This window comes from Buteo buteo, chromosome 18 (genome assembly GCF_964188355.1).
Source record: "Buteo buteo chromosome 18, bButBut1.hap1.1, whole genome shotgun sequence".
NCBI lineage: Eukaryota > Metazoa > Chordata > Aves > Accipitriformes > Accipitridae > Buteo > Buteo buteo.
In genome coordinates, this window is record NC_134188.1 from 12,531,214 (window position 1) to 12,602,770 (window position 71,557).

Sequence of the window (71,557 nt, forward strand, 5' to 3'; positions counted from 1 at the left end):
CTGAAAGCTGTTGCTAGATTTCACCTTCCCTTGGTAGCCTACACTCAGGAACAACAGCACTAGGGATAAGTGCTTTCCCAGAGATGTCATATGTCAGGGTGCTCGTTCTCGGCAGAGCCTGTTTCCGAAAAGGCAAACATCTGGGTATTACTCCTACGAGGAAGGAGACAGCCCTGAAAGCTGTTGCTAGATTTCACCTTCCCTTGGTGACCTACTCACAGGCACAACAGCACTGGGGATCTGTGCTTTCCCACAGATGTCATATCTCATGGTGCTCGTTCTCGGCAGAGCCTGATTCCAAAAAGGCAAACGACCGGCTCCTTCTCCCACAAGGAATGTGCCAGTCTTGAAAGCTGTTGCTGGTCTTCACCTTCCCTTGGCGACCTACTCACAGGAACAACAGCACTGGGGATAGAGCTTTCCCAGAGATGTCATATATCATGGTGCTCGTTCTCGGCAGAGCCTCTTTCCGAAAAGGCAAACATCTGGCTTTTACTCCTACGAGGAAGGAGACAGCCCTGAAAGCTGTTGCTGGTCTTCACCTTCCCTTGGTAGCCTACACTCAGGAACAACAGCACTAGGGAGAAGTGCTTTCCCAGAGATGTCATATCTCATGGTGCTCGTTCTCGGCAGAGCCTGTTTCTGAAAAGGCAAACATCTGGGTATTCCTCCTACGAGGAAGTAGACAGCCCTGATAGCTGTTGCTAGATTTCTCCTTCCCTTGGTAGCTTACACACAGGAACAACAGCACTAGGGATAAATGCTTTCCCAGAGATGTCATATCTCATGGTACTCGTTCTCGGCAGAACCTGTTTCCGAAAAGGCAAACGTCTGGGTATTACTCCTACGAGGAAGGAGACAGCCCTGAAAGCTGTTGCTGGTCTTCACCTTCCCTTGGCGACCTACTCACAGGCACAACAGCACTGGGGATCTGTGCTTTCCCAGAGATGTCATATCTCATGGTGCTCGTTCACGACAGAGCCTGTTTCCGAAAAGGAAAACAACCGGCTCCTTCTCCCAGAAGGAATGTGCCAGCCCTGAAAGCTGTTGCTGGTCTTCACCTTCCTTTGGCGACCTACTCACAGGCACAACAGCACTGGGGATCTGTGCTTTCCCAGAGATGTCATATCACATGGTGTTGGTTCTCGGCAGAGCCTGTTTCCGAAAAAGGCAAACGTCTGAGTAATACTCCTACGAGGAAGGAGACAGCCCTGAAAGATGTTGCTGGTCTTCACCTTCCCTTGGCGACCTACTCACAGGCACAACAGCACTGGGGATCTGTGCTTTCCCAGAGATGTCATATCTCATGGTGCTCGTTCTCGGCAGAGCCTGTTTCCAAAAAGGCAAACGTCTGGCTATTCCTCCTACGAGGAAGGAGACAGCCCTGAAAGCTGTTGCTAGATTTCACCTTCCCTTGGTAGCCTACACTCAGGAACAACAGCACTAGGGATAAGTGCTTTCCCAGAGATGTCATATGTCAGGGTGCTCGTTCTCGGCAGAGCCTGTTTCCGAAAAGGCAAACATCTGGGTATTACTCCTACGAGGAAGGAGACAGCCCTGAAAGCTGTTGCTAGATTTCACCTTCCCTTGGTGACCTACTCACAGGCACAACAGCACTGGGGATCTGTGCTTTCCCACAGATGTCATATCTCATGGTGCTCGTTCTCGGCAGAGCCTGATTCCAAAAAGGCAAACGACCGGCTCCTTCTCCCACAAGGAATGTGCCAGTCTTGAAAGCTGTTGCTGGTCTTCACCTTCCCTTGGCGACCTACTCACAGGAACAACAGCACTGGGGATAGAGCTTTCCCAGAGATGTCATATATCATGGTGCTCGTTCTCGGCAGAGCCTCTTTCCGAAAAGGCAAACATCTGGCTTTTACTCCTACGAGGAAGGAGACAGCCCTGAAAGCTGTTGCTGGTCTTCACCTTCCCTTGGTAGCCTACACTCAGGAACAACAGCACTAGGGAGAAGTGCTTTCCCAGAGATGTCATATCTCATGGTGCTCGTTCTCGGCAGAGCCTGTTTCTGAAAAGGCAAACATCTGGGTATTCCTCCTACGAGGAAGTAGACAGCCCTGAAAGCTGTTGCTAGATTGCACCTTCCCTTGGTAGCTTACACTCAGGAACAACAGCACTGGGGACCTGTGCTTTCCCAGAGATGTCATATCTCATGGTGCTCGTTCTCGGCAGAGCCTGTTTCCGATAAGGCAAACATCTGGCTATTACTCCTACGAGGAAGGAGACAGCCCTGAAAGCTCTTGCTGGTCTTCACCTTCCCTTGGTAGCCTACACTCAGGAACAACAGCACTAGGGATCTGTGCTTTCCCAGAGATGTCATATCTCATGGTGCTGGTTATCGGCAGAGCCTGTTTCCGAAAAGGCAAACGTCTGGCTATTCCTCCTACGAGGAAGGAGACAGCCCTGAAAGCTGTTGCTAGATTTCTCCTTCCCTTGGTAGCTTACACACAGGAACAACAGCACTAGGGATAAATGCTTTCCCAGAGATGTCATATCTCATGGTACTCGTTCTCGGCAGAACCTGTTTCCGAAAAGGCAAACGTCTGGGTATTACTCCTACGAGGAAGGAGACAGCCCTGAAAGCTGTTGCTGGTCTTCACCTTCCCTTGGCGACCTACTCACAGGCACAACAGCACTGGGGATCTGTGCTTTCCCAGAGATGTCATATCTCATGGTGCTCGTTCACGACAGAGCCTGTTTCCGAAAAGGAAAACGACCGGCTCCTTCTCCCACAAGGAATGTGCCAGCCCTGAAAGCTGTTGCTGGTCTTCACCTTCCTTTGGCGACCTACTCACAGGCACAACAGCACTGGGGATCTGTGCTTTCCCAGAGATGTCATATCACATGGTGTTGGTTATCGGCAGAGCCTGTTTCCGAAAAGGCAAACGTCTGGCTATTGGTCCTACGAAGAAGGAGACAGCCCTGAAAGCTGTTGCTAGATTTCACCTTCCCTTGGTAGCCTACACACAGGAACAACAGCACTAGGGATAAGTGCTTTCCCAGAGATGTCATATCTCATGGTGCTCGTTCTCGGCAGAGCCTGTTTCCGAAAAGGCAAACGTCTGGCTATTACTCCTACGAGGAAGGAGACAGCCCTGAAAGCTGTTGCTAGATTGCACCTTCCCTTGGTAGCCTACACACAGGAACAACAGCACTAGGGATAAGTGCTTTCCCAGAGATGTCATATCTCATGGTGCTCGTTCTCGGCAGAGCTGTTTCCGAAAAGGCAAACGTCTGGGTATTACTCCTACGAGGAAGGAGACAGCCCTGAAAGCTGTTGCTGGTCTTCACCTTCCCTTGGCGACCTACTCACAGGCACAACAGCACTAGGGATGTCTGCTTTCCCAGAGATGTTATATCTTATGGTGCTCATTCTCGGCAGGGCCTGTTTCCGAAAAGGCAAACGACCGGCTCCTTCTACCACAAGGAATGTGCCAGCCCTGAAATCTGTTGCTGGTCTTCACCTTCCCTTGGCGACCTACTCACAGGCACAGCAGCACTGGGGATCTGTGCTTTCCCAGAGATGTCATATCACATGGTGCTGGTTCTCGGCAGAGCCTGTTTTCGAAAAGGCAAACGTCTGGCTATTCCTCGTAAGAGGAAGGAGACAGCCCTGAAAGCTGTTGCTGGTCTTCAACTTCCCTTGGTAGCCTACACTCAGGAACAACAGCACTAGGGATAAGTGCTTTCCAGAGATGTCATATCTCATGGTGCTCATTCTCGGCAGAGCCTGATTCCAAAAAGGCAAACGACCGGCTCCTTCTCCCACAAGGAATGTGCCAGTCTTGAAAGCTGTTGCTGGTCTTCACCTTCCCTTGGCGACCTACTCACAGGAACAACAGCACTGGGGATAGAGCTTTCCCAGAGATGTCATATATCATGGTGCTCGTTCTCGGCAGAGGCTCTTTCCGAAAAGGCAAACATCTGGCTTTTACTCCTACGAGGAAGGAGACAGCCCTGAAAGCTGTTGCTGGTCTTCACCTTCCCTTGGTAGCCTACACTCAGGAACAACAGCACTAGGGAGAAGTGCTTTCCCAGAGATGTCATATCTCATGGTGCTCGTTCTCGGCAGAGCCTGTTTCTGAAAAGGCAAACATCTGGGTATTCCTCCTACGAGGAAGTAGACAGCCCTGAAAGCTGTTGCTAGATTTCTCCTTCCCTTGGTAGCTTACACACAGGAACAACAGCACTAGGGATAAATGCTTTCCCAGAGATGTCATATCTCATGGTACTCGTTCTCGGCAGAACCTGTTTCCGAAAAGGCAAACGTCTGGGTATTACTCCTACGAGGAAGGAGACAGCCCTGAAAGCTGTTGCTGGTCTTCACCTTCCCTTGGCAACCTACTCACAGGCACAACAGCACTGGGGATCTGTGCTTTCCCAGAGATGTCATATCTCATGGTGCTCGTTCACGACAGAGCCTGTTTCCGAAAAGGAAAACGACCGGCTCCTTCTCCCAGAAGGAATGTGCCAGCCCTGAAAGCTGTTGCTGGTCTTCACCTTCCTTTGGCGACCTACTCACAGGCACAACAGCACTGGGGATCTGTGCTTTCCCAGAGATGTCATATCACATGGTGCTCGTTCTCGGCAGAGCCTGTTTCCGAAAAAGGCAAACGTCTGGGTAATACTCCTACGAGGAAGGAGACAGCCCTGAAAGCTGTTGCTGGTCTTCACCTTCCCTTGGCGACCTACTCACAGGCACAACAGCACTGGGGATCTGTGCTTTCCCAGAGATGTCATATCTCATGGTGCTCGTTCTCGGCAGAGCCTGTTTCCAAAAAGGCAAACGTCTGGCTATTCCTCCTACGAGGAAGGAGACAGCCCTGAAAGCTGTTGCTAGATTTCACCTTCCCTTGGTAGCCTACACTCAGGAACAACAGCACTAGGGATAAGTGCTTTCCCAGAGATGTCATATGTCACGGTGCTCGTTCTCGGCAGAGCCTGTTTCCGAAAAGGCAAACATCTGGGTATTACTCCTACGAGGAAGGAGACAGCCCTGAAAGCTGTTGGTAGATTTCACCTTCCCTTGGTGACCTACTCACAGGCACAACAGCACTGGGGATCTGTGCTTTCCCAGAGATGTCATATCTCATGGTGCTCGTTCTCGGCAGAGCCTGATTCCAAAAAGGCAAACGACCGGCTCCTTCTCCCACAAGGAATGTGCCAGTCTTGAAAGCTGTTGCTGGTCTTCACCTTCCCTTGGCGACCTACTCACAGGAACAACAGCACTGGGGATAGAGCTTTCCCAGAGATGTCATATATCATGGTGCTCGTTCTCGGCAGAGCCTCTTTCCGAAAAGGCAAACATCTGGCTTTTACTCCTACGAGGAAGGAGACAGCCCTGAAAGCTCTGGCTGGTCTTCACCTTCCCTTGGTAGCCTACACTCAGGAACAACAGCACTAGGGAGAAGTGCTTTCCCAGAGATGTCATATCTCATGGTGCTCGTTCTCGGCAGAGCCTGTTTCTGAAAAGGCAAACATCTGGGTATTCCTCCTACGAGGAAGTAGACAGCCCTGAAAGCTGTTGCTAGATTGCACCTTCCCTTGGTAGCTTACACTCAGGAACAACAGCACTGGGGATCTGTGCTTTCCCAGAGATGTCATATCTCATGGTGCTCGTTCTCGGCAGAGCCTGTTTCCGAAAAGGCAAACATCTGGCTATTACTCCTACGAGGAAGGAGACAGCCCTGAAAGCTCTTGCTGGTCTTCACCTTCCCTTGGTAGCCTACACTAAGGAACAACAGCACTAGGGAGAAGTGCTTTCCCAGAGATGTCATATCTCATGGTGTTGGTTATCGGCAGAGCCTGTTTCCGAAAAGGCAAACGTCTGGCTATTACTCCTACGAAGAAGGAGACAGCCCTGAAAGCTGTTGCTAGATTTCACCTTCCCTTGGTAGCCTACACACAGGAACAACAGCACTAGTGATAAGTGCTTTCCCAGAGATGTCATATCTCATGGTGCTCGTTCTCGGCAGAGCCTGTTTCCGAAAAGGCAAACGTCTGGCTATTACTCCTACGAGGAAGGAGACAGCCCTGAAAGCTGTTGCTACATTGCACCTTCCCTTGGTAGCCTACACACAGGAACAACAGCACTAGGGATAAGTGCTTTCCCAGAGATGTCATATCTCATGGTGCTCGTTCTCGGCAGAGCTGTTTCCGAAAAGGCAAACGTCTGGGTATTACTCCTACGAGGAAGGAGACAGCCCTGAAAGCTGTTGCTGGTCTTCACCTTCCCTTGGCGACCTACTCACAGGCACAACAGCACTAGGGATGTCTGCTTTCCCAGAGATGTTATATCTTATGGTGCTCATTCTCGGCAGGGCCTGTTTCCGAAAAGGCAAACGACCGGCTCCTTCTACCACAAGGAATGTGCCAGCCCTGAAAGCTGTTGCTGGTCTTCAACTTCCCTTCGTAGCCTACACTCAGGAACAACAGCACTAGGGATAAGTGCTTTCCAGAGATGTCATATCTCATGGTGCTCGTTCTCGGCAGAGCCTCTTTCTGAAAAGGCAAAACACCGGCTCCTTCTCCCACAAGGAATGTGCCAGCCCTGAAATCTGTTGCTGGTCTTCACCTTCCCTTGGCGACCTACTCACAGGCACAGCAGCACTGGGGATCTGTGCTTTCCCAGAGATGTCATATCACATGGTGCTGGTTCTCGGCAGAGCCTGTTTTCGAAAAGGCAAACGTCTGGCTATTCCTCCTAAGAGGAAGGAGACAGCCCTGAAAGCTGTTGCTGGTCTTCACCTTCCCTTGGTAGCCTACACTCAGGAACAACAGCACTAGGGATAAGTGCTTTCCCAGAGATGTCATATCTCATGGTGCTCGTTCTCGGCAGAGCCTGTTTCCGAAAAGGCAAACGTCTGGCTATTCCTCCTACAAGGAAGGAGACAGCCCTGAAAGCTGTTGCTGGTCTTCACCTTCCCTTGGCGACCTACTCACAGGCACAACAGCACTGGGGATCTGTGCTTTCCCAGAGATGTCATATCTCATGGTGCTCGTTCACGACAGAGCCTGTTTCCGAAAAGGAAAACGACCGGCTCCTTCTCCCAGAAGGAATGTGCCAGCCCTGAAAGCTGTTGCTGGTCTTCACCTTCCTTTGGCGACCTACTCACAGGCACAACAGCACTGGGGATCTGTGCTTTCCCAAGATGTCATATATCATGGTGCTGGTTCTCGGCAGAGCCTGTTTTCGAAAAGGCAAACGTCTGGCTATTCCTCCTACAAGGAAGGAGACAGCCCTGAAAGCTGTTGCTGGTCTTCACCTTCCCTTGGCGACCTACTCACAGGCACAACAGCACTGGGGATCTGTGCTTTACCAGATATGTCATATCTTATGGTGCTCGTTCTCGGCAGAGCCTGTTTCCGAAAAGGCAAAAGACCGGCTCCTTCTCCCACAAGGAATGTGCCAGTCTTGAAAGCTGTTGCTGGTCTTCACCTTCCCTTGGCGACCTACTCACAGGCACAACAGCACTGGGGATCTGTGCTTTCCCAGAGATGTCATATCTCATGGTGCTGGTTATCGGCAGAGCCTGTTTCCGAAAAGGCAAACGTCTGGGTATTACTCCTACGAGGAAGGAGACAGCCCTGAAAGCTGTTGCTGGTCTTCACCTTCCCTTGGCGACCTACTCACAGGCACAACAGCACTGGGGATCTGTGCTTTCCCAGGGATGTCATATCTCATGGTGCTCGTTCACGACAGAGCCTGTTTCCGAAAAGGCAAACGACCGGCTCCTTCTCCCTCAAGGAATATGCCAGTCGTGAAAGCTGTTGCTGGTCTTCACCTTCCCTTGGCAACATACTCACAGGCACAACAGCATTGGGGATCTGTGCTTTCCCAGAGATGTCATATGACATGGTGTTGGTTATCGGCAGAGCCTGTTTCCGAAAAGGCAAACGTCTGGCTATTGGTCCTACGAAGAAGGAGACAGCCCTGAAAGCTGTTGCTAGATTTCACCTTCCCTTGGTAGCCTACACACAGGAACAACAGCACTAGGGATAAGTGCTTTCCCAGAGATGTCATATCTCATGGTGCTGGTTCTCGGCAGAGCCTGTTTCCGAAAAGGCAAACGTCTGGCTATTACTCCTACGAGGAAGGAGACAGCCCTGAAAGCTCTGGCTGGTCTTCACCTTCCCTTGGTAGATTACACACAGGAACAACAGCACTAGGGAGAAGTGCTTTCCCAGAGATGTCATATCTCATGGTGTTGGTTCTCGGCAGAGCCTGTTTCCGAAAAGGCAAACGTCTGGCTATTCCTCCTACGAGGAAGGAGACAGCCCTGAAAGCTGTTGCTAGATTTCTCCTTCCCTTGGTAGCCTACACACAGGAACAACAGCACTAGGGATAAATGCTTTCCCAGAGATGTCATATCTCATGGTGCTCGTTCTCGGCAGAGCCTGTTTCCGAAAAGGCAAACGTCTGGCTATTACTCCTACGAGGAAGGAGACAGCCCTGAAAGCTGTTGCTAGATTGCACCTTCCCTTGGTAGCCTACACACAGGAACAACAGCACTAGGGATAAGTGCTTTCCCAGAGATGTCATATCTCATGGTGCTCGTTCTCGGCAGAGCTGTTTCCGAAAAGGCAAACGTCTGGGTATTACTCCTACGAGGAAGGAGACAGCCCTGAAAGCTGTTGCTGGTCTTCACCTTCCCTTGGCGACCTACTCACAGGCACAACAGCACTAGGGATGTCTGCTTTCCCAGAGATGTTATATCTTATGGTGCTCATTCTCGGCAGGGCCTGTTTCCGAAAAGGAAAACGACCGGCTCCTTCTACCACAAGGAATGTGCCAGCCCTGAAATCTGTTGCTGGTCTTCACCTTCCCTTGGCGACCTACTCACAGGCACAGCAGCACTGGGGATCTGTGCTTCCCAGAGATGTCATATCACATGGTGCTGGTTCTCGGCAGAGCCTGTTTTCGAAAAGGCAAACGTCTGGCTATTCCTCCTACAAGGAAGGAGACAGCCCTGAAAGCTGTTGCTGGTCTTCACCTTCCCTTGGCGACCTACTCACAGGCACAACAGCACTGGGGATCTGTGCTTTCCCAGAGATGTCATATCTTATGGTGCTCGTTCTCGGCAGAGCCTGTTTCCGAAAAGGCAAAAGACCGGCTCCTTCTCCCACAAGGAATGTGCCAGTCTTGAAAGCTGTTGCTGGTCTTCACCTTCCCTTGGCGACCTACTCACAGGCACAACAGCACTGGGGATCTGTGCTTTCCCAGAGATGTCATATCTCATGGTGCTGGTTATCGGCAGAGCCTGTTTCCGAAAAGGCAAACGTCTGGGTATTACTCCTACGAGGAAGGAGACAGCCCTGAAAGCTGTTGCTGGTCTTCACCTTCCCTTGGCGACCTACTCACAGGCACAACAGCACTGGGGATCTGTGCTTTCCCAGGGATGTCATATCTCATGGTGCTCGTTCACGACAGAGCCTGTTTCCGAAAAGGCAAACGACCGGCTCCTTCTCCCTCAAGGAATATGCCAGTCGTGAAAGCTGTTGCTGGTCTTCACCTTCCCTTGGCAACATACTCACAGGCACAACAGCACTGGGGATCTGTGCTTTCCCAGAGATGTCATATGACATGGTGTTGGTTATCGGCAGAGCCTGTTTCCGAAAAGGCAAACGTCTGGCTATTGGTCCTACGAAGAAGGAGACAGCCCTGAAAGCTGTTGCTAGATTTCACCTTCCCTTGGTAGCCTACACACAGGAACAACAGCACTAGGGATAAGTGCTTTCCCAGAGATGTCATATCTCATGGTGCTGGTTCTCGGCAGAGCCTGTTTCCGAAAAGGCAAACGTCTGGCTATTACTCCTACGAGGAAGGAGACAGCCCTGAAAGCTCTGGCTGGTCTTCACCTTCCCTTGGTAGATTACACACAGGAACAACAGCACTAGGGAGAAGTGCTTTCCCAGAGATGTCATATCTCATGGTGTTGGTTCTCGGCAGAGCCTGTTTCCGAAAAGGCAAACGTCTGGCTATTCCTCCTACGAGGAAGGAGACAGCCCTGAAAGCTGTTGCTAGATTTCTCCTTCCCTTGGTAGCCTACACACAGGAACAACAGCACTAGGGATAAATGCTTTCCCAGAGATGTCATATCTCATGGTGCTCGTTCTCGGCAGAGACTGTTTCCGAAAAGGCAAACGTCTGGGTATTACTCCTACGAGGAAGGAGACAGCCCTGAAATCTGTTGCTGGTGTTTACCTTCCCGTGGCGAACTACTCACAGGCACAACAGCACTGGGGATCTGTGCTTTCCCAGAGATGTCATATCACATGGTGCTGGTTCTCGGCAGAGCCTGTTTCCGAAAAGGCAAACGTCTGGCTATTACTCCTACGAGGAAGGAGACAGCCCTGAAAGCTCTGGCTGGTCTTCACCTTCCCTTGGTAGATTACACACAGGAACAACAGCACTAGGGAGAAGTGCTTTCCCAGAGATGTCATATCTCATGGTGTTGGTTCTCGGCAGAGCCTGTTTCCGAAAAGGCAAAAGTCTGGCTATACCTCCTACCAGGAAGGAGACAGCCCTGAAAGCTGTTGCTAGATTTCTCCTTCCCTTGGTAGCCTACACACAGGAACAACAGCACTAGGGATAAATGCTTTCCCAGAGATGTCATATCTCATGGTGCTCGTTCTCGGCAGAGCCTGTTTCCGAAAAGGCAAACGTCTGGGTATTACTCCTACGAGGAAGGAGACAGCCCTGAAAGCTGTTGCTGGTCTTCACCTTCCCTTGGCGACCTACTCACAGGCACAACAGCACTGGGGATCTGTGATTTCCCAGAGATGTCATATCTCATGGTGTTGGTTCTCGGCAGATCCTGTTTCCGAAAAGGAAAACGAACGGCTCCTTCTCCCACAAGGAATGTGCCAGCCCTGAAAGCTGTTGCTGGTCTTCACCTTCCTTTGGCGACCTACTCACAGGCACAACAGCACTAGGGATAAGTGCTTTCCCAGAGATGTCATATCTCATGGTGCTCGTTCTCGGCAGAGCCTGTTTCCGAAAAGGCAAACGTCTGGCTATTACTCCTACGAGGAAGGAGACAGCCCTGAAAGCTGTTGCTAGATTGCACCTTCCCTTGGTAGCCTACACACAGGAACAACAGCACTAGGGATAAGTGCTTTCCCAGAGATGTCATATCTCATGGTGCTCGTTCTCGGCAGAGCCTGTTTCCGAAAAGGGAAACGTCTGGCTATTCCTCCTACGAGGAAGGAGACAGTCCTGAAAGCTGTTGCTGGTCTTCACCTTCCCTTGGCGACCTACTCACAGGCACAACAGCACTGGGGGTCTGTGATTTCCCAGAGATGTCATATCTCATGGTGCTCGTTCTCGGCAGAGCCTGTTTCCGAAAAGGAAAACGAACGGCTCCTTCTCCCACAAGGAATGTGCCAGCCCTGAAAGCTGTTGCTGGTCTTCACCTTCCTTTGGCGACCTACTCACAGGCACAACAGCACTAGGGATAAGTGCTTTCCCAGAGATGTCATATCTCATGGTGCTCTTTCTCGGCAGAGCCTGCTTCCGAAAAGGCAAACGTCTGGCTATTACTCCTACGAGGAAGGAGACAGCCCTGAAAGCTGTTGCTAGATTGCACCTTCCCTTGGTAGCCTACACACAGGAACAACAGCACTAGGGATCTGTGCTTTCCCCGAGATGTCATATCTAATGGTGCTCGTTCTCGGCAGAGCCTCTTTCCGAAAAGGCAAACGTCTGGGTATTACTCCTACGAGGAAGGAGACAGCCCTGAAAGCTGTTGCTGGTCTTCACCTTCCCTTGGCGACCTACTCACAGGCACAACAGCACTGGGGATCTGTGCTTTCCCAGAGATGTCATATGACATGGTGTTGGTTATCGGCAGAGCCTGTTTCCGAAAAGGCAAACGTCTGGCTATTACTCCTACGAGGAAGGAGACAGCCCTGAAAGCTCTGGTTGGTCTTCACCTTCCCTTGGTAGCCTACACTCAGGAACAACAGCACTAGGGAGAAGTGCTTTCCCAGAGATGTCATATCTCATGGTGTTGGTTCTCGGCAGAGCCTGTTTCCGAAAAGGCAAACGTCTGGCTATTCCTCCTACGAGGAAGGAGACAGCCCTGAAAGCTGTTGCTAGATTGCACCTTCCCTTGGTAGCCTACACACAGGAACAACAGCACTAGGGATAAGTGCTTTCCCAGAGATGTCATATCTCATGGTGTTGGTTCTCGGCAGAGCCTGTTTCCGAAAAGGCAAACGTCTGGCTATTCCTCCTACGAGGAAGGAGACAGCCCTGAAAGCTGTTGCTAGATTGCACCTTCCCTTGGTAGCCTACTGACAGGCACAACAGCACTGGGGATCTGTGCTTTCCCAGAGATGTCATATCTCATGGTGCTCGTTCTCGGCAGAGCCTCTTTCCGAAAAGGCAAACGTCTGGGTATTACTCCTACGAGGAAGGAGACAGCCCTGAAAGCTGTTGCTGGTCTTCACCTTCCCTTGGCGACCTACTCACAGGCACAACAGCACTAGGGATCTCTGCTTTCCCAGAGATGATATATCTTATGGTGCTCATTCTCGGCAGGGCCTGATTCCAAAAAGGCAAACGACCGGCTCCTTCTCCCACAAGGAATGTGCCAGCCCTGAAATCTGTTGCTGGTCTTCACCTTCCCTTGGCGACCTACTCACAGGCACAGCAGCACTGGGGATCTGTGCTTTCCCAGAGATGTCATATCACATGGTGCTGGTTCTCGGCAGAGCCTGTTTTCGAAAAGGCAAACGTCTGGCTATTCCTCCTAAGAGGAAGGAGACAGCCCTGAAAGCTGTTGCTGGTCTTCAACTTCCCTTGGTAGCCTACACTCAGGAACAACAGCACTAGGGATAAGTGCTTTCCCAGAGATGTCATATCTCATGGTGCTCGTTCTCGGCAGAGCCTGTTTCCGAAAAGGCAAACGTCTGGCTATTCCTCCTACGAGGAAGGAGACAGCCCTGAAAGCTGTTGCTGGTCTTCACCTTCCCTTGGTGACCTACTCACAGGAACAACAGCACTGGGGATCTGTGCTTTCCCAGAGATGTCATATCTCATGGTGCTCGTTCTCGGCAGAGCCTGTTTCCGAAAAGGCAAACATCTGGCTATTGGTCCTACGAAGAAGGAGACAGCCCTGAAAGCTGTTGCTAGATTTCACCTTCCCTTGGTAGCCTACACACAGGAACAACAGCACTAGGGATAAGTGCTTTCCCAGAGATGTCATATCTCATGGTGCTCGTTCTCGGCAGAGCCTGTTTCCGAAAAGGCAAACGTCTGGCTATTACTCCTACGAGGAAGGAGACAGCCCTGAAAGCTGTTGCTAGATTGCACCTTCCCTTGGTAGCCTACACACAGGAACAACAGCACTAGGGATAAGTGCTTTCCCAGAGATGTCATATCTCATGGTGCTCGTTCTCGGCAGAGCTGTTTCCGAAAAGGCAAACGTCTGGGTATTACTCCTACGAGGAAGGAGACAGCCCTGAAAGCTGTTGCTGGTCTTCACCTTCCCTTGGCGACCTACTCACAGGCACAACAGCACTAGGGATGTCTGCTTTCCCAGAGATGTTATATCTTATGGTGCTCATTCTCGGCAGGGCCTGTTTCCGAAAAGGAAAACGACCGGCTCCTTCTACCACAAGGAATGTGCCAGCCCTGAAATCTGTTGCTGGTCTTCACCTTCCCTTGGCGACCTACTCACAGGCACAGCAGCACTGGGGATCTGTGCTTTCCCAGAGATGTCATATATCATGGTGCTGGTTCTCGGCAGAGCCTGTTTTCGAAAAGGCAAACGTCTGGCTATTCCTCCTACAAGGAAGGAGACAGCCCTGAAAGCTGTTGCTGGTCTTCACCTTCCCTTGGCGACCTACTCACAGGCACAACAGCACTGGGGATCTGTGCTTTACCAGATATGTCATATCTCATGGTGCTCGTTCTCGGCAGAGCCTGTTTCCGAAAAGGCAAAAGACCGGCTCCTTCTCCCACAAGGAATGTGCCAGTCTTGAAAGCTGTTGCTGGTCTTCACCTTCCCTTGGCGACCTACTCACAGGCACAACAGCACTGGGGATCTGTGCTTTCCCAGAGATGTCATATCTCATGGTGCTGGTTATCGGCAGAGCCTGTTTCCGAAAAGGCAAACGTCTGGGTATTACTCCTACGAGGAAGGAGACAGCCCTGAAAGCTGTTGCTGGTCTTCACCTTCCCTTGGCGACCTACTCACAGGCACAACAGCACTGGGGATCTGTGCTTTCCCAGGGATGTCATATCTCATGGTGCTCGTTCACGACAGAGCCTGTTTCCGAAAAGGCAAACGACCGGCTCCTTCTCCCTCAAGGAATATGCCAGTCGTGAAAGCTGTTGCTGGTCTTCACCTTCCCTTGGCAACATACTCACAGGCACAACAGCACTGGGGATCTGTGCTTTCCCAGAGATGTCATATGACATGGTGTTGGTTATCGGCAGAGCCTGTTTCCGAAAAGGCAAACGTCTGGCTATTGGTCCTACGAAGAAGGAGACAGCCCTGAAAGCTGTTGCTAGATTTCACCTTCCCTTGGTAGCCTACACACAGGAACAACAGCACTAGGGATAAGTGCTTTCCCAGAGATGTCATATCTCATGGTGCTGGTTCTCGGCAGAGCCTGTTTCCGAAAAGGCAAACGTCTGGCTATTACTCCTACGAGGAAGGAGACAGCCCTGAAAGCTCTGGCTGGTCTTCACCTTCCCTTGGTAGATTACACACAGGAACAACAGCACTAGGGAGAAGTGCTTTCCCAGAGATGTCATATCTCATGGTGTTGGTTCTCGGCAGAGCCTGTTTCCGAAAAGGCAAACGTCTGGCTATTCCTCCTACGAGGAAGGAGACAGCCCTGAAAGCTGTTGCTAGATTTCTCCTTCCCTTGGTAGCCTACACACAGGAACAACAGCACTAGTGATAAGTGCTTTCCCAGAGATGTCATATCTCATGGTGCTCGTTCTCGGCAGAGCCTGTTTCCGAAAAGGCAAACGTCTGGCTATTACTCCTACGAGGAAGGAGACAGCCCTGAAAGCTGTTGCTAGATTGCACCTTCCCTTGGTAGCCTACACACAGGAACAACAGCACTAGGGATAAGTGCTTTCCCAGAGATGTCATATCTCATGGTGCTCGTTCTCGGCAGAGCTGTTTCCGAAAAGGCAAACGTCTGGGTATTACTCCTACGAGGAAGGAGACAGCCCTGAAAGCTGTTGCTGGTCTTCACCTTCCCTTGGCGACCTACTCACAGGCACAACAGCACTAGGGATGTCTGCTTTCCCAGAGATGTTATATCTTATGGTGCTCATTCTCGGCAGGGCCTGTTTCCGAAAAGGAAAACGACCGGCTCCTTCTACCACAAGGAATGTGCCAGCCCTGAAATCTGTTGCTGGTCTTCACCTTCCCTTGGCGACCTACTCACAGGCACAGCAGCACTGGGGATCTGTGCTTTCCCAGAGATGTCATATCACATGGTGCTGGTTCTCGGCAGAGCCTGTTTTCGAAAAGGCAAACGTCTGGCTATTCCTCCTACAAGGAAGGAGACAGCCCTGAAAGCTGTTGCTGGTCTTCACCTTCCCTTGGCGACCTACTCACAGGCACAACAGCACTGGGGATCTGTGCTTTACCAGATATGTCATATCTTATGGTGCTCGTTCTCGGCAGAGCCTGTTTCCGAAAAGGCAAAAGACCGGCTCCTTCTCCCACAAGGAATGTGCCAGTCTTGAAAGCTGTTGCTGGTCTTCACCTTCCCTTGGCGACCTACTCACAGGCACAACAGCACTGGGGATCTGTGCTTTCCCAGAGATGTCATATCTCATGGTGCTGGTTATCGGCAGAGCCTGTTTCCGAAAAGGCAAACGTCTGGGTATTACTCCTACGAGGAAGGAGACAGCCCTGAAAGCTGTTGCTGGTCTTCACCTTCCCTTGGCGACCTACTCACAGGCACAACAGCACTGGGGATCTGTGCTTTCCCAGGGATGTCATATCTCATGGTGCTCGTTCACGACAGAGCCTGTTTCCGAAAAGGCAAACGACCGGCTCCTTCTCCCTCAAGGAATATGCCAGTCGTGAAAGCTGTTGCTGGTCTTCACCTTCCCTTGGCAACATACTCACAGGCACAACAGCACTGGGGATCTGTGCTTTCCCAGAGATGTCATATGACATGGTGTTGGTTATCGGCAGAGCCTGTTTCCGAAAAGGCAAACGTCTGGCTATTGGTCCTACGAAGAAGGAGACAGCCCTGAAAGCTGTTGCTAGATTTCACCTTCCCTTGGTAGCCTACACACAGGAACAACAGCACTAGGGATAAGTGCTTTCCCAGAGATGTCATATCTCATGGTGCTGGTTCTCGGCAGAGCCTGTTTCCGAAAAGGCAAAAGTCTGGCTATACCTCCTACCAGGAAGGAGACAGCCCTGAAATCTGTTGCTGGTGTTTACCTTCCCGTGGCGAACTACTCACAGGCACAACAGCACTGGGGATCTGTGCTTTCCCAGAGATGTCATATCACATGGTGCTGGTTCTCGGCAGAGCCTGTTTCCGAAAAGGCAAACGTCTGGGTATTACTCCTACGAGGAAGGAGACAGCCCTGAAAGCTCTGGCTGGTCTTCACCTTCCCTTGGTAGATTACACACAGGAACAACAGCACTAGGGAGAAGTGCTTTCCCAGAGATGTCATATCTCATGGTGTTGGTTCTCGGCAGAGCCTGTTTCCGAAAAGGCAAAAGTCTGGCTATACCTCCTACCAGGAAGGAGACAGCCCTGAAAGCTGTTGCTAGATTTCTCCTTCCCTTGGTAGCCTACACACAGGAACAACAGCACTAGGGATAAATGCTTTCCCAGAGATGTCATATCTCATGGTGCTCGTTCTCGGCAGAGCCTGTTTCCGAAAAGGCAAACGTCTGGGTATTACTCCTACGAGGAAGGAGACAGCCCTGAAAGCTGTTGCTGGTCTTCACCTTCCCTTGGCGACCTACTCACAGGCACAACAGCACTGGGGATCTGTGATTTCCCAGAGATGTCATATCTCATGGTGTTGGTTCTCGGCAGATCCTGTTTCCGAAAAGGAAAACGAACGGCTCCTTCTCCCACAAGGAATGTGCCAGCCCTGAAAGCTGTTGCTGGTCTTCACCTTCCTTTGGCGACCTACTCACAGGCACAACAGCACTAGGGATAAGTGCTTTCCCAGAGATGTCATATCTCATGGTGCTCGTTCTCGGCAGAGCCTGTTTCCGAAAAGGCAAACGTCTGGCTATTACTCCTACGAGGAAGGAGACAGCCCTGAAAGCTGTTGCTAGATTGCACCTTCCCTTGGTAGCCTACACACAGGAACAACAGCACTAGGGATAAGTGCTTTCCCAGAGATGTCATATCTCATGGTGCTCGTTCTCGGCAGAGCCTGTTTCCGAAAAGGGAAACGTCTGGCTATTCCTCCTACGAGGAAGGAGACAGTCCTGAAATCTGTTGCTGGTCTTCACCTTCCCTTGGCGACCTACTCACAGGCACAACAGCACTGGGGGTCTGTGATTTCCCAGAGATGTCATATCTCATGGTGCTCGTTCTCGGCAGAGCCTGTTTCCGAAAAGGAAAACGAACGGCTCCTTCTCCCACAAGGAATGTGCCAGCCCTGAAAGCTGTTGCTGGTCTTCACCTTCCTTTGGCGACCTACTCACAGGCACAACAGCACTAGGGATAAGTGCTTTCCCAGAGATGTCATATCTCATGGTGCTCTTTCTCGGCAGAGCCTGTTTCCGAAAAGGCAAACGTCTGGGTATTACTCCTACGAGGAAGGAGACAGCCCTGAAAGCTGTTGCTAGATTGCACCTTCCCTTGGTAGCCTACACACAGGAACAACAGCACTAGGGATCTGTGCTTTCCCCGAGATGTCATATCTAATGGTGCTCGTTCTCGGCAGAGCCTCTTTCCGAAAAGGCAAACGTCTGGGTATTACTCCTACGAGGAAGGAGACAGCCCTGAAAGCTGTTGCTGGTCTTCACCTTCCCTTGGCGACCTACTCACAGGCACAACAGCACTGGGGATCTGTGCTTTCCCAGAGATGTCATATGACATGGTGTTGGTTATCGGCAGAGCCTGTTTCCGAAAAGGCAAACGTCTGGCTATTACTCCTACGAGGAAGGAGACAGCCCTGAAAGCTCTGGCTGGTCTTCACCTTCCCTTGGTAGCCTACACTCAGGAACAACAGCACTAGGGAGAAGTGCTTTCCCAGAGATGTCATATCTCATGGTGTTGGTTCTCGGCAGAGCCTGTTTCCGAAAAGGCAAACGTCTGGCTATTCCTCCTACGAGGAAGGAGACAGCCCTGAAAGCTGTTGCTAGATTGCACCTTCCCTTGGTAGCCTACACACAGGAACAACAGCACTAGGGATAAGTGCTTTCCCAGAGATGTCATATCTCATGGTGTTGGTTCTCGGCAGAGCCTGTTTCCGAAAAGGCAAACGTCTGGCTATTCCTCCTACGAGGAAGGAGACAGCCCTGAAAGCTGTTGCTAGATTGCACCTTCCCTTGGTAGCCTACTGACAGGCACAACAGCACTGGGGATCTGTGCTTTCCCAGAGATGTCATATCTCATGGTGCTCGTTCTCGGCAGAGCCTCTTTCCGAAAAGGCAAACGTCTGGGTATTACTCCTACGAGGAAGGAGACAGCCCTGAAAGCTGTTGCTGGTCTTCACCTTCCCTTGGCGACCTACTCACAGGCACAACAGCACTAGGGATCTCTGCTTTCCCAGAGATGATATATCTTATGGTGCTCATTCTCGGCAGGGCCTGATTCCAAAAAGGCAAACGACCGGCTCCTTCTCCCACAAGGAATGTGCCAGCCCTGAAATCTGTTGCTGGTCTTCACCTTCCCTTGGCGACCTACTCACAGGCACAGCAGCACTGGGGATCTGTGCTTTCCCAGAGATGTCATATCACATGGTGCTGGTTCTCGGCAGAGCCTGTTTTCGAAAAGGCAAACGTCTGGCTAGTCCTCCTACGAGGAAGGAGACAGCCCTGAAAGCTGTTGCTGGTCTTCAACTTCCCTTGGTAGCCTACACTCAGGAACAACAGCACTAGGGATAAGTGCTTTCCCAGAGATGTCATATCTCATGGTGCTCGTTCTCGGCAGAGCCTGTTTCCGAAAAGGCAAACGTCTGGCTATTCCTCCTACGAGGAAGGAGACAGCCCTGAAAGCTGTTGCTGGTCTTCACCTTCCCTTGGTGACCTACTCACAGGAACAACAGCACTGGGGATCTGTGCTTTCCCAAGATGTCATATCTCATGGTGCTCGTTCTCGGCAGAGCCTGTTTCCGAAAAGGGGAACGTCTGGCAATTCCTCCTACGAGGAAGGAGACAGCCCTGAATGCTCTTGCTGTTCTTCACCTTCCTTTGGCGACCTACTCACAGGAACAACAGCACTGGGGATCTGTGCTTTCCCAAGATGTCATATCTCATGGTGCTCGTTCTCGGCAGAGCCTGTTTCCAAAAAGGCAAACTACCGGCTCTTTCTCCCACAAGGAATGTGCCAGTCTTGAAAGCTGTTGCTGGTCTTCACCTTCCCTTGGCGACCTACTCACAGGCACAACAGCACTGGGGATCTGTGCTTTCCCAGAGATGTCATATCTCATGGTGCTTGTTCTCGGCAGAGCCAGTTTCTGTAAAGGCAAACGTCTGGGTATTACTCCTACGAGGAAGGAGACAGCCCTGAAAGCTGTTGCTGGTCTTCACCTTCCCTTGGCGACCTACTCACAGGCACAACAGCACTAGGGGTCTGTGCTTTCCCAGAGATGTTATATCTTATGGTGCTCATTCTCGGCAGAGCCTCTTTCCAAAAAGGCAAACGAACGGCTCCTTCTCCCACAAGGAATGTGCCAGCCCTGAAATCTGTTGCTGGTCTTCAACATCCCTTGGCGACCTACTCACAGGCACAGCAGCACTGGGGATCTGTGCTTTCCCAGAGATGTCATATCACATGGTGCTGGTTCTCGACAGAGCCTATTTTCGAAAAGGCAAACGTCTGGCTATTACTCCTACGAGGAATGTGCCAGCCCTGAAAGCTGTTGCTGGTCTTCACCTTCCCTTGGTAGCCTACACTCAGGAACAACAGCACTAGGGATAAGTGCTTTCCCAGAGATGTCATATCTCATGGTGTTGGTTCTCGGCAGAGCCTGTTTCCGAAAAGGCAAACGTCTGGCTATTCCTCCTACGAGGAAGGAGACAGCCCTCAAAGCTGTTGCTAGATTTCTCCTTCCCTTGGTAGCCTACACACAGGAACAACAGCACTAGGGATAAATACTTTCCCAGAGATGTCATATCTCATGGTGCTCGTTCTCGGCAGAGCCTGTTTCCGAAAAGGCAAACGTCTGGCTATTCCTCCTACGAGGAAGGAGACAGCCCTGAAAGCTGTTGCTGGTCCTCACCTTCCCTTGGCGACCTACTCACAGGCACAACAGCACTAGGGATCTGTGCTTTCCCAGAGATGTTATATCTTATGGTGCTCATTCTCGGCAGGGCCTGTTTCCGAAAAGGCAAACGATCGGATCCTTCTCCCACAAGGAATGTGCCAGCCCTGAAATCTGTTGCTGGTCTTCACCTTCCCTTGGCGACCTACTCACAGGCACAACAGCACTGGGGATCTGTGCTTTCCCAAGATGTCATATCTCATGGTGCTCGTTCTCGGCAGAGCCTGTTTCCGAAAAGGCAAACGTCTGGCTATTCCTCCTACGAGGAAGGAGACAGCCCTGAATGCTCTTGCTGGTCTTCACCTTCCTTTGGCGACCTACTCACAGGAACAACAGCACTGGGGATCTGTGCTTTCCCAAGATGTCATATCTCATGGTGCTCGTTCTCGGCAGAGCCTGTTTCCGAAAAGGGGAACGTCTGGCAATTCCTCCTACGAGGAAGGAGACAGCCCTGAATGCTCTTGCTGGTCTTCACCTTCCCTTGGCGACCTACTCACAGGCACAACAGCACTGGGGATCTGTGCTTTCCCAGAGATGCCATATCTCATAGTGCTTGTTCTCGGCAGAGCCAGTTTCTGTAAAGGCAAACGTCTGGGTATTACTCCTACGAGGAAGGAGACAGCCCTGAAAGCTGTTGCTGGTCTTCACCTTCCCTTGGCGACCTACTCACAGGCACAACAGCACTAGGGATCTCTGCTTTCCCAGAGATGTTATATCTTATGGTGCTCATTCTCGGCAGAGCCTCTTTCCAAAAAGGCAAACGAACGGCTCCTTCTCCCACAAGGAATGTGCCAGCCCTGAAATCTGTTGCTGGTCTTCAACTTCCCTTGGCGACCTACTCACAGGCACAGCAGCACTGGGGATCTGTGCTTTCCCAGAGATGTCATATCACATGGTGCTGGTTCTCGACAGAGCCTATTTTCGAAAAGGCAAACGTCTGGCTATTACTCCTACGAGGAAGGAGACAGCCCTGAAAGCTGTTGCTGGTCTTCACCTTCCCTTGGTAGCCTACACTCAGGAACAACAGCACTAGGGAGAAGTGCTTTCCCAGAGATGTCATATCTCATGGTGTTGGTTCTCGGCAGAGCCTGTTTCCGAAAAGGCAAACGTCTGGCTAATCGTCCTACGAGGAAGGAGACAGCCCTGAAAGCTGTTGCTAGATTTCTCCTTCCCTTGGTAGCCTACACACAGGAACAACAGCACTAGGGATAAATACTTTCCCAGAGATGTCATATCTCATGGTGCTCGTTCTCGGCAGAGCCTGTTTCCGAAAAGGCAAACGTCTGGGTATTACTCCCACAAGGAATGTGCCAGCCCTGAAATCTGTTGCTGGTCTTCACCTTCCCTTGGCGACCTACTCACAGGCACAACAGCACTGGGGATCTGTGCTTTCCCAGAGATGTCATATCTCATGGTGTTGGTTCTCGGCAGAGCCTGTTTTCGAAAAGGCAAACGTCTGGCTATTCCTCCTACGAGGAAGGAGACAGCCCTGAAAGCTGTTGCTGCTCTTCATCTTCCCTTGGTAGCCTACACTCAGGAACAACAGCACTAGGGATAAGTGCTTTCCCAGAGATGTCATATCTCATGGTGTTGGTTCTCGGCAGAGCCTGTTTCCGAAAAGGCAAACGTCTGGCTATTCCTCCTACGAGGAAGGAGACAGCCCTGAAAGCTGTTGCTGGTCTTCACCTTCCCTTGGTGACCTACTCACAGGAACAACAACACTGGGGATCTGTGCTTTCCCAAGATGTCATATCTCATGGTGCTCGTTCTCGGCAGAGCCTGTTTCCGAAAAGGCAAACGTCTGGCTATTCCTCCTACGAGGAAGGAGACAGCCCTGAAAGCTGTTGCTGGTCTTCACCTTCCCTTGGCGACCTACTCACAGGCAGAACAGCACTGGGGATCTGTGCTTTCCCAGAGATGTCATATCTCATGGTGCTCGTTCTCGGCAGAGCCTGTTTCCGAAAAGGCAAACGTCTGGCTATTCCTCCTACGAGGAAGGAGACAGCCCTGAAAGCTGTTGCTGGTCTTCACCTTCCCTTGGCGACCTACTCACAGGCAGAACAGCACTGGGGATCTGTGCTTTCCCAGAGATGTCATATCTCATGGTGCTCGTTCTCGGCCGAGCCTGTTTCTGTAAAGGCAAACGTCTGGGTATTACTCCTACGAGGAAGGAGACAGCCCTGAAAGCTGTTGCTAGATTTCTCCTTCACTTGGTAGCCTACACACAGGAACAACAGCACTAGGGATAAATACTTTCCCAGAGATGTCATATCTCATGGTGCTCGTTCTCGGCAGAGCCTGTTTCCGAAAAGGCAAACGTCTGGGTATTACTCCTACGAGGAAGGAGACAGCCCTGAAAGCTGTTGCTGGTCTTCACCTTCCCTTGGCGACCTACTCACAGGCACAACAGCACTAGGGATCTCTGCTTTCCCAGAGATGTTATATCTTATGGTGCTCATTCTCGGCAGGGCCTGATTCCAAAAAGGCAAACGATCGGCTCCTTCTCCCACAAGGAATGTGCCAGCCCTGAAATCTGTTGCTGGTCTTCACCTTCCCTTGGCGACCTACTCACAGGCACAGCAGCACTGGGGATCTGTGCTTTCCCAGAGATGTCATATCACATGGTGCTGGTTCTCGGCAGAGCCTGTTTTCGAAAAGGCAAACGTCTGGGTATTCCTCCTACGAGGAAGGAGACAGCCCTGAAAGCTGTTGCTGGTCTTCAACTTCCCTTGGTAGCCTACACTCAGGAACAACAGCACTAGGGATAAGTGCTTTCCCAGAGATGTCATATCTCATGGTGTTGGTTCTCGGCAGAGACTGTTTCCGAAAAGGCAAACGTCTGGCTATTACTCCTACGAGGAAGGAGACAGCCCTGAAAGCTGTTGCTGGTCTTCACCTTCCCTTGGCGACCTACTCACAGGCACAACAGCACTGGGGATCTGTGCTTTACCAGATATGTTATATCTTATGGTGCTCATTCTCGGCAGGGCCTGTTTCCGAAAAGGCAAACGATCGGCTCCTTCTCCCACAAGGAATCGGCCAGCCCTGAAATCTGTTGCTGGTCTTCACCTTTGCTTGGCGACCTACTCACAGGCACAGCAGCACTGGGGATCTGTGCTTTCCCAGAGATGTCATATCTCATGGTGTTGGTTCTCGGCAGAGTCTGTTTCCGAAAAGGCAAACGTCTGGCTATTCCTCCTACGAGGAAGGAGACAGCCCTGAAAGCTGTTGCTAGATTTCAGCTTCCCTTGGTAGCCTACACACAGGAACAACAGCACTAGGGATAAGTGCTTTCCCAGAGATGTCATATCTCATGGCGTTGCTTCTCGGCAGAGCATGTTTCCGAAAAGGCAAACGTCTGCCTATTCCTCCAACGAGGAAGGAGACAGCCCTGAAAGCTGTTGCTGGTCTTCACCTTCTCTTGGTAGCCTACACTCAGGAACAACAGCACTAGGGATAAGTGCTTTCCCAGAGATGTCATATCTCATGGTGCTCGTTCTCGGCAGAGCCTGTTTCCGAAAAGGCAAACGTCTGGCTATTCCTCCTACGAGGAAGGAGACAGCCCTGAAAGCTGTTGCTGGTCTTCACCTTCCCTTGGCGACCTACTCACAGGCACAGCAGCACTGGGGTTCTGTGCTTTCCCAGAGATGTTATATCTTATGGTGCTCATTCTCGGCAGAGCCTGTTTCCGAAAAGGCAAACGTCTGGCTATTCCTCCTACGAGGAAGGAGACAGCCCTGAAAGCTGTTGCTAGATTTCACCTTCCCTTGGCGACCTACTCACAGGCACAACAGCACTGGGGATCTGTGCTTTCCCAGAGATGTCATATCTTATGGTGCTCGTTCTCGGCAGAGCCTGTTTCCAAAAAGGCAAACGTCTGGCTATTCCTCCTACGAGGAAGGAGACAGCCCTGAAAGCTGTTGCTGGTGTTAACCTTCCCATGGCGAACTACTCACAGGCACAACAGCAGTGGGGATCTGTGCTTTACCAGATATCTTATATCTTATGGTGCTCATTCTCGGCAGAGGCTGTTTCCGAAAAGGCAAACGAACGGCTCCTTCTCCCACAAGGAATCTGCCAGCCCTGAAATCTGTTGCTGGTCTTCACCTTTGCTTGGCGACCTACTCACAGGCACAGCAGCACTGGGGATCTGTGCTTTCCCAGAGATGTCATATCTCATGGTGTTGGTTCTCGGCAGAGCCTGTTTCCGAAAAGGCAAACGTCTGGCTATTCCTCCTACGAGGAAGGAGACAGCCCTGAAAGCTGTTGCTAGATTGCACCTTCCCTTGGTAGCCTACACACAGGAACAACAGCACTAGGGATAAGTGCTTTCCCAGAGATGTCATATCTCATGGTGCTCGTTCTCGGCAGAGCCTGTTTCCGAAAAGGCAAACGTCTGGCTATTACTTCTACGAGGAAGGAGACAGCCCTGAAAGCTGTTGCTGGTCTTCACCTTCCCTTGGCGACCTACTCACAGGCACAACAGCAATGGGGATCTGTGCTTTCCCAGAGATGTCATATCACATAGTGCTGGTCTCGGCAGAGCCTGTTTTCGAAAAGGCAAATGTCTGGCTATTCCTCCTACGAGAAAGGAGACAGCCCTGAAAGCTGTTGCTGGTCTTCACCTTCCCTTGGTAGCCTACACTCAGGAACAACAGCACTAGGGATAAGTGCTTTCCCAGAGATGTCATATCTCATGGTGTTTTTTTCTCGGCAGAGCTTGTTTCCGAAAAGGCAAACGTCTGGCTATTCCTCCTACGTGGAAGGAGACAGCCCTGAAAGCTGTTGCTAGATTTCAGCTTCCCTTGGTAGCCTACACTCAGGAACAACAGCACTAGGGATAAGTGCTTTCCCAGAGATGTCATATGTCAAAGTGCTCGTTCTCGGCAGAGCCTGTTTCCGAAAAGGCAAACATCTGGGTATTACTCCTACGAGGAAGGAGACAGCCCTGAAAGCTGTTGCTGGTGTTTACCTTCCCGTGGCGAACTACTCACAGGCACAACAGCACTGGGGATCTGTGCTTTCCCAGAGATGTCATATCACATGGTGCTGGTTCTCGGCAGAGCCTGTTTCCGAAAAGGCAAACGTCTGGCTATTACTCCTACGAGGAAGGAGACAGCCCTGAAAGCTCTGGCTGGTCTTCACCTTCCCTTGGTAGATTACACACAGGAACAACAGCACTAGGGAGAAGTGCTTTCCCAGAGATGTCATATCTCATGGTGTTGGTTCTCGGCAGAGCCTGTTTCCGAAAAGGCAAACGTCTGGCTATTCCTCCTACGAGGAAGGAGACAGCCCTGAAAGCTGTTGCTAGATTTCTCCTTCCCTTGGTAGCCTACACACAGGAACAACAGCACTAGGGATAAATGCTTTCCCAGAGATGTCATATCTCATGGTGCTCGTTCTCGGCAGAGCCTGTTTCCGAAAAGGCAAACGTCTGGGTATTACTCCTACGAGGAAGGAGACAGCCCTGAAAGCTGTTGCTGGTCTTCACCTTCCCTTGGCGACCTACTCACAGGCACAACAGCACTGGGGATCTGTGATTTCCCAGAGATGTCATATCTCATGGTGTTGGTTCTCGGCAGAGCCTGTTTCCGAAAAGGAAAACGAACGGCTCCTTCTCCCACAAGGAATGTGCCAGCCCTGAAAGCTGTTGCTGGTCTTCACCTTCCTTTGGCGACCTACTCACAGGCACAACAGCACTAGGGATAAGTGCTTTCCCAGAGATGTCATATCTCATGGTGCTCGTTCTCGGCAGAGCCTGTTTCCGAAAAGGCAAACGTCTGGCTATTACTCCTACGAGGAAGGAGACAGCCCTGAAAGCTGTTGCTAGATTGCACCTTCCCTTGGTAGCCTACACACAGGAACAACAGCACTAGGGATAAGTGCTTTCCCAGAGATGTCATATCTCATGGTGCTCGTTCTCGGCAGAGCCTGTTTCCGAAAAGGCAAATGTCTGGGTATTCCTCCTACGAGGAAGGAGACAGCCCTGAAAGCTGTTGCTGGTCTTCACCTTCCCTTGGCGACCTACTCACAGGCACAACAGCACTGGGGGTCTGTGATTTCCCAGAGATGTCATATCTCATGGTGCTCGTTCTCGGCAGAGCCTGTTTCCGAAAAGGAAAACGAACGGCTCCTTCTCCCACAAGGAATGTGCCAGCCCTGAAAGCTGTTGCTGGTCTTCACCTTCCTTTGGCGACCTACTCACAGGCACAACAGCACTAGGGATAAGTGCTTTCCCAGAGATGTCATATCTCATGGTGCTCTTTCTCGGCAGAGCCTGTTTCCGAAAAGGCAAACGTCTGGCTATTACTCCTACGAGGAAGGAGACAGCCCTGAAAGCTGTTGCTAGATTGCACCTTCCCTTGGTAGCCTACACACAGGAACAACAGCACTAGGGATCTGTGCTTTCCCCGAGATGTCATATCTAATGGTGCTCGTTCTCGGCAGAGCCTCTTTCCGAAAAGGCAAACGTCTGGGTATTACTCCTACGAGGAAGGAGACAGCCCTGAAAGCTGTTGCTGGTCTTCACCTTCCCTTGGCGACCTACTCACAGGCACAACAGCAATGGGGATCTGTGCTTTCCCAGAGATGTCATATGACATGGTGTTGGTTATCGGCAGAGCCTGTTTCCGAAAAGGCAAACGTCTGGCTATTGGTCCTACGAAGAAGGAGACAGCCCTGAAAGCTGTTGCTAGATTTCACCTTCCCTTGGTAGCCTACACACAGGAACAACAGCACTAGGGATAAGTGCTTTCCCAGAGATGTCATATCAAATGGTGTTGGTTCTCGGCAGAGCCTGTTTCCGAAAAGGCAAACGTCTGGCTATTACTCCTACGAGGAAGGAGACAGCCCTGAAAGCTGTTGCTAGATTGCACCTTCCCTTGGTAGCCTACTGACAGGCACAACAGCACTGGGGATCTGTGCTTTCCCAGAGATGTCATATCTCATGGTGCTCGTTCTCGGCAGAGCCTCTTTCCGAAAAGGCAAACGTCTGGGTATTACTCCTACGAGGAAGGAGACAGCCCTGAAAGCTGTTGCTGGTCTTCACCTTCCCTTGGCGACCTACTCACAGGCACAACAGCACTGGGGATCTGTGCTTTCCCAGAGATGTCATATGACATGGTGTTGGTTCTCGGCAGAGCCTGTTTCCGAAAAGGCAAACGTCTGGCTATTGGTCCTACGAAGAAGGAGACAGGCCTGAAAGCTGTTGCTAGATTTCACCTTCCCTTGGTAGCCTACACACAGGAACAACAGCACTAGGGATAAGTGCTTTCCCAGAGATGTCATATCAAATGGTGTTGGTTCTCGGCAGAGCCTGTTTCCGAAAAGGCAAACGTCTGGCTATTACTCCTACGAGGAAGGAGACAGCCCTGAAAGCTGTTGCTAGATTGCACCTTCCCTTGGTAGCCTACTGTCTGGCACAACAGCACTGGGGATCTGTGCTTTCCCAGAGATGTCATATCTCATGGTGCTCGTTCTCGGCAGAGCCTGTTTCCGAAAAGGCAAACGTCTGGGTATTACTTCTACGAGGAAGGAGACAGCCCTGAAAGCTGTTGCTGGTCTTCACCTTCCCTTGGCGACCTACTCACAGGCACAACAGCACTAGGGATGTCTGCTTTCCCAGAGATGTTATATCTTATGGTGCTCATTCTCGGCAGGGCCTGTTTCCGAAAAGGCAAACGACCGGCTCCTTCTACCACAAGGAATGTGCCAGCCCTGAAATCTGTTGCTGGTCTTCACCTTCCCTTGGCGACCTACTCACAGGCACAGCAGCACTGGGGATCTGTGCTTTCCCAGAGATGTCATATCACATGGTGCTGGTTCTCGGCAGAGCCTGTTTTCGAAAAGGCAAACGTCTGGCTATTCCTCGTAAGAGGAAGGAGACAGCCCTGAAAGCTGTTGCTGGTCTTCAACTTCCCTTGGTAGCCTACACACAGGAACAACAGCACTAGGGATAAGTGCTTTCCCAGAGATGTCATATCTCATGGTGCTCGTTCTCGGCAGAACCTGTTTCCGAAAAGGGAAACGTCTGGCTATTCCTCCTACGAGGAAGGAGACAGCCCTGAAAGCTGTTGCTGGTCTTCACCTTCCCTTGGCGACCTACTGACAGGCACAACAGCACTGGGGATCTGTGGTTTCCCAGAGATGTCATATCTCATGGTGCTCGTTCTCGGCAGAGCCTGTTTCCAAAAAGGCAAACGACCGGCTCCTTCTCCCACAAGGAATGTGCCAGTCTTGAAAGCTGTTGCTGGTCTTCACCTTCCCTTGGCGACCTACTCACAGGCACAACAGCACTGGGGATCTGTGCTTTCCCAGAGATGTCATATCTCATGGTGCTCGTTCTCGGCAGAGCCTCTTTCCGAAAAGGCAAACGTCTGGGTATTACTCCTACGAGGAAGGAGACAGCCCTGAAAGCTGTTGCTGGTCTTCACCTTCCCTTGGCGACCTACTCACAGGCACAACAGCACTAGGGATCTGTGCTTTCCCAGAGATGTCATATGACATGGTGTTGGTTATCGGCAGTGCCTGTTTCCGAAAAGGCAAACTTCTGGCTATTGGTCCTACGGGGAAGGAGACAGCCCTGAAAGCTGTTGCTAGATTTCACGTTCCCTTGGTAGCCTACACACAGGAACAAAAGCACTAGGGATAAGTGCTTTCCCAGAGATGTCATATGTCATGGTGCTCGTTCTCGGCAGAGCCTGTTTCCGAAAAGGCAAACGTCTGGGTATTACTTCTACGAGGAAGGAGACAGCCCTGAAAGCTGTTGCTGGTCTTCACCTTCCCTTGGCGACCTACTCACAGGCACAACAGCACTAGGGATAAGTGCTTTCCCAGAGATGTTATATCTTATGGTGCTCATTCTCAGCAGAGCCTGATTCCAAAAAGGCAAACGACCGGCTCCTTCTCCCACAAGGAATGTGCCAGCCCTGAAATCTGTTGCTGGTCTTCACCTTCCCTTGGCGACCTACTCACAGGCACAGCAGCACTGGGGATCTGTGCTTTCCCAGAGATGTCATATCACATGGTGCTGGTTCTCGGCAGAGCCTGTTTTCGAAAAGGCAAACGTCTGGCTATTCCTCCTACGAGGAAGGAGACAGCCCTGAAAGCTGTTGCTGGTCTTCAACTTCCCTTGGTAGCCTACACTCAGGAACAACAGCACTAGGGATAAGTGCTTTCCCAGAGATGTCATATCTCATGGTGCTCGTTCTCGGCAGAGCCTGTTTCCGAAAAGGCAAACGTCTGGCTATTCCTCCTACGAGGAAGGAGACAGCCCTGAAAGCTGTTGCTGGTCTTCACCTTTGCTTGGCGACCTACTCACAGGCACAGCAGCACTGGGGATCTGTGCTTTCCCAAGATGTCATATCTCATGGTGCTCGTTCTCGGCAGAGCCTGTTTCCGAAAAGGGAAACGTCTGGCAATTCCTCCTACGAGGAAGGAGACAGCCCTGAATGCTCTTGCTGGTCTTCACCTTCCTTTGGCGACCTACTCACAGGAACAACAGCACTGGGGATCTGTGCTTTCCCAAGATGTCATATCTCATGGTGCTCGTTCTCGGCAGAGCCTGTTTCCAAAAAGGCAAACTACCGGCTCTTTCTCCCACAAGGAATGTGCCAGTCTTGAAAGCTGTTGCTGGTCTTCACCTTCCCTTGGCGACCTACTCACAGGCACAACAGCACTGGGGATCTGTGCTTTCCCAGAGATGTCATATCTCATAGTGCTTGTTCTCGGCAGAGCCAGTTTCTGTAAAGGCAAACGTCTGGGTATTACTCCTACGAGGAAGGAGACAGCCCTGAAAGCTGTTGCTGGTCTTCACCTTCCCTTGGCGACCTACTGACAGGCACAACAGCACTGGGGATCTGTGCTTTCCCAGAGATGTCATATCTCATGGTGCTCGTTCTCGGCAGAGCCTGTTTCCAAAAAGGCAAACGACCGGCTCCTTCTCCCACAAGGAATGTGCCAGTCTTGAAAGCTGTTGCTGGTCTTCACCTTCCCTTGGCGACCTACTCACAGGCACAACAGCACTGGGGATCTGTGCTTTCCCAGAGATGTCATATCTCATGGTGCTCGTTCTCGGCAGAGCCTCTTTCCGAAAAGGCAAACGTCTGGGTATTACTCCTACGAGGAAGGAGACAGCCCTGAAAGCTGTTGCTGGTCTTCACCTTCCCTTGGCGACCTACTCACAGGCACAACAGCACTAGGGATCTGTGCTTTCCCAGAGATGTCATATGACATGGTGTTGGTTATCGGCAGTGCCTGTTTCCGAAAAGGCAAACTTCTGGCTATTGGTCCTACGGGGAAGGAGACAGCCCTGAAAGCTGTTGCTAGATTTCACGTTCCCTTGGTAGCCTACACACAGGAACAACAGCACTAGGGATAAGTGCTTTCCCAGAGATGTCATATCTCATGGTGTTGGTTCTCGGCAGAGCCTGTTTCCGAAAAGGCAAACGTCTGGCTATTACTCCTACGAGGAAGGAGACGGCCCTGAAAGCTGTTGCTAGATTGCACCTTCCCTTGGTAGCCTACACACAGGAACAAAAGCACTAGGGATAAGTGCTTTCCCAGAGATGTCATATGTCATGGTGCTCGTTCTCGGCAGAGCCTGTTTCCGAAAAGGCAAACGTCTGGGTATTACTTCTACGAGGAAGGAGACAGCCCTGAAAGCTGTTGCTGGTCTTCACCTTCCCTTGGCGACCTACTCACAGGCACAACAGCACTAGGGATCTCTGCTTTCCCAGAGATGTTATATCTTATGGTGCTCATTCTCGGCAGGGCCTGATTCCAAAAAGGCAAACGACCGGCTCCTTCTCCCACAAGGAATGTGCCAGCCCTGAAATCTGTTGCTGGTCTTCACCTTCCCTTGGCGACCTACTCACAGGCACAACAGCACTGGGGATCTGTGCTTTCCCAGAGATGTCATATCTCATAGTGCTTGTTCTCGGCAGAGCCAGTTTCTGTAAAGGCAAACGTCTGGGTATTACTCCTACGAGGAAGGAGACAGCCCTGAAAGCTGTTCCTGGTCTTCACCTTCCCTTGGCGACCTACTCACAGGCACAACAGCACTAGGGGTCTGTGCTTTCCCAGAGATGTTATATCTTATGGTGCTCATTCTCGGCAGAGCCTCTTTCCAAAAAGGCAAACGAACGGCTCCTTCTCCCACAAGGAATGTGCCAGCTCTGAAATCTGTTGCTGGTCTTCAACTTCCCTTGGCGACCTACTCACAGGCACAGCAGCACTGGGGATCTGTGCTTTCCCAGAGATGTCATATCACATGGTGCTGGTTCTCGGCAGAGCCTGTTTCCGAAAAGGCAAACGTCTGGCTATTACTCCTACGAGGAAGGAGACAGCCCTGAAAGCTGTTGCTGGTCTTCACCTTCCCTTGGTAGCCTACACTCAGGAACAACAGCACTAGGGATAAGTGCTTTCCCAGAGATGTCATATCTCATGGTGTTGGTTCTCGGCAGAGCCTGTTTCCGAAAAGGCAAACGTCTGGCTATTCCTCCTACGAGGAAGGAGACAGCCCTGAAAGCTGTTGCTAGATTTCTCCTTCCCTTGGTAGCCTACACACAGGAACAACAGCACTAGGGATAAATACTTTCCCAGAGATGTCATATCTCATGGTGCTCGTTCTCGGCAGAGCCTGTTTCCGAAAAGGCAAACGTCTGGCTATTACTCCTACGAGGAAGGAGACAGCCCTGAAAGCTGTTGCTGGTCTTCACCTTCCCTTGGCGACCTACTCACAGGCACAACAGCACTAGGGATCTCTGCTTTCCCAGAGATGTTATATCTCATGGTGCTCATTCTCGGCAGGGCCTGTTTCCGAAAAGGCAAACGATCGGCTCCTTCTCCCACAAGGAATGTGCCAGCCCTGAAATCTGTTGCTGGTCTTCACCTTCCCTTGGCGACCTACTCACAGGCACAACACCACTGGGGATCTGTGCTTTCCCAGAGATGTCATATCTCATGGTGTTGGTTCTCGGCAGAGCCTGTTTTCGAAAAGGCAAACATCTGGCTAGTCCTCCTACGAGGAAGGAGACAGCCCTGAAAGCTGTTGCTGGTCTTCAACTTCCCTTGGTAGCCTACACTCAGGAACAACAGCACTAGGGATAAGTGCTTTCCCAGAGATGTCATATCTCATGGTGTTGGTTCTCGGCAGAGACTGTTTCCGAAAAGGCAAACGTCTGGCTATTCCTCCTACGAGGAAGGAGACAGCCCTGAAAGCTGTTGCTGGTCTTCACCTTCCCTTGGCGACCTACTCACAGGCACAACAGCACTGGGGATCTGTGCTTTCCCAGAGATGTCATATCTCATGGTGTTGGTTCTCGGCAGAGCCTGTTTTCGAAAAGGCAAACGTCTGGCTATTCCTCCTACGAGGAAGGAGACAGCCCTGAAAGCTGTTGCTGGTCTTCAACTTCCCTTGGTAGCCTACACTCAGGAACAACAGCACTAGGGATAAGTGCTTTCCCAGAGATGTCATATCTCATGGTGCTCGTTCTCGGCAGAGCCTGTTTCCGAAAAGGCAAACGTCTGGGTATTACTTCTACGAGGAAGGAGACAGCCCTGAAAGCTGTTGCTGGTCTTCACCTTCCCTTGGCGACCTACTCACAGGCACAACAGCACTAGGGATCTCTGCTTTCCCAGAGATGATATATCTTATGGTGCTCATTCTCGGCAGGGCCTGATTCCAAAAAGGCAAACGACCGGCTCCTTCTCCCACAAGGAATGTGCCAGCCCTGAAATCTGTTGCTGGTCTTCACCTTCCCTTGGCGACCTACTCACAGGCACAGCAGCACTGGGGATCTGTGCTTTCCCAGAGATGTCATATCACATGGTGCTGGTTCTCGGCAGAGCCTGTTTTCGAAAAGGCAAACGTCTGGCTATTCCTCCTAAGAGGAAGGAGACAGCCCTGAAAGATGTTGCTGGTCTTCAACTTCCCTTGGTAGCCTACACTCAGGAACAACAGCACTAGGGATAAGTGCTTTCCCAGAGATGTCATATCTCATGGTGCTCGTTCTCGGCAGAGCCTGTTTCCAAAAAGGCAAACTACCGGCTCTTTCTCCCACAAGGAATGTGCCAGTCTTGAAAGCTGTTGCTGGTCTTCACCTTCCCTTGGCGACCTACTCACAGGCACAACAGCACTGGGGATCTGTGCTTTCCCAGAGATGTCATATCTCATGGTGCTTGTTCTCGGCAGAGCCAGTTTCTGTAAAGGCAAACGTCTGGGAATTACTCCTACGAGGAAGGAGACAGCCCTGAAAGCTGTTGCTGGTCTTCACCTTCCCTTGGCGACCTACTCACAGGCACAACAGCACTAGGGGTCTGTGCTTTCCCAGAGATGTTATATCTTATGGTGCTCATTCTCGGCAGAGCCTCTTTCCAAAAAGGCAAACGAACGGCTCCTTCTCCCACAAGGAATGTGCCAGCTCTGAAATCTGTTGCTGGTCTTCAACATCCCTTGGCGACCTACTCACAGGCACAGCAGCACTGGGGATCTGTGCTTTCCCAGAGATGTCATATCACATGGTGCTGGTTCTCGACAGAGCCTATTTTCGAAAAGGCAAACGTCTGGCTATTACTCCTACGAGGAATGTGCCAGCCCTGAAAGCTGTTGCTGGTCTTCACCTTCCCTTGGTAGCCTACACTCAGGAACAACAGCACTAGGGATAAGTGCTTTCCCAGAGATGTCATATCTCATGGTGTTGGTTCTCGGCAGAGCCTGTTTCCGAAAAGGCAAACGTCTGGCTATTCCTCCTACGAGGAAGGAGACAGCCCTGAAAGCTGTTGCTAGATTTCTCCTTCCCTTGGTAGCCTACACACAGGAACAACAGCACTAGGGATAAGTGCTTTCCCAGAGATGTCATATCTCATGGTGCTCGTTCTCGGCAGAGCCTGTTTCCGAAAAGGCAAACGTCTGGCTATTCCTCCTACGAGGAAGGAGACAGCCCTGAAAGCTGTTGCTGGTCTTCACCTTCCCTTGGCGACCTACTCACAGGCACAACAGCACTAGGGATCTGTGCTTTCCCAGAGATGTTATATCTTATGGTGCTCATTCTCGGCAGGGACTGTTTCCGAAAAGGCAAACGATCGGCTCCTTCTCCCACAAGGAATGTGCCAGCCCTGAAAGCTGTTGCTGGTCTTCACCTTCCCTTGGCGACCTACTCACAGGCAGAACAGCACTGGGGATCTGTGCTTTCCCAGAGATGTCATATCTCATGGTGCTCGTTCTCGGCAGAGCCTGTTTCCGAAAAGGCAAACGTCTGGCTATTCCTCCTACGAGGAAGGAGACAGCCCTGAAAGCTGTTGCTGGTCTTCACCTTCCCTTGGCGACCTACTCACAGGCACAACAGCACTGGGGATCTGTGCTTTCCCAGAGATGTCATATCTCATGGTGCTCGTTCTCGGCAGAGCCTGTTTCCAAAAAGGCAAACGTCTGGGTATTACTCCTATGAGGAAGGAGACAGCCCTGAAAGCTGTTGCTAGATTTCACCTTCCCTTGGCGACCTACTCACAGGCACAACAGCAGTGGGGATCTGTGCTTTCCCAGAGATGTCATATCTCATGGTGCTCGTTCTCGGCAGAGCCTGTTTCCGAAAAGGCAAACGTCTGGGTATTCCTCCTACGAGGAAGGAGACAGCCCTGAAAGCTGTTGCTGGTCTTCACCTTCCCGTGGCGAACTACTCACAGGCACAACAGCACTGGGGATCTGTGCTTTACCACATATGTCATATCTCATGGTGCTCATTCTCGGCAGAGCCTCTTTCCGAAAAGGGAAACGTCTGGGTATTACTCCTACGAGGAAGGAGACAGCCCTGAAAGCTGTTGCTGGTCTTCACCTTCCCTTGGCGACCTACTCACTGGCACAACAGCACTAGGGATCTGTGCTTTCCCAGAGATGTTATATCTTATGGTGCTCATTCTCGGCAGATCCTCTTTCCGAAAAGGCAAACGACCGGCTCCTTCTCCCACAAGGAATCTGCCAGCCCTGAAATCTGTTGCTGGTCTTCACCTTTGCTTGGCGACTTACTCACAGGCACAGCAGCACTGGGGATCTGTGCTTTCCCAGAGATGTCATATCTCATGGTGTTGGTTCTCGGCAGAGTCTGTTTCCGAAAAGGCAAACGTCTGGCTATTGGTCCTACGAAGAAGGAGACAGCCCTGAAAGCTGTTGCTGGTCTTCACCTTCCCTTGGTGACCTACTCACAGGAACAACAGCACTGGGGATCTGTGCTTTCCCAAGATGTCATATCTCATGGTGCTCGTTCTCGGCAGAGCCTGTTTCCGAAAAGGGAAACGTCTGGCAATTCCTCCTACGAGGAAGGAGACAGCCCTGAATGCTCTTGCTGGTCTTCACCTTCCTTTGGCGACCTACTCACAGGAACAACAGCACTGGGGATCTGTGCTTTCCCAGAGATGTCATATCTCATGGTGCTCGTTCTCGGCAGAGCCTGTTTCCGAAAAGGCAAACGTCTGGCTATTACTCCTACGAGGAAGAAGACAGCCCTGAAAGCTGTTGCTTAATTTCTCCTTCCCTTGGTAGCCTACACACAGGAACAACAGCACTAGGGATAAATACTTTCCCAGAGATGTCATATCTCATGGTGCTCGTTCTCGACAGAGCCTGTTTCCGAAAAGGGAAACGTCTGGCTATTACTCCTACGAGGAAGGAGACAGCCCTGAAAGCTGTTGCTGGTCTTCACCTTCCTTTGGCGACCTACTCACAGGAACAACAGCACTGGGGATCTGTGCTTTCCCAGAGATGTCATATCTCATGGTGCTCGTTCTCGGCCGAGCCTGTTTCTGTAAAGGCAAACGTCTGGGTATTCCTCCTACGAGGAAGGAGACAGGCCTGAAAGCTGTTGCTAGATTTCTCCTTCCCTTGGTAGCCTACACACAGGAACAACAGCACTAGGGATAAATACTTTCCCAGAGATGTCATATCTCATGGTGCTCGTTCTCGGCAGAGCCTGTTTCCGAAAAGGCAAACGTCTGGGTATTACTCCTACGAGGAAGGAGACAGCCCTGAAAGCTGTTGCTGGTCTTCACCTTCCCTTGGCGACCTACTCACAGGCACAACAGCACTAGGGATCTCTGCTTTCCCAGAGATGTTATATCTTATGGTGCTCATTCTCGGCAGGGCCTGTTTCCGAAAAGGCAAACGATCGGCTCCTTCTCCCACAAGGAATGTGCCAGCCCTGAAATCTGTTGCTGGTCTTCACCTTCCCTTGGCGACCTACTCACAGGCACAACAGCACTGGGGATCTGTGCTTTCCCAGAGATGTCATATCTCATGTTGTTGGTTCTCGGCAGAGCCTGTTTTCGAAAAGGCAAATGTCTGGCTATTCCTCCTACGAGGAAGGAGACAGCCCTGAAAGCTGTTGCTGGTCTTCAACTTCCCCTGGTAGCCTACACTCAGGAACAACAGCACTAGGGATAAGTGCTTTCCCAGAGATGTCATATCTCATGGTGTTGGTTCTCGGCAGAGACTGTTTCCGAAAAGGCAAAAGTCTGGGTATTACTCCTACGAGGAAGGAGACAGCCCTGAAAGCTGTTGCTGGTCTTCACCTTCCCTTGGCGACCTACTCACAGGCACAACAGCACTGGGGATCTGTGCTTTCCCAAGATGTCATATCTCATGGTGCTCGTTCTCGGCAGAGCCTGTTTCCGAAAAGGCAAACGTCTGGCTCTTCCTCCTACGAGGAAGGAGACAGCCCTGAAAGCTGTTGCTGGTCTTCACCTTCCCTTGGCGACCTACTCACAGGCACAACAGCACTGGGGATCTGTGCTTTCCCAGAGATGTCATATCTCATGGTGCTCGTTCTCGGCAGAGCCTGTTTCCAAAAAGGCAAACGTCTGGCTATTCCTCCTACGAGGAAGGAGACAGCCCTGAAAGCTGTTGCTGGTCTTCACCTTCCCTTGGCGACCTACTCACAGGCACAACAGCAATGGGGATCTGTGCTTTCCCAGAGATGTCATATCTCATGGTGCTCGTTCTCGGCAGAGCCTGTTTCCGAAAAGGCAAACGTCTGGGTATTCCTCCTACGAGGAAGGAGACAGCCCTGAAAGCTGTTGCTGGTGTTTACCTTCCCGTGGCGAACTACTCACAGGCACAACAGCACTGGGGATCTGTGCTTTACCACATATGTCATATCTCATGGTGCTCATTCTCGGCAGAGCCTCTTTCCGAAAAGGGAAACGTCTGGGTATTACTCCTACGAGGAATGTGCCAGCCCTGAAAGCTGTTGCTGGTCTTCACCTTCCCTTGGCGACCTACTCACTGGCACAACAGCACTAGGGATCTGTGCTTTCCCAGAGATGTTATATCTTATGGTGCTCATTCTCGGCAGGGCCTGATTCCAAAAAGGCAAACGACCGGCTCCTTCTCCCACAAGGAATCTGCCAGCCCTGAAATCTGTTGCTGGTCTTCACCTTTGCTTGGCGACTTACTCACAGGCACAGCAGCACTGGGGATCTGTGCTTTCCCAGAGATGTCATATCTCATGGTGTTGGTTCTCGGCAGAGTCTGTTTCCGAAAAGGCAAACGTCTGGCTATTGGTCCTACGAAGAAGGAGACAGCCCTGAAAGCTGTTGCTGGTCTTCACCTTCCCTTGGTGACCTACTCACAGGAACAACAGCACTAGGGATAAGTGCTTTCCCAGAGATGTCATATCTCATGGTGCTCGTTCTCGGCAGAGCCTGTTTCCGAAAAGGCAAACGTCTGGCTATTCCTCCTACGAGGAAGGAGACAGCCCTGAAAGCTGTTGCTGGTCTTCACCTTCCCTTGGTGACCTACTCACAGGAACAACAGCACTGGGGATCTGTGCTTTCCCAAGATGTCATATCTCATGGTGCTCGTTCTCGGCAGAGCCTGTTTCCGAAAAGGGAAACGTCTGGCAATTCCTCCTACGAGGAAGGAGACAGCCCTGAATGCTCTTGCTGGTCTTCACCTTCCTTTGGCGACCTACTCACAGGAACAACAGCACTGGGGATCTGTGCTTTCCCAGAGATGTCATATCTCATGGTGTTGGTTCTCGGCAGAGCCTGTTTCCGAAAAGGCAAACGTCTGGCTATTACTCCTACGAGGAAGAAGACAGCCCTGAAAGCTGTTGCTAGATTTCTCCTTCCCTTGGTAGCCTACACACAGGAACAACAGCACTAGGGATAAATACTTTCCCAGAGATGTCATATCTCATGGTGCTCGTTCTCGGCAGAGCCTGTTTCCGAAAAGGCAAACGTCTGGGTATTACTCCTACGAGGAAGGAGACAGCCCTGAAAGCTGTTGCTGGTCTTCACCTTCCCTTGGCGACCTACTCACAGGCACAACAGCACTAGGGATCTCTGCTTTCCCAGAGATGTTATATCTTATGGTGCTCATTCTCGGCAGGGCCTGTTTCCGAAAAGGCAAACGATCGGCTCCTTCTCCCACAAGGAATGTGCCAGCCCTGAAATCTGTTGCTGGTCTTCACCTTCCCTTGGCGACCTACTCACAGGCACAACAGCACTGGGGATCTGTGCTTTCCCAGAGATGTCATATCTCATGGTGTTGGTTCTCGGCAGAGCCTGTTTTCGAAAAGACAAACGTCTGGCTATTCCTCCTACGAGGAAGGAGACAGCCCTGAAAGCTGTTGCTGGTCTTCACCTTCCCTTGGCGACCTACTCACAGGCAGAACAGCACTGGGGATCTGTGCTTTCCCAGAGATGTCATATCTCATGGTGCTCGTTCTCGGCAGAGCCTGTTTCCGAAAAGGCAAACGTCTGGCTATTCCTCCTACGAGGAAGGAGACAGCCCTGAAAGCTGTTGCTGGTCTTCACCTTCCCTTGGCGACCTACTCACAGGCACAACAGCACTGGGGATCTGTGCTTTCCCAGAGATGTCATATCTCATGGTGCTCGTTCTCGACAGAGCCTGTTTCCGAAAAGGGAAACGTCTGGCTATTCCTCCTACGAGGAAGGAGACAGCCCTGAAAGCTGTTGCTGGTCTTCACCTTCCTTTGGCGACCTACTCACAGGAACAACAGCACTGGGGATCTGTGCTTTCCCAGAGATGTCATATCTCATGGTGCTCGTTCTCGGCCGAGCCTGTTTCTGTAAAGGCAAACGTCTGGGTATTCCTCCTACGAGGAAGGAGACAGCCCTGAAAGCTGTTGCTAGATTTCTCCTTCACTTGGTAGCCTACACACAGGAACAACAGCACTAGGGATAAATACTTTCCCAGAGATGTCATATCTCATGGTGCTCGTTCTCGGCAGAGCCTGTTTCCGAAAAGGCAAACGTCTGGGTATTACTCCTACGAGGAAGGAGACAGCCCTGAAAGCTGTTGCTGGTCTTCACCTTCCCTTGGCGACCTACTCACAGGCACAACAGCACTAGGGATCTCTGCTTTCCCAGAGATGTTATATCTTATGGTGCTCATTCTCGGCAGGGCCTGTTTCCGAAAAGGCAAACGATCGGCTCCTTCTCCCACAAGGAATGTGCCAGCCCTGAAATCTGTTGCTGGTCTTCACCTTCCCTTGGCGACCTACACTCAGGAACAACAGCACTAGGGATAAGTGCTTTCCCAGAGATGTCATATCTCATGGTGTTGGTTCTCGGCAGAGACTGTTTCCGAAAAGGCAAAAGTCTGGCTATTCCTCCTACGAGGAAGGAGACAGCCCTGAAAGCTGTTGCTGGTCTTCAACTTCCCCTGGTAGCCTACACTCAGGAACAACAGCACTAGGGATAAGTGCTTTCCCAGAGATGTCATATCTCATGGTGTTGGTTCTCGGCAGAGACTGTTTCCGAAAAGGCAAAAGTCTGGGTATTACTCCTACGAGGAAGGAGACAGCCCTGAAAGCTGTTGCTGGTCTTCACCTTCCCTTGGCGACCTACTCACAGGCACAACAGCACTGGGGATCTGTGCTTTCCCAAGATGTCATATCTCATGGTGCTCGTTCTCGGCAGAGCCTGTTTCCGAAAAGGCAAACGTCTGGCTCTTCCTCCTACGAGGAAGGAGACAGCCCTGAAAGCTGTTGCTGGTCTTCACCTTCCCTTGGCGACCTACTCACAGGCACAACAGCAATGGGGATCTGTGCTTTCCCAGAGATGTCATATCTCATGGTGCTCGTTCTCGGCAGAGCCTGTTTCCAAAAAGGCAAACGTCTGGCTATTCCTCCTACGAGGAAGGAGACAGCCCTGAAAGCTGTTGCTGGTCTTCACCTTCCCTTGGCGACCTACTCACAGGCACAACAGCAATGGGGATCTGTGCTTTCCCAGAGATGTCATATCTCATGGTGCTCGTTCTCGGCAGAGCCTGTTTCCGAAAAGGCAAACGTCTGGGTATTCCTCCTACGAGGAAGGAGACAGCCCTGAAAGCTGTTGCTGGTCTTCACCTTCCCTTGGTGACCTACTCACAGGAACAACAGCACTGGGGATCTGTGCTTTCCCAAGATGTCATATCTCATGGTGCTCGTTCTCGGCAGAGCCTGTTTCCGAAAAGGGAAACGTCTGGCAATTCCTCCTACGAGGAAGGAGACAGCCCTGAATGCTCTTGCTGGTCTTCACCTTCCTTTGGCGACCTACTCACAGGAACAACAGCACTGGGGATCTGTGCTTTCCCAGAGATGTCATATCTCATGGTGTTGGTTCTCGGCAGAGCCTGTTTCCGAAAAGGCAAACGTCTGGCTATTACTCCTACGAGGAAGAAGACAGCCCTGAAAGCTGTTGCTAGATTTCTCCTTCCCTTGGTAGCCTACACACAGGAACAACAGCACTAGGGATAAATACTTTCCCAGAGATGTCATATCTCATGGTGCTCGTTCTCGGCAGAGCCTGTTTCCGAAAAGGCAAACGTCTGGGTATTACTCCTACGAGGAAGGAGACAGCCCTGAAAGCTGTTGCTGGTCTTCACCTTCCCTTGGCGACCTACTCACAGGCACAACAGCACTAGGGATCTCTGCTTTCCCAGAGATGTTATATCTTATGGTGCTCATTCTCGGCAGGGCCTGTTTCCGAAAAGGCAAACGATCGGCTCCTTCTCCCACAAGGAATGTGCCAGCCCTGAAATCTGTTGCTGGTCTTCACCTTCCCTTGGCGACCTACTCACAGGCACAACAGCACTGGGGATCTGTGCTTTCCCAGAGATGTCATATCTCATGGTGTTGGTTCTCGGCAGAGCCTGTTTTCGAAAAGACAAACGTCTGGCTATTCCTCCTACGAGGAAGGAGACAGCCCTGAAAGCTGTTGCTGGTCTTCACCTTCCCTTGGCGACCTACTCACAGGCAGAACAGCACTGGGGATCTGTGCTTTCCCAGAGATGTCATATCTCATGGTGCTCGTTCTCGGCAGAGCCTGTTTCCGAAAAGGCAAACGTCTGGCTATTCCTCCTACGAGGAAGGAGACAGCCCTGAAAGCTGTTGCTGGTCTTCACCTTCCCTTGGCGACCTACTCACAGGCACAACAGCACTGGGGATCTGTGCTTTCCCAGAGATGTCATATCTCATGGTGCTCGTTCTCGACAGAGCCTGTTTCCGAAAAGGGAAACGTCTGGCTATTCCTCCTACGAGGAAGGAGACAGCCCTGAAAGCTGTTGCTGGTCTTCACCTTCCTTTGGCGACCTACTCACAGGAACAACAGCACTGGGGATCTGTGCTTTCCCAGAGATGTCATATCTCATGGTGCTCGTTCTCGGCCGAGCCTGTTTCTGTAAAGGCAAACGTCTGGGTATTCCTCCTACGAGGAAGGAGACAGCCCTGAAAGCTGTTGCTAGATTTCTCCTTCACTTGGTAGCCTACACACAGGAACAACAGCACTAGGGATAAATACTTTCCCAGAGATGTCATATCTCATGGTGCTCGTTCTCGGCAGAGCCTGTTTCCGAAAAGGCAAACGTCTGGGTATTACTCCTACGAGGAAGGAGACAGCCCTGAAAGCTGTTGCTGGTCTTCACCTTCCCTTGGCGACCTACTCACAGGCACAACAGCACTAGGGATCTCTGCTTTCCCAGAGATGTTATATCTTATGGTGCTCATTCTCGGCAGGGCCTGTTTCCGAAAAGGCAAACGATCGGCTCCTTCTCCCACAAGGAATGTGCCAGCCCTGAAATCTGTTGCTGGTCTTCACCTTCCCTTGGCGACCTACACTCAGGAACAACAGCACTAGGGATAAGTGCTTTCCCAGAGATGTCATATCTCATGGTGTTGGTTCTCGGCAGAGACTGTTTCCGAAAAGGCAAAAGTCTGGCTATTCCTCCTACGAGGAAGGAGACAGCCCTGAAAGCTGTTGCTGGTCTTCAACTTCCCCTGGTAGCCTACACTCAGGAACAACAGCACTAGGGATAAGTGCTTTCCCAGAGATGTCATATCTCATGGTGTTGGTTCTCGGCAGAGACTGTTTCCGAAAAGGCAAAAGTCTGGGTATTACTCCTACGAGGAAGGAGACAGCCCTGAAAGCTGTTGCTGGTCTTCACCTTCCCTTGGCGACCTACTCACAGGCACAACAGCACTGGGGATCTGTGCTTTCCCAAGATGTCATATCTCATGGTGCTCGTTCTCGGCAGAGCCTGTTTCCGAAAAGGCAAACGTCTGGCTCTTCCTCCTACGAGGAAGGAGACAGCCCTGAAAGCTGTTGCTGGTCTTCACCTTCCCTTGGCGACCTACTCACAGGCACAACAGCACTGGGGATCTGTGCTTTCCCAGAGATGTCATATCTCATGGTGCTCGTTCTCGGCAGAGCCTGTTTCCAAAAAGGCAAACGTCTGGCTATTCCTCCTACGAGGAAGGAGACAGCCCTGAAAGCTGTTGCTGGTCTTCACCTTCCCTTGGCGACCTACTCACAGGCACAACAGCAATGGGGATCTGTGCTTTCCCAGAGATGTCATATCTCATGGTGCTCGTTCTCGGCAGAGCCTGTTTCCGAAAAGGCAAACGTCTGGGTATTCCTCCTACGAGGAAGGAGACAGCCCTGAAAGCTGTTGCTGGTGTTTACCTTCCCGTGGCGAACTACTCACAGGCACAACAGCACTGGGGATCTGTGCTTTACCACATATGTCATATCTCATGGTGCTCATTCTCGGCAGAGCCTCTTTCCGAAAAGGGAAACGTCTGGGTATTACTCCTACGAGGAATGTGCCAGCCCTGAAAGCTGTTGCTGGTCTTCACCTTCCCTTGGCGACCTACTCACTGGCACAACAGCACTAGGGATCTGTGCTTTCCCAGAGATGTTATATCTTATGGTGCTCATTCTCGGCAGATCCTCTTTCCGAAAAGGCAAACGACCGGCTCCTTCTCCCACAAGGAATCTGCCAGCCCTGAAATCTGTTGCTGGTCTTCACCTTTGCTTGGCGACTTACTCACAGGCACAGCAGCACTGGGGATCTGTGCTTTCCCAGAGATGTCATATCTCATGGTGTTGGTTCTCGGCAGAGTCTGTTTCCGAAAAGGCAAACGTCTGGCTATTGGTCCTACGAAGAAGGAGACAGCCCTGAAAGCTGTTGCTGGTCTTCACCTTCCCTTGGTGACCTACTCACAGGAACAACAGCACTAGGGATAAGTGCTTTCCCAGAGATGTCATATCTCATGGTGCTCGTTCTCGGCAGAGCCTGTTTCCGAAAAGGCAAACGTCTGGCTATTCCTCCTACGAGGAAGGAGACAGCCCTGAAAGCTGTTGCTGGTCTTCACCTTCCCTTGGTGACCTACTCACAGGAACAACAGCACTGGGGATCTGTGCTTTCCCAAGATGTCATATCTCATGGTGCTCGTTCTCGGCAGAGCCTGTTTCCGAAAAGGGAAACGTCTGGCAATTCCTCCTACGAGGAAGGAGACAGCCCTGAATGCTCTTGCTGGTCTTCACCTTCCTTTGGCGACCTACTCACAGGAACAACAGCACTGGGGATCTGTGCTTTCCCAGAGATGTCATATCTCATGGTGTTGGTTCTCGGCAGAGCCTGTTTCCGAAAAGGCAAACGTCTGGCTATTACTCCTACGAGGAAGAAGACAGCCCTGAAAGCTGTTGCTAGATTTCTCCTTCCCTTGGTAGCCTACACACAGGAACAACAGCACTAGGGATAAATACTTTCCCAGAGATGTCATATCTCATGGTGCTCGTTCTCGGCAGAGCCTGTTTCCGAAAAGGCAAACGTCTGGGTATTACTCCTACGAGGAAGGAGACAGCCCTGAAAGCTGTTGCTGGTCTTCACCTTCCCTTGGCGACCTACTCACAGGCACAACAGCACTAGGGATCTCTGCTTTCCCAGAGATGTTATATCTTATGGTGCTCATTCTCGGCAGGGCCTGTTTCCGAAAAGGCAAACGATCGGCTCCTTCTCCCACAAGGAATGTGCCAGCCCTGAAATCTGTTGCTGGTCTTCACCTTCCCTTGGCGACCTACTCACAGGCACAACAGCACTGGGGATCTGTGCTTTCCCAGAGATGTCATATCTCATGGTGTTGGTTCTCGGCAGAGCCTGTTTTCGAAAAGACAAACGTCTGGCTATTCCTCCTACGAGGAAGGAGACAGCCCTGAAAGCTGTTGCTGGTCTTCACCTTCCCTTGGCGACCTACTCACAGGCAGAACAGCACTGGGGATCTGTGCTTTCCCAGAGATGTCATATCTCATGGTGCTCGTTCTCGGCAGAGCCTCTTTCCAAAAAGGCAAACGTCTGGCTATTCCTCCTACGAGGAAGGAGACAGCCCTGAAAGCTGTTGCTGGTCTTCACCTTCCCTTGGCGACCTACTCACAGGCACAACAGCACTGGGGATCTGTGCTTTCCCAGAGATGTCATATCTCATGGTGCTCGTTCTCGACAGAGCCTGTTTCCGAAAAGGGAAACGTCTGGCTATTCCTCCTACGAGGAAGGAGACAGCCCTGAAAGCTGTTGCTGGTCTTCACCTTCCTTTGGCGACCTACTCACAGGAACAACAGCACTGGGGATCTGTGCTTTCCCAGAGATGTCATATCTCATGGTGCTCGTTCTCGGCCGAGCCTGTTTCTGTAAAGGCAAACGTCTGGGTATTCCTCCTACGAGGAAGGAGACAGCCCTGAAAGCTGTTGCTAGATTTCTCCTTCACTTGGTAGCCTACACACAGGAACAACAGCACTAGGGATAAATACTTTCCCAGAGATGTCATATCTCATGGTGCTCGTTCTCGGCAGAGCCTGTTTCCGAAAAGGCAAACGTCTGGGTATTACTCCTACGAGGAAGGAGACAGCCCTGAAAGCTGTTGCTGGTCTTCACCTTCCCTTGGCGACCTACTCACAGGCACAACAGCACTAGGGATCTCTGCTTTCCCAGAGATGTTATATCTTATGGTGCTCATTCTCGGCAGGGCCTGTTTCCGAAAAGGCAAACGATCGGCTCCTTCTCCCACAAGGAATGTGCCAGCCCTGAAATCTGTTGCTGGTCTTCACCTTCCCTTGGCGACCTACTCACAGGCACAACAGCACTGGGGATCTGTGCTTTCCCAGAGATGTCATATCTCATGTTGTTGGTTCTCGGCAGAGCCTGTTTTCGAAAAGGCAAATGTCTGGCTATTCCTCCTACGAGGAAGGAGACAGCCCTGAAAGCTGTTGCTGGTCTTCAACTTCCCCTGGTAGCCTACACTCAGGAACAACAGCACTAGGGATAAGTGCTTTCCCAGAGATGTCATATCTCATGGTGTTGGTTCTCGGCAGAGACTGTTTCCGAAAAGGCAAAAGTCTGGGTATTACTCCTACGAGGAAGGAGACAGCCCTGAAAGCTGTTGCTGGTCTTCACCTTCCCTTGGCGACCTACTCACAGGCACAACAGCACTGGGGATCTGTGCTTTCCCAAGATGTCATATCTCATGGTGCTCGTTCTCGGCAGAGCCTGTTTCCGAAAAGGCAAACGTCTGGCTCTTCCTCCTACGAGGAAGGAGACAGCCCTGAAAGCTGTTGCTGGTCTTCACCTTCCCTTGGCGACCTACTCACAGGCACAACAGCAATGGGGATCTGTGCTTTCCCAGAGATGTCATATCTCATGGTGCTCGTTCTCGGCAGAGCCTGTTTCCAAAAAGGCAAACGTCTGGGTATTCCTCCTACGAGGAAGGAGACAGCCCTGAAAGCTGTTGCTGGTCTTCACCTTCCCTTGGCGACCTACTCACAGGCACAACAGCAATGGGGATCTGTGCTTTCCCAGAGATGTCATATCTCATGGTGCTCGTTCTCGGCAGAGCCTGTTTCCAAAAAGGCAAACGTCTGGGTATTCCTCCTACGAGGAAGGAGACAGCCCTGAAAGCTGTTGCTGGTGTTTACCTTCCCTTGGCAAACTACTCACAGGCACAACAGCACTGGGGATCTGTGCTTTACCAGATATGTCATATCTCATGGTGCTCATTCTCGGCAGAGCCTCTTTCCGAAAAGGGAAAAGTCTGGGTATTACTCCTACGAGGAATGTGCCAGCCCTGAAAGCTGTTGCTGGTCTTCACCTTTCCTTGGCGACCTACTCACTGGCACAACAGCACTAGGGATCTGTGCTTTCCCAGAGATGTTATATCTTATGGTGCTCATTCTCGGCAGAGCCTCTTTCCGAAAAGGCAAACGACCGGCTCCTTCTCCCACAAGGAATCGGCCAGCCCTGAAATCTGTTGCTGGTCTTCACCTTTGCTTGGCGACCTACTCACAGGCACAGCAGCACTGGGGATCTGTGCTTTCCCAGAGATGTCATATCTCATGGTGTTGGTTCTCGGCAGAGTCTGTTTCCGAAAAGGCAAACGTCTGGCTATTGGTCCTACGAAGAAGGAGACAGCCCTGAAAGCTGTTGCTAGATTTCAGCTTCCCTTGGTAGCCTACACACAGGAACAACAGCACTAGGGATAAGTGCTTTCCCAGAGATGTCATATCTCATGGTGCTCGTTCTCGGCAGAGCCTGTTTCCGAAAAGGCAAACGTCTGGCTATTCCTCCTACGAGGAAGGAGACAGCCCTGAAAGCTGTTGCTGGTCTTCATCTTCCCTTGGCGACCTACTCACAGGCACAACAGCACTGGGGATCTGTGCTTTCCCAGAGATGTCATTTCTCATGGTGCTCGTTCTCGGCAGAGCCTGTTTCCGAAAAGGGAAACGTCTGGCTATTCCTCCTACGAGGAAGGAGACAGCCCTGAAAGCTGTTGCTGGTCTTCACCTTCCTTTGGCGACCTACTCACAGGAACAACAGCACTGGGGATCTGTGCTTTCCCAAGATGTCATATCTCATGGTGCTCGTTCTCGCCAGAGCCTGTTTCCAAAAAGGCAAACGACCGGCTCCTTCTCCCACAAGGAATGTGCCAGTCTTGAAAGCTGTTGCTGGTCTTCACCTTCCCTTGGCGACCTACTCACAGGCACAACAGCACTGGGGATCTGTGCTTTACCAGAGATGTCATATCTCATGGTGCTCGTTCTCGGCAGAGCCTGTTTCCGAAAAGGCAAACGTCTGGGTATTACTCCTACGAGGAAGGAGACAGCCCTGAAAGCTGTTGCTGGTCTTCACCTTCCCTTGGCGACCTACTCACAGGCACAGCAGCACTGGGGATCTGTGCTTTCCCAGAGATGTCATATCACATGGTGTTGGTTCTCGGCAGAGCCTGTTTTCGAAAAGGCAAACGTCTGGCTATTCCTCCTACGAGGAAGGAGACAGCCCTGAAAGCTGTTGCTGGTCTTCATCTTCCCTTGGTAGCCTACACTCAGGAACAACAGCACTAGGGATAAGTGCTTTCCCAGAGATGTCATATCTCATGGCGTTGGTTCTCGGCAGAGCATGTTTCCGAAAAGGCAAACGTCTGGCTATTCCTCCAACGAGGAAGGAGACAGCCCTGAAAGCTGTTGCTGGTCTTCACCTTCTCTTGGTAGCCTACACTTAGGAACAACAGCACTAGGGATAAGTGCTTTCCCAGAGATGTCATATCTCATGGTGCTCGTTCTCGGCAGAGCCTGTTTCCGAAAAGGCAAACGTCTGGCTATTCCTCCTACGAGGAAGGAGACAGCCCTGAAAGCTGTTGCTGGTCTTCACCTTCCCTTGGCGACCTACTCACAGGCACAGCAGCACTGGGGTTCTGTGCTTTCCCAGAGATGTCATATCACATGGTGATGGTTCTCGGCAGAGCCTGTTTCCGAAAAGGCAAACGTCTGGCTATTCCTCCTACGAGGAAGGAGACAGCCCTGAAAGCTGTTGCTAGATTTCACCTTCCCTTGGCGACCTACTCACAGGCACAACAGCACTGGGGATCTGTGCTTTCCCAGAGATGTCATATCTCATGGTGCTCGTTCTCGGCAGAGCCTGTTTCCAAAAAGGCAAACGTCTGGCTATTCCTCCTACGAGGAAGGAGACAGCCCTGAAAGCTGTTGCTGGTGTTAACCTTCCCATGGCGAACTACTCACAGGCACAACAGCAGTGGGGATCTGTGCTTTACCAGATATGTTATATCTTATGGTGCTCATTCTCGGCAGAGCCTCTTTCCGAAAAGGCAAACGAACGGCTCCTTCTCCCACAAGGAATCTGCCAGCCCTGAAATCTATTGCTGGTCTTCACCTTTGCTTGGCGACCTACTCACAGGCACAGCAGCACTGGGGATCTGTGCTTTCCCAGAGATGTCATATCTCATGGTGTTGGTTCTCGGCAGAGCCTGTTTCCGAAAAGGCAAACGTCTGGCTATTCCTCCTACGAGGAAGGAGACAGCCCTGAAAGCTGTTGCTAGATTGCACCTTCCCTTGGTAGCCTACACACAGGAACAACAGCACTAGGGATAAGTGCTTTCCCAGAGATGTCATATCTCATGGTGCTCGTTCTCGGCAGAGCCTGTTTCCGAAAAGGCAAACGTCTGGCTATTACTTCTACGAGGAAGGAGACAGCCCTGAAAGCTGTTGCTGGTCTTCACCTTCCCTTGGCGTCCTACTCACAGGCACAACAGCAATGGGGATCTGTGCTTTCCCAGAGATGTCATATCACATGGTGCTGGTCTCGGCAGAGCCTGTTTCCGAAAAGGCAAACGTCTGGCTATTACTTCTACGAGGAAGGAGACAGCCCTGAAAGCTGTTGCTGGTCTTCACCTTCCCTTGGCGACCTACTCACAGGCACAACAGCAATGGGGATCTGTGCTTTCCCAGAGATGTCATATCACATGGTGCTGGTCTCGGCAGAGCCTGTTTTCGAAAAGGCAAATGTTGGCTATTCCTCCTACGAGAAAGGAGACAGCCCTGAAAGCTGTTGCTGGTCTTCACCTTCCCTTGGTAGCCTACACTCAGGAACAACAGCACTAGGGATAAGTGCTTTCCCAGAGATGTCATATCTCATGGTGTTTTTTTCTCGGCAGAGCCTGTTTCCGAAAAGGCAAATGTCTGGCTATTCCTCCTACGAGAAAGGAGACAGCCCTGAAAGCTGTTGCTAGATTGCACCTTCCCTTGGTAGCCTACACAGAGGAACAACAGCACTAGGGATAAGTGCTTTCCCAGAGATGTCATATCTCATGGTGCTCGTTCTCGGCAGAGCCTGTTTCCAAAAAGGCAAACGTCTGGGTATTACTCCTACGAGGAAGGAGACAGCCCTGAAAGCTGTTGCTGGTCTTCACCTTCCCTTGGCGACATACTCACAGTAGCAACAGCACTAGGGATAAGTGATTTCCCAGAGATGTCATATCTCATGGTGCTCGTTTTCGGCAGAGCCTGTTTCCAAAAAGGCAAACGTCTGGCTATTCCTCCTACGAGGAAGGAGACAGCCCTGAAAGCTGTTGCTGGTGTTTACCTTCCCGTGGCGAACTACTCACAGGCACAACAGCACTGGGGATCTGTGCTTTACCAGATATGTCATATCTCATGGTGCTCATTCTCGGCAGAGCCTCTTTCCGAAAAGGCAAACGTCTGGCTATTCCTCCTACGAGGAATGTGCCAGCCCTGAAAGCTGTTGCTGGTCTTCACCTTCCCTTGGCGACCTACTCACAGGCACAACAGCACTAGGGATCTGTGCTTTCCCAGAGATGTTATATCTTATGGTGCTCATTCTCGGCAGAGCCTCTTTCCGAAAAGGCAAACGAATGGCTCCTTCTCCCACAAGGAATCTGCCAGCCCTGAAATCTGTTGCTGGTCTTCACCTTTGCTTGGCGACCTACTCACAGGCACAGCAGCACTGGGGATCTGTGCTTTCCCAGAGATGTCATATCTCATGGTGTTGGTTCTCGGCAGAGTCTGTTTCCGAAAAGGCAAACGTCTGGCTATTGGTCCTACAAAGAAGGAGACAGCCCTGAAAGCTGTTGCTAGATTTCACCTTCCTTTGGTCGCCTACACACAGGAACAACAGCAGTAGGGATAAGTGCTTTCCCAGAGATGTCATATCTCATGGTGCTCGTTCTCGGCAGAGCCTCTTTCCGAAAAGGCAAACGTCTGGCTATTCCTCCTACGAGGAATGTGCCAGCCCTGAAATCTGTTGCTGGTCTTCACCTTCCCTTGGCGACCTACTCACAGGCACAACAGCACTGGAGATCTGTGCTTTCCCAGAGATGTCATATCTCATGGTGCTCGTTCTCGGCAGAGCCTGTTTCCGAAAAGGCAAACGTCTGGCTATTCCTCCTACGAGGAAGGAGACAGCCCTGAAAGCTGTTGCTGGTGTTTACATTCCCGTGGCGAACTACTCACAGGCACAACAGCAGTGGGGATCTGTGCTTTACCAGATATGTTATATCTTATGGTGTTCGTTCTCGGCAGAGCCTGTTTCCGAAAAGGCAAAAGACCGGCTCCTTCTCCCACAAGGAATGTGCCAGTCTTGAAAGCTGTTGCTGGTCTTCACCTTCCCTTGGCGACCTACTCACAGGCACAACAGCACTGGGGATCTGTGCATTCCCAGAGATGTCATATCTCATGGTGCTCGTTCTCGGCAGAGCCTCTTTCCGAAAAGGCAAACGTCTGGGTATTACTCCTACGAGGAAGGAGACAGCCCTGAAAGCTGTTGCTGGTCTTCACCTTCCCTTGGCGACCTACTCACAGGCACAACAGCACTAGGGATCTGTGCTTTCCCAGAGATGTTATATCTTATGGTGCTCATTCTCGGCAGGGCCTGTTTCCGAAAAGGCAAACGTCTGGCTATTGGTCCTACGAAGAAGGAGACAGCCCTGAAAGCTGTTGCTAGATTTCACCTTCCCTTGGTAGCCTACACAGAGGAACAACAGCACTAGGGATAAGTGCTTTCCCAGAGATGTCATATCTCATGGTGCTCGTTCTCGGCAGAGCCTCTTTCCGAAAAGGCAAACGTCTGGCTATTCCTCCTACGAGGAAGAAGACAGCCCTGAAAGCTGTTGCTGGTCTTCACCTTCCCTTGGAGACCTACTCACAGGAACAACAGCACTAGGGATCTCTGCTTTCCCATAGATGTTATATCTTATGGTGCTCATTCTCGGCAGGGCCTGTTTCCTAAAAGGAAAACGACCGGCTCCTTCTCCCACAAGGAATGTGCCAGCCCTGAAATCTGTTGCTGGTCTTCACCTTCCCTTGGCGACCTACTCACAGGCACAGCAGCACTGGGGATCTGTGCTTTCCCAGAGATGTCATATCACATGGTGCTGGTTCTCGGCAGAGCCTGTTTTCGAAAAGGCAAACGTCTGGCTATTACTCCTACGAGGAAGGAGACAGCCCTGAAAGCTGTTGCTGGTCTTCAACTTCCCTTGGTAGCCTACACTCAGGAACAACAGCACTAGGGATAAGTGCTTTCCCAGAGATGTCATATCTCATGGTGCTCGTTCTCCGCAGATCCTGTTTCCGAAAAGGCAAACGAACGGCTCCTTCTCCCACAAGGAATCTGCCAGCCCTGAAATCTATTGCTGGTCTTCACCTTTGCTTGGCGACCTACTCACAGGCACAGCAGCACTGGGGATCTGTGCTTTCCCAGAGATGTCATATCTCATGGTGTTGGTTCTCGGCAGAGCCTGTTTCCGAAAAGGCAAACGTCTGGCTATTCCTCCTACGAGGAAGGAGACAGCCCTGAAAGCTGTTGCTAGATTGCACCTTCCCTTGGTAGCCTACACACAGGAACAACAGCACTAGGGATAAGTGCTTTCCCAGAGATGTCATATCTCATGGTGCTCGTTCTCGGCAGAGCCTGTTTCCGAAAAGGCAAACGTCTGGCTATTACTTCTACGAGGAAGGAGACAGCCCTGAAAGCTGTTGCTGGTCTTCACCTTCCCTTGGCGACCTACTCACAGGCACAACAGCAATGGGGATCTGTGCTTTCCCAGAGATGTCATATCACATGGTGCTGGTCTCGGCAGAGCCTGTTTCCGAAAAGGCAAACGTCTGGCTATTACTTCTACGAGGAAGGAGACAGCCCTGAAAGCTGTTGCTGGTCTTCACCTTCCCTTGGCGACCTACTCACAGGCACAACAGCAATGGGGATCTGTGCTTTCCCAGAGATGTCATATCACATGGTGCTGGTCTCGGCAGAGCCTGTTTTCGAAAAGGCAAATGTTGGCTATTCCTCCTACGAGAAAGGAGACAGCCCTGAAAGCTGTTGCTGGTCTTCACCTTCCCTTGGTAGCCTACACTCAGGAACAACAGCACTAGGGATAAGTGCTTTCCCAGAGATGTCATATCTCATGGTGTTTTTTTCTCGGCAGAGCCTGTTTCCGAAAAGGCAAATGTCTGGCTATTCCTCCTACGAGGAAGGAGACAGCCCTGAAAGCTGTTGCTAGATTGCACCTTCCCTTGGTAGCCTACACAGAGGAACAACAGCACTAGGGATCTGTGCTTTCCCAGAGATGTCATATCTCATGGTGCTCGTTCTCGGCAGAGCCTGTTTCCAAAAAGGCAAACGTCTGGGTATTACTCCTACGAGGAAGGAGACAGCCCTGAAAGCTGTTGCTGGTGTTTACCTTCCCTTGGCGACATACTCACAGTAGCAACAGCACTAGGGATAAGTGATTTCCCAGAGATGTCATATCTCATGGTGCTCGTTTTCGGCAGAGCCTGTTTCCAAAAAGGCAAACGTCTGGCTATTCCTCCTACGAGGAAGGAGACAGCCCTGAAAGCTGTTGCTGGTGTTTACCTTCCCGTGGCGAACTACTCACAGGCACAACAGCACTGGGGATCTGTGCTTTACCAGATATGTCATATCTCATGGTGCTCATTCTCGGCAGAGCCTCTTTCCGAAAAGGCAAACGTCTGGCTATTCCTCCTACGAGGAATGTGCCAGCCCTGAAAGCTGTTGCTGGTCTTCACCTTCCCTTGGCGACCTACTCACAGGCACAACAGCACTGGAGATCTGTGCTTTCCCAGAGATGTCATATCTCATGGTGCTCGTTCTCGGCAGAGCCTGTTTCCGAAAAGGCAAACGTCTGGCTATTCCTCCTACGAGGAAGGAGACAGCCCTGAAAGCTGTTGCTGGTGTTTACATTCCCGTGGCGAACTACTCACAGGCACAACAGCAGTGGGGATCTGTGCTTTACCAGATATGTTATAACTTATGGTGTTCGTTCTCGGCAGAGCCTGTTTCCGAAAAGGCAAAAGACCGGCTCCTTCTCCCACAAGGAATGTGCCAGTCTTGAAAGCTGTTGCTGGTCTTCACCTTCCCTTGGCGACCTACTCACAGGCACAACAGCACTGGGGATCTGTGCATTCCCACAAATGTCATATCTCATGGTGCTCGTTCTCGGCAGAGCCTCTTTCCGAAAAGGCAAACGTCTGGGTATTACTCCTACGAGGAAGGAGACAGCCCTGAAAGCTGTTGCTGGTCTTCACCTTCCCTTGGCGACCTACTCACAGGCACAACAGCACTAGGGATCTGTGCTTTCCCAGAGATGTTATATCTTATGGTGCTCATTCTCGGCAGGGCCTGTTTCCGAAAAGGCAAACGTCTGGCTATTGGTCCTACGAAGAAGGAGACAGCCCTGAAAGCTGTTGCTAGATTTCACCTTCCCTTGGTAGCCTACACAGAGGAACAACAGCACTAGGGATAAGTGCTTTCCCAGAGATGTCATATCTCATGGTGCTCGTTCTCGGCAGAGCCTGTTTCCGAAAAGGCAAACGTCTGGCTATTCCTCCTACGAGGAAGAAGACAGCCCTGAAAGCTGTTGCTGGTCTTCACCTTCCCTTGGAGACCTACTCACAGGAACAACAGCACTAGGGATCTCTGCTTTCCCAGAGATGTTATATCTTATGGTGCTCATTCTCGGCAGGGCCTGTTTCCTAAAAGGAAAACGACCGGCTCCTTCTCCCACAAGGAATGTGCCAGCCCTGAAATCTGTTGCTGGTCTTCACCTTCCCTTGGCGACCTACTCACAGGCACAGCAGCACTGGGGATCTGTGCTTTCCCAGAGATGTCATATCACATGGTGCTGGTTCTCGGCAGAGCCTGTTTCCGAAAAGGCAAACGTCTGGCTATTCCTCCTACGAGGAAGGAGACAGCCCTGAAAGCTGTTGCTGGTCTTCACCTTCCCTTGGTAGCCTACACTCAGGAACAACAGCACTAGGGATAAGTGCTTTCCCAGAGATGTCATATCTCATGGTGCTCGTTCTCGGCAGAGCCTGTTTCCGAAAAGGCAAACGTCTGGCTATTCCTCCTACGAGGAAGGAGACAGCCCTGAAAGCTGTTGCTGGTCTTCACCTTCCCTTGGCGACCTACTCACAGGCACAGCAGCAATGGGGATCTGTGCTTTCCCAGAGATGTCATATCTCATGGTGCTCGTTCTCGGCAGAGCCTGTTTCCGAAAAGGCAAACGTCTGGGTATTCCTCCTACGAGGAAGGAGACAGCCCTGAAAGCTGTTGCTGGTCTTCACCTTCCTTTGGCGACCTACTCTCAGGAACAACAGCACTAGGGATCTCTGCTTTCCCATAGATGTTATATCTTATGGTGCTCATTCTCGGCAGAGCCTGTTTCCAAAAAGGCAAACGAACGGCTCCTTCTTCCACAAGGAATGTGCCAGCCCTGAAAGCTGTTGCTGGTCTTCACCTTCCCTTGGCGACCTACTCACAGGCACAGCAGCACTGGGGATCTGTGCTTTCCCAGATATGTCATATCACACGGTGCTGGTCTCGACAGAGCCTGTTTTCGAAAAAGCAAATGTCTGGCTATTACTCCTACGAGGAAGGAGACAGCCCTGAAAGGTGTTGCTAGATTTCACCTTCCCTTGGTAGCCTACACTCAGGAACAACAGCACTAGGGATCTGTGCTTTCCCAGAGATGTCATATCTCATGGTGCTCGTCTCGGCAAGCCTGTTTCCGAAAAGGCAAACGACCGGGTCCTTCTCCCACAAGGAATGTGCCAGTCTTGAAAGGTGTTGCTGGTCTTCACCTTCCCTTGGCGACTTACTCACAGGCACAACAGCACTGGGGATCTGTGCTTTCCCAGAGATGTCATATCACATGGTGCTCGTTCTCAGCAGAGCCTGTTTCTGTAAAGGCAAACGTCTGGGTATTAATCCTACGAGGAAGGAGACACCCCTGAAAGCTGTTGCTGGTCTTCACATTCCCTTGGTAGCCTACACTCAGGAAGAACAGCAGTAGGGATAAGTGCTTTCCCAGAGATGTCATATCTCATGGTGTTTTTTTCTCGGCAGAGCCTGTTTCCGAAAAGGCAAACGTCTGGCTATTCCTCCTACGAGGAAGGAGACAGCCCTGAAAGCTGTTGCTTGATTTCACCTTCCCTTGGTAGCCTACACTCAGGAACAACAGCACTAGGGATAAGTGCTTTCCCAGAGATGTCATATCTCATGGTGCTCGTTCTCGGCAGAGCCTGTTTCCAAAAAGGCAAACGTCTGGGTATTACTCCTACGAGGAAGGAGACAGCCCTGAAAGCTGTTGCTGGTCTTCACCTTCCCTTGGCGACCTACTCACAGGCAGAACAGCACTGTGGATCTGTGCTTTCCCAGAGATGTCATATCTCATGGCGCTCGTTCTCGGCAGAGCCTGTTTCCGAAAAGGCAAACGTCTGGCTATTCCTCCTACGAGGAAGGAGACAGCCCTGAAAGCTGTTGCTGGTCTTCACCTTCCCTTGGCGACCTACTCACAGGCACAACAGCACTGGGGATCTGTGCTTTCCCAGAGATGTCATATCTCATGGTGCTCGTTCTCGGCAGAGCCTGTTTCCGAAAAGGCAAACGTCTGGGTATTACTCCTACGAGGAAGGAGACAGCCCTGAAAGCTGTTGCTGGTGTTTACCTTCCCTTGGCGACATACTCACAGTAGCAACAGCACTAGGGATAAGTGATTTCCCAGAGATGTCATATCTCATGGTGCTCGTTTTCGGCAGAGCCTGTTTCCGAAAAGGCAAACGTCTGGCTATTCCTCCTACGAGGAAGGAGACAGCCCTGAAAGCTGTTGCTGGTGTTTACCTTCCCGTGGCGAACTACTCACAGGCACAGCAGCACTGGGGATCGGTGCTTTCCCAGCGATGTCATATCTCATGGTGCTCATTCTCGGCAGAGCCTCTTTCCGAAAAGGCAAACGTCTGGCAATTCCTCCTACGAGGAATGTGCCAGCCCTGAAAGCTGTTGCTGGTCTTCACCTTCCCTTGGCGACCTACTCACAGGCACAACAGCACTAGGGATCTGTGCTTTCCCAGAGATGTTATATCTTATGGTGCTCATTCTCGGCAGAGCCTCTTTCCGAAAAGGCAAACGAAAGGCTCCTTCTCCCACAAGGAATCTGCCAGCCCTGAAATCTGTTGCTGGTCTTCACCTTTGCTTGGCGACCTACTCACAGGCACAGCAGCACTGGGGATCTGTGCTTTCCCAGAGATGTCATATCTCATGGTGTTGGTTCTCGGCAGAGTCTGTTTCCGAAAAGGCAAACGTCTGGCTATTGGTCCTACAAAGAAGGAGACAGCCCTGAAAGCTGTTGCTAGATTTCACCTTCCCTTGGTAGCCTACACACAGGAACAACAGCACTAGGGATAAGTGCTTTCCCAGAGATGTCATATCTCATGGTGCTCGTTCTCGGCAGAGCCTCTTTCCGAAAAGGCAAACGTCTGGCTATTCCTCCTACGAGGAAGGAGACAGCCCTGAAAGCTGTTGCTAGATTGCACCTTCCCTTGGTAGCCTACACAGAGGAACAACAGCACTAGGGATAAGTGCTTTCCCAGAGATGTCATATGTCATGGTGCTCGTTCTCGGCAGAGCCTGTTTCCGAAAAGGCAAACGTCTGGCTATTCCTCCTACGAGGAAGGAGACAGCCCTGAAAGCTGTTGCTGGTCTTCACCTTCCCTTGGAGACCTACTCACAGGCACAACAGCACTAGGGATCTGTGCTTTCCCAGAGATGTTATATCTTATGGTGCTCATTCTCGGCAGGGCCTGTTTCCTAAAAGGAAAACGACCGGCTCCTTCTCCCACAAGGAATGTGCCAGCCCTGAAATCTGTTGCTGGTCTTCACCTTCCCTTGGCGACCTACTCACAGGCACAGCAGCAATGGGGATCTGTGCTTTCCCAGAGATGTCATATCACATGGTGCTGGTTCTCGGCAGAGCCTGTTTTCGAAAAGGCAAACGTCTGGCTATTACTCCTACGAGGAAGGAGACAGCCCTGAAAGCTGTTGCTGGTCTTCAACTTCCCTTGGTAGCCTACACTCAGGAACAACAGCACTAGGGATAAGTGCTTTCCCAGAGATGTCATATCTCATGGTGCTCGTTCTCGGCAGAGCCTGTTTCCGAAAAGGCAAACGTCTGGCTATTCCTCCTACGAGGAAGGAGACAGCCCTGAAAGCTGTTGCTGGTCTTCACCTTCCCTTGGCGACCTACTCACAGGCACAGCAGCAATGGGGATCTGTGCTTTCCCAGAGATGTCATATCTCATGGTGCTCGTTCTCGGCAGAGCCTGTTTCCGAAAAGGCAAACGTCTGGCTATTCCTCCTACGAGGAAGGAGACAGCCCTGAAAGCTGTTGCTGGTCTTCACCTTCCTTTGGCGACCTACTCACAGGAACAACAGCACTAGGGATCTCTGCTTTCCCATAGATGTTATATCTTATGGTGCTCATTCTCGGCAGAGCCTGTTTCCAAAAAGGCAAACGAACGGCTCCTTCTTCCACAAGGAATGTGCCAGCCCTGAAAGCTGTTGCTGGTCTTCACCTTCCCTTGGCGACCTACTCACAGGCACAGCAGCAATGGGGATCTGTGCTTTCCCAGAGATGTCATATCACATGGTGCTGGTCTCGACAGAGCCTGTTTTCGAAAAGGCAAATGTCTGGCTATTACTCCTACGAGGAAGGAGACAGCCCTGAAAGGTGTTGCTAGATTTCACCTTCCCTTGGTAGCCTACACTCAGGTACAACAGCACTAGGGATAAGTGCTTTCCCAGAGATGTCATATCTCATGGTGCTCGTTCTCCGCAGATCCTGTTTCCGAAAAGGCAAACGTCTGGCTATTACTCCTACGAGGAATGTGCCAGCCCTGAAAGCTGTTGCTGGTCTTCACCTTCCCTTGGTAGCCTACACTCAGGAACAACAGCACTAGGGATCTGTGCTTTCCCAGAGATGTCATATCTCATGGTGCTCGTCTCGGCAAGCCTGTTTCCGAAAAGGCAAACGTCTGGCTATTCCTCCTACGAGGAAGGAGACAGCCCTGAAAGCTGTTGCTGGTCTTCACCTTCCCTTGGCGACCTACTCACAGGCAGAACAGCACTGTGGATCTGTGCTTTCCCAGAGATGTCATATCTCATGGTGCTCGTTCTCGGCAGAGCCTGTTTCCGAAAAGGCAAACGTCTGGCTATTCCTCCTACGAGGAAGGAGACAGCCCTGAAAGCTGTTGCTGGTCTTCACCTTCCCTTGGCGACCTACTCACAGGCACAACAGCACTGGGGATCTGTGCTTTCCCAGAGATGTCATATATCATGGTGCTCGTTCTCGGCAGAGCCTGTTTCCGAAAAGGCAAACGTCTGGGTATTACTCCTACGAGGAAGGAGACAGCCCTGAAAGCTGTTGCTGGTGTTTACCTTCCCTTGGCGACATACTCACAGTAGCAACAGCACTAGGGATAAGTGATTTCCCAGAGATGTCATATCTCATGGTGCTCGTTTTCGGCAGAGCCTGTTTCCGAAAAGGCAAACGTCTGGCTATTCCTCCTACGAGGAAGGAGACAGCCCTGAAAGCTGTTGCTGGTGTTTACCTTCCCGTGGCGAACTACTCACAGGCACAGCAGCACTGGGGATCTGTGCTTTCCCAGCGATGTCATATCTCATGGTGCTCATTCTCGGCAGAGCCTCTTTCCGAAAAGGCAAACGAATGGCTCCTTCTCCCACAAGGAATCTGCCAGCCCTGAAATCTGTTGCTGGTCTTCACCTTCCCTTGGAGACCTACTCACAGGAACAACAGCACTAGGGATCTCTGCTTTCCCAGAGATGTCATATCTCATGGTGTTGGTTCTCGGCAGAGTCTGTTTCCGAAAAGGCAAACGTCTGGCTATTGGTCCTACAAAGAAGGAGACAGCCCTGAAAGCTGTTGCTAGATTTCACCTTCCCTTGGTAGCCTACACACAGGAACAACAGCACTAGGGATAAGTGCTTTCCCAGAGATGTCATATCTCATGGTGCTCGTTCTCGGCAGAGCCTCTTTCAAAAAGGCAAACGTCTGGCTATTCCTCCTACGAGGAAGGAGACAGCCCTGAAAGCTGTTGCTGGTCTTCACCTTCCCTTGGCGACCTACTCACAGGCACAACAGCACTGGGGATCTGTGCTTTCCCAGAGATGTCATATCTCATGGTGCTCGTTCTCGGCAGAGCCTGTTTCCGAAAAGGCAAACGTCTGGCTATTCCTCCTACGAGGAAGGAGACAGCCCTGAAAGCTGTTGCTGGTCTTCATCTTCCCTTGGTAGCCTACACTCAGGAACAACAGCACTAGGGATAAGTGCTTTCCCAGAGATGTCATATCTCATGGTGTTGGTTCTCGGCAGAGCCTGTTTCCGAAAAGGCAAACGTCTGGCTATTCCTCCTACGAGGAAGGAGACAGCCCTGAAAGCTGTTGCTAGATTTCACCTTCCCTTGGCAACCTACTCACAGGCACAACAGCACTGGGGATCTGTGCTTTCCCAGAGATGTCATATCTCATGGTGCTCGTTCTCGGCAGAGCCTGTTTCCAAAAAGGCAAACGTCTGGCTATTCCTCCTACGAGGAAGGAGACAGCCCTGAAAGCTGTTGCTGGTGTTAACCTTCCCATGGCGAACTACTCACAGGCACAACAGCAGTGGGGATCTGTGCTTTACCAGATATGTTATATCTTATGGTGCTCATTCTCGGCAGAGCCTCTTTCCAAAAAGGCAAACGAACGGCTCCTTCTCCCACAAGGAATCTGCCAGCCCTGAAATCTGTTGCTGGTCTTCACCTTTGCTTGGCGACCTACTCACAGGCACAGCAGCACTGGGGATCTGTGCTTTCCCAGAGATGTCATATCTCATGGTGTTGGTTCTCGGCAGAGCCTGTTTCCGAAAAGGCAAACGTCTGGCTATTCCTCCTACGAGGAAGGAGACAGCCCTGAAAGCTGTTGCTAGATTTCACCTTCCCTTGGTAGCCTACACACAGGAACAACAGCACTAGGGATAAGTGCTTTCCCAGAGATGTCATATCTCATGATGCTCGTTCTCGGCAGAGCCTGTTTCTGAAAAGGCAAACGTCTGGCTATTCCTCCTACGAGGAAGGAGACAGCCCTGAAAGCTGTTGCTAGATTGCACCTTCCCTTGGTAGCCTACACACAGGAACAACAGCACTAGGGATAAGTGCTTTCCCAGAGATGTCATATCTCATGGTGCTCGTTCTCGGCAGAGCCTGTTTCCGAAAAGGCAAACGTCTGGCTATTACTTCTACGAGGAAGGAGACAGCCCTGAAAGCTGTTGCTGGTCTTCACCTTCCCTTGGCGACCTACTCAAAGGCACAACAGCAATGGGGATCTGTGCTTTCCCAGAGATGTCATATCACATGGTGCTGGTCTCGGCAGAGCCTGTTTTCGAAAAGGCAAATGTTGGCTATTCCTCCTACGAGAAAGGAGACAGCCCTGAAAGCTGTTGCTGGTCTTCACCTTCCCTTGGTAGCATACACTCAGGAACAACAGCACTAGGGATAAGTGCTTTCCCAGAGATGTCATATCTCATGGTGTTTTTTTCTCGGCAGAGCCTGTTTCCGAAAAGGCAAATGTCTGGCTATACCTCCTACCAGGAAGGAGACAGCCCTGAAAGCTGTTGCTAGATTGCACCTTCCCTTGGTAGCCTACACAGAGGAACAACAGCACTAGGGATAAGTGCTTTCCCAGAGATGTCATATCTCATGGTGCTCGTTCTCGGCAGAGCCTGTTTCCAAAAAGGCAAACGTCTGGGTATTACTCCTACGAGGAAGGAGACAGCCCTGAAAGCTGTTGCTGGTGTTTACCTTCCCTTGGCGACATACTCACAGTAGCAACAGCACTAGGGATAAGTGATTTCCCAGAGATGTCATATCTCATGGTGCTCGTTTTCGGCAGAGCCTGTTTCCAAAAAGGCAAACGTCTGGCTATTCCTCCTACGAGGAAGGAGACAGCCCTGAAAGCTGTTGCTGGTGTTTACCTTCCCGTGGCGAACTACTCACAGGCACAACAGCACTGGGGATCTGTGCTTTACCAGATATGTCATATCTCATGGTGCTCATTCTCGGCAGAGCCTCTTTCCGAAAAGGGAAACGTCTGGGTATTACTCCTACGAGGAATGTGCCAGCCCTGAAAGCTGTTGCTGGTCTTCACCTTCCCTTGGCGACCTACTCACAGGCACAACAGCACTAGGGATCTGTGCTTTCCCAGAGATGTTATATCTTATGGTGCTCATTCTCGGCAGAGCCTCTTTCCGAAAAGGCAAACGAATGGCTCCTTCTCCCACAAGGAATCTGCCAGCCCTGAAATCTGTTGCTGGTCTTCACCTTTGCTTGGCGACCTACTCACAGGCACAGCAGCACTGGGGATCTGTGCTTTCCCAGAGATGTCATATCTCATGGTGTTGGTTCTCGGCAGAGTCTGTTTCCGAAAAGGCAAACGTCTGGCTATTGGTCCTACAAAGAAGGAGACAGCCCTGAAAGCTGTTGCTAGATTTCACCTTCCTTTGGTCGCCTACACACAGGAACAACAGCAGTAGGGATAAGTGCTTTCCCAGAGATGTCATATCTTATGGTGCTCGTTCTCGGCAGAGCCTCTTTCCGAAAAGGCAAACGTCTGGCTATTCCTCCTACGAGGAATGTGCCAGCCCTGAAATCTGTTGCTGGTCTTCACCTTCCCTTGGCGACCTACTCACAGGCACAACAGCACTGGAGATCTGTGCTTTCCCAGAGATGTCATATCTCATGGTGCTCGTTCTCGGCAGAGCCTGTTTCCGAAAAGGCAAACGTCTGGCTATTCCTCCTACGAGGAAGGAGACAGCCCTGAAAGCTGTTGCTGGTGTTTACATTCCCGTGGCGAACTACTCACAGGCACAACAGCAGTGGGGATCTGTGCTTTACCAGATATGTTATATCTTATGGTGTTCGTTCTCGGCAGAGCCTGTTTCCGAAAAGGCAAAAGACCGGCTCCTTCTCCCACAAGGAATGTGCCAGTCTTGAAAGCTGTTGCTGGTCTTCACCTTCCCTTGGCGACCTACTCACAGGCACAACAGCACTGGGGATCTGTGCATTCCCAGAGATGTCATATCTCATGGTGCTCGTTCTCGGCAGAGCCTCTTTCCGAAAAGGCAAACGTCTGGGTATTACTCCTACGAGGAAGGAGACAGCCCTGAAAGCTGTTGCTGGTCTTCACCTTCCCTTGGCGACCTACTCACAGGCACAACAGCACTAGGGATCTGTGCTTTCCCAGAGATGTTATATCTTATGGTGCTCATTCTCGGCAGGGCCTGTTTCCGAAAAGGCAAACGTCTGGCTATTGGTCCTACGAAGAAGGAGACAGCCCTGAAAGCTGTTGCTAGATTTCACCTTCCCTTGGTAGCCTACACAGAGGAACAACAGCACTAGGGATAAGTGCTTTCCCAGAGATGTCATATCTCATGGTGCTCGTTCTCGGCAGAGCCTCTTTCCGAAAAGGCAAACGTCTGGCTATTCCTCCTACGAGGAATATGCCAGCCCTGAAAGCTGTTGCTGGTCTTCACCTTCCCTTGGAGACCTACTCACAGGAACAACAGCACTAGGGATCTCTGCTTTCCCAGAGATGTTATATCTTATGGTGCTCATTCTTGGCAGGGCCTGTTTCCTAAAAGGAAAACGACCGGCTCCTTCTCCCACAAGGAATGTGCCAGCCATGAAATCTGTTGCTGGTCTTCACCTTCCCTTGGCGACCTACTCACAGGCACAGCAGCACTGGGGATCTGTGCTTTCCCAGAGATGTCATATCACATGGTGCTGGTTATCGGCAGAGCCTGTTTTCGAAAAGGCAAACGTCTGGCTATTACTCCTACGAGGAAGGAGACAGCCCTGAAAGCTGTTGCTGGTCTTCAACTTCCCTTGGTAGCCTACACTCAGGAACAACAGCACTAGGGATAAGTGCTTTCCCAGAGATGTCATATCTCATGGTGCTCGTTCTCGGCAGAGCCTGTTTCCGAAAAGGCAAACGTCTGGCTATTCCTCCTACGAGGAAGGAGACAGCCCTGAAAGCTGTTGCTGGTCTTCACCTTCCCTTGGCGACCTACTCACAGGCACAGCAGCAATGGGGATCTGTGCTTTCCCAGAGATGTCATATCTCATGGTGCTCGTTCTCGGCAGAGCCTGTTTCCGAAAAGGCAAACGTCTGGGTATTCCTCCTACGAGGAAGGAGACAGCCCTGAAAGCTGTTGCTGGTCTTCACCTTCCTTTGGCGACCTACTCTCAGGAACAACAGCACTAGGGATCTCTGCTTTCCCATAGATGTTATATCTTATGGTGCTCATTCTCGGCAGAGCCTGTTTCCAAAAAGGCAAACGAACGGCTCCTTCTTCCACAAGGAATGTGCCAGCCCTCAAAGCTGTTGCTGGTCTTCACCTTCCCTTGGCGACCTACTCACAGGCACAGCAGCAATGGGGATCTGTGCTTTCCCAGATATGTCATATCACACGGTGCTGGTCTCGACAGAGCCTGTTTTCGAAAAAGCAAATGTCTGGCTATTACTCCTACGAGGAAGGAGACAGCCCTGAAAGGTGTTGCTAGATTTCACCTTCCCTTGGTAGCCTACACTCAGGAACAACAGCACTAGGGATCTGTGCTTTCCCAGAGATGTCATATCTCATGGTGCTCGTCTCGGCAAGCCTGTTTCCGAAAAGGCAAACGACCGGGTCCTTCTCCCACAAGGAATGTGCCAGTCTTGAAAGGTGTTGCTGGTCTTCACCTTCCCTTGGCGACTTACTCACAGGCACAACAGCACTGGGGATCTGTGCTTTCCCAGAGATGTCATATCACATGGTGCTCGTTCTCAGCAGAGCCTGTTTCTGTAAAGGCAAACGTCTGGGTATTAATCCTACGAGGAAGGAGACACCCCTGAAAGCTGTTGCTGGTCTTCACATTCCCTTGGTAGCCTACACTCAGGAAGAACAGCAGTAGGGATAAGTGCTTTCCCAGAGATGTCATATCTCATGGTGTTTTTTTCTCGGCAGAGCCTGTTTCCGAAAAGGCAAACGTCTGGCTATTCCTCCTACGAGGAAGGAGACAGCCCTGAAAGCTGTTGCTTGATTTCACCTTCCCTTGGTAGCCTACACTCAGGAACAACAGCACTAGGGATAAGTGCTTTCCCAGAGATGTCATATCTCATGGTGCTCGTTCTCGGCAGAGCCTGTTTCCAAAAAGGCAAACGTCTGGCTATTCCTCCTACGAGGAAGGAGACAGCCCTGAAAGCTGTTGCTGGTCTTCACCTTCCCTTGGCGACCTACTCACAGGCAGAACAGCACTGTGGATCTGTGCTTTCCCAGAGATGTCATATCTCATGGCGCTCGTTCTCGGCAGAGCCTGTTTCCGAAAAGGCAAACGTCTGGCTATTCCTCCTACGAGGAAGGAGACAGCCCTGAAAGCTGTTGCTGGTCTTCACCTTCCCTTGGCGACCTACTCACAGGCACAACAGCACTGGGGATCTGTGCTTTCCCAGAGATGTCATATCTCATGGTGCTCGTTCTCGGCAGAGCCTGTTTCCGAAAAGGCAAACGTCTGGGTATTACTCCTACGAGGAAGGAGACAGCCCTGAAAGCTGTTGCTGGTGTTTACCTTCCCTTGGCGACATACTCACAGTAGCAACAGCACTAGGGATAAGTGATTTCCCAGAGATGTCATATCTCATGGTGCTCGTTTTCGGCAGAGCCTGTTTCCGAAAAGGCAAACGTCTGGCTATTCCTCCTACGAGGAAGGAGACAGCCCTGAAAGCTGTTGCTGGTGTTTACCTTCCCGTGGCGAACTACTCACAGGCACAACAGCACTGGGGATCTGTGCTTTACCAGATATGTCATATCTCATGGTGCTCATTCTCGGCAGAGCCTCTTTCCGAAAAGGGAAACGTCTGGCAATTCCTCCTACGAGGAATGTGCCAGCCCTGAAAGCTGTTGCTGGTCTTCACCTTCCCTTGGCGACCTACTCACAGGCACAACAGCACTAGGGATCTGTGCTTTCCCAGAGATGTTATATCTTATGGTGCTCATTCTCGGCAGAGCCTCTTTCCGAAAAGGCAAACGAATGGCTCCTTCTCCCACAAGGAATCTGCCAGCCCTGAAATCTGTTGCTGGTCTTCACCTTTGCTTGGCGACCTACTCACAGGCACAGCAGCACTGGGGATCTGTGCTTTCCCAGAGATGTCATATCTCATGGTGTTGGTTCTCGGCAGAGTCTGTTTCCGAAAAGGCAAACGTCTGGCTATTGGTCCTACAAAGAAGGAGACAGCCCTGAAAGCTGTTGCTAGATTTCACCTTCCCTTGGTAGCCTACACACAGGAACAACAGCACTAGGGATAAGTGCTTTCCCAGAGATGTCATATCTCATGGTGCTCGTTCTCGGCAGAGCCTCTTTCCGAAAAGGCAAACGTCTGGCTATTCCTCCTACGAGGAAGGAGACAGCCCTGAAAGCTGTTGCTAGATTGCACCTTCCCTTGGTAGCCTACACAGAGGAACAACAGCACTAGGGATAAGTGCTTTCCCAGAGATGTCATATGTCATGGTGCTCGTTCTCGGCAGAGCCTGTTTCCGAAAAGGCAAACGTCTGGCTATTCCTCCTACGAGGAAGGAGACAGCCCTGAAAGCTGTTGCTGGTCTTCACCTTCCCTTGGAGACCTACTCACAGGCACAACAGCACTAGGGATCTGTGCTTTCCCAGAGATGTTATATCTTATGGTGCTCATTCTCGGCAGGGCCTGTTTCCTAAAAGGAAAACGACCGGCTCCTTCTCCCACAAGGAATGTGCCAGCCCTGAAATCTGTTGCTGGTCTTCACCTTCCCTTGGCGACCTACTCACAGGCACAGCAGCAATGGGGATCTGTGCTTTCCCAGAGATGTCATATCACATGGTGCTGGTTCTCGGCAGAGCCTGTTTTCGAAAAGGCAAACGTCTGGCTATTACTCCTACGAGGAAGGAGACAGCCCTGAAAGCTGTTGCTGGTCTTCAACTTCCCTTGGTAGCCTACACTCAGGAACAACAGCACTAGGGATAAGTGCTTTCCCAGAGATGTCATATCTCATGGTGCTCGTTCTCGGCAGAGCCTGTTTCCGAAAAGGCAAACGTCTGGCTATTACTTCTACGAGGAAGGAGACAGCCCTGAAAGCTGTTGCTGGTCTTCACCTTCCCTTGGCGACCTACTCACAGGCACAGCAGCAATGGGGATCTGTGCTTTCCCAGAGATGTCATATCTCATGGTGCTCGTTCTCGGCAGAGCCTGTTTCCGAAAAGGCAAACGTCTGGCTATTCCTCCTACGAGGAAGGAGACAGCCCTGAAAGCTGTTGCTGTTCTTCACCTTCCTTTGGCGACCTACTCACAGGAACAACAGCACTAGGGATCTCTGCTTTCCCATAGATGTTATATCTTATGGTGCTCATTCTCGGCAGAGCCTGTTTCCAAAAAGGCAAACGAACGGCTCCTTCTTCCACAAGGAATGTGCCAGCCCTGAAAGCTGTTGCTGGTCTTCACCTTCCCTTGGCGACCTACTCACAGGCACAGCAGCACTGGGGATCTGTGCTTTCCCAGAGATGTCATATCACATGGTGCTGGTCTCGACAGAGCCTGTTTTCGAAAAGGCAAATGTCTGGCTATTACTCCTACGAGGAAGGAGACAGCCCTGAAAGGTGTTGCTAGATTTCACCTTCCCTTGGTAGCCTACACTCAGGTACAACAGCACTAGGGATAAGTGCTTTCCCAGAGATGTCATATCTCATGGTGCTCGTTCTCCGCAGATCCTGTTTCCGAAAAGGCAAACGTCTGGCTATTACTCCTACGAGGAATGTGCCAGCCCTGAAAGCTGTTGCTGGTCTTCACCTTCCCTTGGTAGCCTACACTCAGGAACAACAGCACTAGGGATCTGTGCTTTCCCAGAGATGTCATATCTCATGGTGCTCGTCTCGGCAAGCCTGTTTCCGAAAAGGCAAACGACCGGGTCCTTCTCCCACAAGGAATGTGCCAGTCTTGAAAGGTGTTGCTGGTCTTCACCTTCCCTTGGCGACTTACTCACAGGCACAACAGCAATGGGGATCTGTGCTTTCCCAGAGATGTCATATCACATGGTGCTGGTCTCGGCAGAGCCTGTTTTCGAAAAGGCAAATGTTGGCTATTCCTCCTACGAGAAAGGAGACAGCCCTGAAAGCTGTTGCTGGTCTTCACCTTCCCTTGGTAGCCTACACTCAGGAACAACAGCACTAGGGATAAGTGCTTTCCCAGAGATGTCATATCTCATGGTGTTTTTTTCTCGGCAGAGCCTGTTTCCGAAAAGGCAAACGTCTGGCTATTCCTCCTACGAGGAAGGAGACAGCCCTGAAAGCTGTTGCTGGTCTTCACCTTCCCTTGGCGACCTACTCACAGGCAGAACAGCACTGTGGATCTGTGCTTTCCCAGAGATGTCATATCTCATGGTGCTCGTTCTCGGCAGAGCCTGTTTCCGAAAAGGCAAACGTCTGGCTATTCCTCCTACGAGGAAGGAGACAGCCCTGAAAGCTGTTGCTGGTCTTCACCTTCCCTTGGCGACCTACTCACAGGCACAACAGCACTGGGGATCTGTGCTTTCCCAGAGATGTCATATATCATGGTGCTCGTTCTCGGCAGAGCCTGTTTCCGAAAAGGCAAACGTCTGGGTATTACTCCTACGAGGAAGGAGACAGCCCTGAAAGCTGTTGCTGGTGTTTACCTTCCCTTGGCGACATACTCACAGTAGCAACAGCACTAGGGATAAGTGATTTCCCAGAGATGTCATATCTCATGGTGCTCGTTCTCGGCAGAGCCTGTTTCCGAAAAGGCAAACGTCTGGGTATTACTCCTACGAGGAAGGAGACAGCCCTGAAAGCTGTTGCTGGTGTTTACCTTCCCTTGGCGACCTACTCACAGGCACAACAGCACTGGGGATCTGTGCTTTCCCAGCGATGTCATATCTCATGGTGCTCATTCTCGGCAGAGCCTCTTTCCGAAAAGGCAAACGAAAGGCTCCTTCTCCAACAAGGAATCTGCCAGCCCTGAAATCTGTTGCTGGTCTTCACCTTTGCTTGGCGACCTACTCACAGGCACAGCAGCACTGGGGATCTGTGCTTTCCCAGAGATGTCATATCTCATGGTGTTGGTTCTCGGCAGAGTCTGTTTCCGAAAAGGCAAACGTCTGGCTATTGGTCCTACAAAGAAGGAGACAGCCCTGAAAGCTGTTGCTAGATTTCACCTTCCCTTGGTAGCCTACACACAGGAACAACAGCACTAGGGATAAGTGCTTTCCCAGAGATGTCATATCTCATGGTGCTCGTTCTCGGCAGAGCCTCTTTCAAAAAGGCAAACGTCTGGCTATTCCTCCAACGAGGAAGGAGACAGCCCTGAAAGCTGTTGCTGGTCTTCACCTTCCCTTGGCGACCTACTCACAGGCACAACAGCACTGGGGATCTGTGCTTTCCCAGAGATGTTATATCTTATGGTGCTCGTTCTCGGCAGAGCCTGTTTCCGAAAAGGCAAACGTCTGGCTATTCCTCCTACGAGGAAGGAGACAGCCCTGAAAGCTGTTGCTGGTGTTTACCTTCCCGTGGCGAACTACTCACAGGCACAACAGCAGTGGGGATCTCTGCTTTACCAGATATGTTATATCTTATGGTGTTCGTTCTCGGCAGAGCCTGTTTCCGAAAAGGCAAACGTCTGGGTATTACTCCTACGAGGAAGGAGACAGCCCTGAAAGCTGTTGCTGGTCTTCACCTTCCCTTGGAGACCTACTCACAGGCACAACAGCACTAGGGATCTGTGCTTTCCCAGAGATGTTATATCTTATGGTGCTCATTCTCGGCAGGGCCTGTTTCCAAAAAGGCAAACGTCTGGCTATTGGTCCTACGAAGAAGGAGACAGCCCTGAAAGCTGTTGCTAGATTTCACCTTCCCTTGGTAGCCTACACACAGGAACAACAGCACTAGGGATAAGTGCTTTCCCAGAGATGTCATATCTCATGGTGCTCGTTCTCGGCAGAGCCTGTTTCCGAAAAGGCAACCGTCTGGCTATTCCTCCTACGAGGAAGGAGACAGCCCTGAAAGCTGTTGCTGGTCTTCACCTTCCCTTGGCGACCTACTCACAGGCACAGCAGCAATGGGGATCTGTGCTTTCCCAGAGATGTCATATCTCATGGTGCTCGTTCTCGGCAGAGCCTCTTTCCGAAAAGGCAAACGTCTGGGTATTACTCCTACGAGGAAGGAGACAGCCCTGAAAGGTGTTGCTGGTCTTCACCTTCCCTTGGTAGCCTACACTCAGGAACAACAGCACTAGGGATAAGTGCTTTCCCAGAGATGTCATATCTCATGGTGCTCGTTCTCGGCAGAGCCTGTTTCCGAAAAGGCAAACGTCTGGCTATTCCTCCTACGAGGAAGGAGACAGCCCTGAAAGCTGTTGCTAGATTTCACCTTCCCTTGGTAGCCTACACTCAGGAACAACAGCACTAGGGATAAGTGCTTTCCCAGAGATGTCATATCTCATGGTGCTCGTTCTCCGCAGAGCCTGTTTCCGAAAAGCTAAAAGTCTGGCTATTACTCCTACGAGGAATATGCCAGCCCTGAAAGCTGTTGCTGGTCTTCACCTTCCCTTGGTAGCCTACACTCAGGAACAACAGCACTAGCGATCTGTGCTTTCCCAGAGATGTCATATCTCATGGTGCTCGTCTCGGCAAGCCTGTTTCCGAAAAGGCAAACGACCGGGTCCTTCTCCCACAAGGAATGTTCCAGTCTTGAAAGCTGTTGCTGGTCTTCACCTTCCCGTGGCGAACTACTCACAGGCACAACAGCACTGGGGATCTCTGCTTTCCCAGAGATGTTATATCTTACGGTGCTCGTTCTCGGCAGAACCTCTTTCTGAAAAGGCAAACGACCGGCTCCTTCTCCCAAAAGGAATGTGCCAGCCCTGAAAGCTGTTGCTGGTCTTCACATTCCCTTGGCGACCTACTCACAGGCACAGCAGCAATGGGGATCTGTGCTTTCACAGAGATGTCATATCTGATGGTGGTTGTTCTCGGCAGAGCCTGTTTCCGAAAAGGCAAACATCTGGCTATTCCTCCCACAAGGAATGTGCCACTCGTGAAAGCTGTTGCTGGTCTTCACCTTCCTTTGGCGACCTACTCACAGGCACAACAGCACTGGGGATCTGTGCTTTCCCAGAGATGTCATATCACATGGTGTTGGTTCTTGGCAGAGCCTGTTTCCGAAAAGGCAAACGTCTGGCTATTGGTCCTACGAGGAAGGAGACAGTCCTGAAAGCTGTTGCTAGATTGCACCTTCCGTTGGTAGCCTACACACAGGAACAACAGCACAAGGGATAAGTGCTTTCCCAGAGATGTCATATTTCATGGTGCTCGTTCTCGGCAGAGCCTGTTTCCGAAAAGTCAAACGGCTGGCTATTACTCCTACGAGGAAGGTGACAGCCCTGAAAGCTGTTGCTAGATTGCACATTCCCTTGGTAGCCTACTCACAGGCAGAACAGCACTGGGGATCTGTGCTTTCCCAGAGATGTCATATCTCATGGTGCTCGTTCTCGGCAGAGCCTGTTTCCGAAAAGGCAAACGTCTGGCTATTCCTCCT